Source organism: Salmo salar, chromosome 11 (genome assembly GCF_965601325.2).
Source record: "Salmo salar chromosome 11, fSalSal1, whole genome shotgun sequence".
Lineage (NCBI taxonomy): Eukaryota > Metazoa > Chordata > Actinopteri > Salmoniformes > Salmonidae > Salmo > Salmo salar.
This window is the reverse complement of record NC_138301.1, coordinates 23,142,575-23,214,663: the sequence shown is the minus strand read 5'-3', so window position 1 is coordinate 23,214,663 and position 72,089 is coordinate 23,142,575. Positions and strand designations below refer to the sequence as shown.

General features: G+C 44.2%; 1 long non-coding RNA gene across 1 annotated transcript; it reads right to left on the bottom strand.

Annotated features, from left to right (window-relative positions):
- Window positions 1–39,720: 39,720 nt before the first annotated feature.
- On the bottom strand, window positions 39,721–50,539 carry LOC106562283 (uncharacterized). Its single transcript, XR_001319003.3, has 2 exons — window positions 50,077–50,539; window positions 39,721–40,585 (listed from the first exon to the last, which is right to left on the bottom strand). It is a non-coding gene; the product is annotated as an uncharacterized LOC106562283 (long non-coding RNA).
- Between the last annotated feature and the right edge of the window lie 21,550 nt (window positions 50,540–72,089).

Genomic DNA, 72,089 nt, shown 5'->3' with positions numbered 1-72,089 from the left:
AGCTGTGTTTGGGGCTGGGGGCGTAAATATGTGCCTTGTGTCTGTTCAGCTCATGAAAATTGCAATCACTTCTCTGTCCTCATCTCCTTATCTGAGCTCTGCTTGACACACCCACACACACACACACACACACACACACACACACACACACACACGGTGTGACAGTAAATGATGTCAGACATAGCTGCCAGACTGCTATGCATTTTAATCCAGTAGTTTTTAAAAACAGTACACTAACACATGGTGTTGACACAGAGTTCCCTGGAGTCTGATATAATTTTACCCTCTCAACACCAGTTATGATGGAGAATACTCAGTTGTACCACAGCCGTCAGTGATGAATTCTCTCCCAATTCTGAATTTGTGGCTTTGATTTACTACACAATGGTGAGCACATTGAGACTGTGTGTGAGTGTGTTTGTCTTAGCATTGCCTATAAAACATGCACCCACATTCACGCACATACACAGTGGTGTAAAGTGATTCCATCTCTCTTTAGACCCATGTCAACAGATGGGGTCTCTCTCAGTGTGGTGGGACTAGCTGAATCTGACAGGGTGATATAAGGGAGGAGGGAAAACAGCCAAGCCAGGCTCAGAGAGTGTGTGTGTGTGAGAGAGATTTGACTGAATTAGCCGAGTCTTGCTAAATGCTCTTAACCCCTCACAGGGTGCTGGTTCACATGGGAAAGGTGAGGGGCCGAGGCAGACCGGGTGTCTGGGGGATGGAGGGGGGAGGCAGTATGACCCATGATGGATGGACAGGACAGAGGAGAAAAGGGAGGGCAGAGGGGGATGATGGCGAGGCAGGGGGGTCTTCCTGCTCTTATACCAGGCTGCAACAATCCCCCTTATTCTCCCAAGACTACGCAACAGTGAATATCTCACAGACACCGCCTATGTTGACCACACACACTTACGAGAGCACACACAAACACGCTTGCTCGCACGCATTCACACAAGCGCACACACACACAGACATCTGATAACAAAAGTGGTAACATGATATTGTTGAGTATTGCAACAGAAGATTCCTCTTATAGCAGTGTAAATCCTTAGTGACAGACAAGGAGTGTACCAACATACATTACCATACACATTATCCCAAGAGATGAATCATGCTCATCTTTACAAGATCACATAATGAAATAGACGACTCCTCTTTCTGATGGGATAGTGTTCTGAGAGGTTGAGAAAGGGCAGAATCCCCCAGTGTCCAGGTATCACAGCCTGGCATCAGCTTGTTGAGAGCCTCATCCCCACAAACTGCTCTTTTATTACAGGAAATGACCACTGAAACAAGCGTCAATCTGTCTCTTACACACAGATTGGACAGAATGACGCAGGGGAGGCCAACACAATGTGGGCTGGGAATGTGTGTGTGTGTGTGTGTGTGTGTGTGTGTGTGTGTGTGTGTGTGTGTGTGTGTGTGTGTGTGTGTGTGTGTGTGTGTGTGTGTGTGTGTGTGTGTGTGGAGGCAGGTTCTTTAGCATTTAGTGAACTGACGCTATTAAGTCTCATAGTCCTGGTCATCTCTCTGTCTGTTCTCCTCTGTCTATAAACTGATTAAAGGCCCAATGCAGCTGTTTTTTAAAATCTCAATTTAAAATCATTTCTGGGTAACAATTACGCACCTTACAGTGATTCTTTTCAACTAAAATGGTCAAAAAGAAACAAAAATAACTTCTTAGCATATAGCAATTCCTCAAGTAAGAATTTAGCTAGGACTGTCTGGGAGAGGGGGAGGGAAAACTGAAGACGATCTGTTATTGGCAGAGAGGTTTGGAACTCTCTTTCTTATTCATTTACCTGGTGATGTCACCAGGCAGGCCAACACTCCATCCCACCAAAACAGGTGGAAATTTCAGGCAGTCTTTTCAAACAACTCTTACACTAAAAGGGCATTATCCTCATTTTCACAATTTCTCCGTATTATTCCATCCTCAGTGTAGGAATAGATTTAAAACACAGGAAATCATGTTTTTTTTCTACACTGGGCCTTTAATACCTTAGAATAGATTCACTGTCTGCATCACACCCCATAACGGTTATTTAGGAAACTCCAGTGCTGTGTCACCATGAGTTACATATTGAGGAGTTTAGTGATGACTCATTTGTAAATGAAAACTTAACATTAGAGGTGGATGTGATGAGATATACCCCCATACAGAATGTAAACCTTTTTGAGATTTACTAGGAATTGCTAAATGTAGTCCATTTACGAGACCAGCATTATGTAATGCAACATTAACACAGAAAGACATGACTCATTGTGTATTTCAATGAGATACTCAACAGCACTCTGTTTCAGTGTATACTCTGCTGTCCATGACTATTCAATGATCTGGCATTAAAGAGTGGATGAGGTTAAAGAATTGTTTACTCACAAGCCTCCCAATTGCTGGCAGCTGTCCAGTGGACTGGGCCCGGCCTAGCCTGGATCCTCTAGCCCTGATTACAATGCTGTCAGAGGAAGACAGATGAACAGAGCCACTGGGACTTACTATGTTTAGCTACAGAGTGCTGGGCTGTATTCTCCTCTTATATATATATATATATATATATATATATATATATATATATATATATATATATAAATAAATAGTGGATGAGGTTTATATATATATATATACTGCTCAAAAAAATAAAGGGAACACTTAAACAACACAATGTAACTCCAAGTCAATCACACTTCTGTGAAATCAAACTGTCCACTTAGGAAGCAACACTGATTGACAATAAATTTCACATGCTGTTGTGCAAATGGAATAGACAACAGGTGGAAATTATAGGCAATTAGCAAGACACCCCCAATAAAGGAGTGGTTCTGCAGGTGGTAACCACAGACCACTTCTCAGTTCCTATGCTTCCTGGCTGATGTTTTGGTCACTTCTGAATGCTGGCGGTGCTCTCACTCTTGTGGTAGCATGAGACGGAGTCTACAACCCACACAAGTGGCTCAGGTAGTGCAGCTCATCCAGGATGGCACATCAATGCGAGCTGTGGCAGAAAGGTTTGCTGTGTCTGTCAGCGTAGTGTCCAGAGCATGGAGGCGCTACCAGGAGACAGGCCAGTACATCAGGGGACGTGGAGGAGGCCGTAGGAGGGCAACAACCCAGCAGCAGGACCGCTACCTCCGCCTTTGTGCAAGGAGGAGCAGGAGGAGCACTGCCAGAGCCCTGCAAAATGACCTCCAGCAGGCCACAAATGTGCATGTGTCTGCTCAAACGGTCAGAAACAGACTCCATGAGGGTGGTATGAGGGCCCGACGTCCACAGGTGGGGGTTGTGCTTACAGCCCAACACCGTGCAGGACGTTTGGCATTTGCCAGAGAACACCAAGATTGTCAAATTCGCCACTGGCGCCCTGTGCTCTTCACAGATGAAAGCAGGTTCACACTGAGCATGTGACAGACGTGACAGAGTCTGGAGATGCCGTGGAGAACGTTCTGCTGCCTGCAACATCCTCCAGAATGACCAGTTTGGCGGTGGGTCAGTCATGGTGTGGGGTGGCATTTCTTTGGGGGGCCGCACAGCCCTCCATGTGCTCCCCAGAGGTAGCCTGACTGCCATTAGGTACCGAGATGAGATCCTCAGACCCCTTGTGAGACCATATGCTGGTGCGGTTGGCCCTGGGTTCCTCCTAATGCATGACAATGCTAGACCTCATGTGGCTGGAGTGTCAGCAGTTCCTGCAAGAGGAAGGCATTGATGATATGGACTGGCCCGCCCGTTCCCCAGACCTGAATCCAATTGAGCACATCTGGGACATCATGTCTCGCTCCATCCACCAACACCACGTTGCACCACACACTGTCCAGGAGTTGGCGGATGCTTTAGTCCAGGTCTGGGAGGAGATCCCTCAGGAGACCATCTGCCACCTCGTCAGGAGCTTGCCCAGGCGTTGTAGGGAGGTCATACAGGCACGTGGAGGCCACACACACTACTGAGCCTCATTTTGACTTGTTTTAAGTACATTACATCAAAGTTGGATCAGCCTGTAGTGTGGTTTTCCACTTTCATTTTGAGTGTGACTCCAAATCCAGGCCTCTATGGGTTGATAAATTGGATTTCCATTGATTATTTTTGTGTGATTTTGTTGTCAGCACCTTCAACTATGTAAAGAAAAAAGTATTTAATAAGATTATTTAATTCATTCAGATCTAGGATGTGTTATTTTAGTGTTCCCTTTATTTTTTGAGCAGTGTATATAAGAAAGAAAGAAAGAAAGAAAGAAAGAAAGAGAGAGAGAGAGAGAGAAAGAGAGAGAAAGGAGAGAGGGAGAAAGGAGAGCGAGAGAGAAAGGAGAGTGAGAGCGAGAGAGAGATAATGAGTACACTGCATAAAGATGTGGAGAAAGTCACGTAAGTCGTCACATATACAAAATTATTCTTGGAACATCAAGTCAACTACAGAATTGTGTTACTCTACTACTCTTTATTTTGTAACCACTTGAGCACACACAACACATGCCACCAAAACACACCCATACACACACATACACACACACACACACACACACACACACACACACACACACACACACACACACACACACACACACACACAACACACACACACATACACACACACCCACACATACACATATACACACGACACACACACACCCACACACATATACACACACACACCCACACACACATATACACAACACACACACACACACACACACACACATACACACCCACACACACCCACACACATATACACACCCACACCCACACACACACACACCCACACACACATATACACACAACACACACACACCCACACACACACACACACACACACACACACACACACACACACACACACACAGACACACACACACACACACACACACACACACCCACACACACACACACACATATACCCCCCCCCACACACACACACACACACAACACACACACCCACACAACACACACATACACACAACACACACACACCCACACACACATTCACACACCCACACACACCCACACACATATACACACCCACACCCACACACACACACACCCACACACACATATACACACAACACACACACACACACCCACACACACACATATACACACAACACACACACACACCCACACACACACATATACACACACACACCCACACACACATACACCACACAACACACACACACACCCACACAACACACAACACACACACACATATACACACAACACACACACACCCACATACACACACACACACCCACACACATATACACACCCACACCCACACACACACACACACACACACATATACACACAACACACACACACACACACACACACACACACACACACATAAACCCCCCCCCCCCCCACACACACACACAACACACAACACACACACACACACCACACACACACACACACACACACACACACACACACACACACACACACACACACACACACACACACACACACACACACACACACAGGACCCCTACAGACACACAGCATTAACAGTAACACCAGTGAATAATGACCACTTGTCTGCTTGTCCACAGTGATAGTCTCTCTCGTGTCTTCACTCCCTGTCACAGACACTGTCATCTGTCACTAGAGAAGAAGACAAAGCAACATTTACCCTGGCCTCCCTCCATCATTCACCTCATCCTCCTCTCCTCCTCCCGTCCTCCCCCTCCCAGGGCAGTGTTGGTTTAACCCTGATGGGCAGCAGGCAGGGTGGGTGGATGCCACACAGACACTATAATGTGATTTATGGTCAGCTCTCAGTGTGGGGAAGAGATGACCACTCTGATCTGACCTACCGTGTTATCAACACTATGGCTGTATGGGACTGGACTGGACAGGCTGCCACATCAACAAGCACACTACACTTAGAGTCTACAGTCTGCACACACAGCATACTGAGAGAGCACGTTTACTCACCTCTCAGACACTAAGGGCGACAAGGTTTCAATACTTCCAGCATGATTCATCTTAGGACAAAACTTCCGCTTTTACGAAATTCCGGTTCTTCCAGATTTACAATAAAATGCATTAAAACTCTGCAAAATCTCTATCTGCAGCATTCCCAAATGGAGACCTGCGCATACGCTGTCTATAGAGCAATGCAGACTATCTCCAGCAGGGGGGGACCTTACCAATGGAATCAGACAGAAGGGAGACAGTAAGAGGACCTGGTAGACCACACCACACCACTCATCACATTCTCTGACTAGAGCACTGGGTCTCAACTAGTTTTGCCTCAGGACCCAAATTGAACCAGGTTGTCTCAGTCGCGACACAATATTCAAATTGCAGGAAAACAATTTTTGATGCTATATTGATAGTAAATATTACAATTATATGACAAGGAAACAACATTCCCACCTCTTTCATTGTCAATAATAAAACGTTGCCGATATTCTTGGTGAAGAATGTTAAACTCATTGGTTTGCATCGTTGCTAATAGCTCTGTAATGAAAATAATGACTTTTTTTAATGAGATTAAATGATTGAACAATTTAAATTCATTATAATTTCTACAAACGTTCTACCTAGTTTAAGTCATTTAAGTTCAGACGGGAGTTCTTTTCTCGAAGAAAAAATATATATAAATATGTATTTTTTTTATCTTTAAATGTTTTTACTCAGACACCAGCAACCCATTCCAAACTTCCTGCGACCCAAATGTGGGTCTTGACCCACCGGTTGAAAAATCGCTGGACTAGAAGACTGAGGTACAAAACCGTTATATTCTATGGATAATATTTTGACTCTTAGAAAATTGAGAATAAAATAATGTGTAACACAGCTTTAGGTGGCTCACAGGACAAGAAAGCTTACAGACCACTGGAACAAAGAACAATGGCATTTAAAATTCTTCTTCTTTTATACGAATAGCTGCAAAGACCACCGTTAATACAACCTCAGTGGAGACATACTGTATACCTGGTGCTTTAAGTTCAAACCAGAATAAAGATTTTTTTTAATTCACAGAGTTCACCGCTGAACATCTTTGAAAACAAAAATGCAGTTGGGATCTGGGCAATATAAACAGGGATCTATTTCTGTATCTGTGACACACAGTGGTTTCTCTGGAAAAGGAGCACCAAGAGTAACATCCCAACAAAGGAGGCCACACAGGCACTGGTGGTTAGGACGACTGGGAATGTCATCCCTTCCCTCTAGACCCATACACACTGGGAGGGAGAGAGGGATGGAGGGATAGAGGAGAGAGGGATGGAGGGATAGAGGAGAGGGAGAAAATAAGCGAGAGAGGAAGAAGGAGAAAAAGAGGGAGAGGGATGGTTGAGGGGAGGGAGGGAGAGTGATGGAGGGGAGAGAGGCAGAGAGAGTTTGAGTAGAAAGAGAGAGAAGCGGGGGAAAGAAAGGAGTTAGCAAGAGAGAGAGAGAGAGAGGGAAAGAAAGAGTTGCAGAGGTGAAGGAGACAGCAAGGGAAAGATAGAGGGGGAGAGATAGAGGAGCAGAGGAGGGAGAGATAGAGGGGGAGAGATAGAGGAGCAGAGGAGCGAGAGATAGAGGGATGTTAGGACAGGGAGTGCGTCAGATCATCCCAGTAAAGTCACCCTGACATGCAGAGGATGAACAGATAGAACTCTCCCCCTCATAAACCCAGCAACCAGAGCTCAGTTTAAACTGACAAAGTGTCCCAGCACAAAAAAACAAGTACAAGTGAATGTGAACTACAGTACTTACCCAAAAGTGTCTGCAAGCAGAGAGACATTGCAAAGAGATAAAAGCAGGGTGTACTAAAAAAAGAAGCTTTTTTAGCTTTCATTCATCCATTTATGTACATATCAAATAACATGCACACTGACATGTTTGGGCATAGAGCTTCATCAGTTAGTGGGGGTAGGGACATAGCCACCAAGCAGCCTGGATCAGACAGGAGACAGAGGGAGGCCAGACAAGACCAACTCTCCCCTCTCCTCCCAGACTAACCCTAGCCCACCCAATTTACCCCATCAATCAAAGGATTAGGCACCAAACACTCCCATCCCCCTCCCTTAATCCAAACAACAACATACACACGAAGACACACACATGCATGCACGCATATCACTGATTCTACCTCAATCTACTTCCTCCCATTTCCAGTCTACCCCTCCACCTAACCAGCCCTGTTTAGGATGGGTCACTATCAGCATAGCAATCTCTGATATGTTTGGAGATGCTCTGCCTCATGTGCAGGTCACAGTAGTCATGCTCAACAGATGTGACTGATGCTAAACATAGTGTTCTTTATGAGAAATGACCGTCTCAGAGACAGAGTCACTGGCGTCTTAGTAACACGTGTGTGTGTGGATTTCGATCCAACCAATCGCTGTTGTTCCTCTGATGATATCTGTTGACAGTCAAGTAGAAATGGTGTACAGATAAATATTCAGTTTACTAGTTTGTTTTTGGACAGTGTTCTCGGTGCAGCGTTCACACAATGAAGCAGTACCAACACACATGGGAAGGTGCGTGAGAGGACATCGTCATCCTCCTCACCACCTACGTAGTTGTGTGGGAGCAGGAAGATAAATGAAAGATGACTCGTGTAAAGTGTGTGTGGGAACATGCTGGGGAGGGTCAGTCGGTCCTCAGGGCATGTATCGTCTAGTCTAGTGTGTGTGTGTGTGTGTGTGTGTGTGTGCGCGTGTGTCTCGTAGTCCAATGGTTCCCAACCAGGGGGGGGGGGTACTTGGCCTATCCACAGGGGGTACGTGAGTAGATTCATGAGACCATAGGCCTACTGGTCAAATGCACATGAGGGGGTACTTCAGGGGTATTCCGGGCAAAGCAAAATTCAGTTGGTGGTACAGGAACTGAAAAAGGTTGGGAATTACTGGCCAAGTCTATGCCAGTCAGTAGATTTCACTGTTCTGCTTTGCTTGTCTCTAGACTCCTGCCTTCTGTTTTTTTACTTGGGTTCTTTACAAAAGACCAGTCCCTTACATTACAACTGTATCATTACAACTGTATCATTACAACTGTATCATTACAACTGTATCAAAGTACATTCCAACTGTATCATTACAACTGTATCATTACAACTGTATCATTACAACTGTATCATTACAACTGTATCATTACAACTGTATCATTACAACTGTATCAAAGTACATTACAACTGTATCATTACAACTGTATCAAAGTACATTACAACTGTATCATTACAACTGTATCATTACAACTGTATCATTACAACTGTATCAAAGTACATTACAACTGTATCATTACAACTGTATCAAAGTACATTACAACTGTATCATTACAACTGTATCATTACAACTGTATCATTACAACTGTATCAAAGTACATTACAACTGTATCATTACAACTGTATCATTACAACTGTATCATTACAACTGTATCAAAGTACATTACAACTGTATCATTACAACTGTATCAAAGTATATTACAACTGTATCATTACAACTGTATCATTACAACTGTATCAAAGTACATTACAACTGTATCATTACAACTGTATCAAAGTACATTACAACTGTATCATTACAACTGTATCATTACAACTGTATCATTACAACTGTATCAAAGTACATTACAACTGTATCATTACAACTGTATCATTACAACTGTATCAAAGTACATTACAACTGTATCAAAGTACATTACAACTGTATCAAAGTACATTACAAATGTATTTCATTTTTTTTAATCCTTTATTTAACTAGGTAAGTCAGTTAAGAACAAATTCTTATTTACAATGACGGCCTTCCCCGGACGTCACTGGGCCAATTGTGCACCGCCCTATGGGACTCCCACTCACAGCCGGATGTGATGCAGCCTGGATTTGAAACAGGTAATGCAGTGTCTTAGACCGCTGCACCACGCGGGAGCCCAGTAAGGTATCCTGACCGTCTCGCTGGTGTCACTGCGTAATGACACTGACGATGACTAACAACCTACGATGGCGTCACCAGATCTAAAATAGGGCACGGCGGCCATTTTTCAGGAAGGTTAACAATGACAGGATCCTAAACCCTGATGTCATCTCTCAGCGCCACAGCGTGCCATAATTCCACCGTGACGACATTTAGCAACAACACCATCATCTATCAACAGCCTATCTGGAGAGAGAGGACTGCTGTTGTACAGTGTTACAGACCTAATGGCCACACTCATACAGACAGTGATAAGGTCCTGATCTCTGATATCCTGGACAAGATCTCAGACAGAGTGTTCTCTTTTAAAGAGACAGTGCTGGAGGTATTAGCAGGGGTAAAATGAGGTAACACATCCCTTCTCCTCCTCTCCTCCTCCTCCTCATGCTTCTGGTTTATTTCCATCCCGCTCCGCTCGGGTCGAGTGTGACGCACATTTGAAATGGGAAAATAATCAGCCCTTTTATTACGGTGGTGTCATCAGAAGCAGAAAAGCCACAGTAAGTGACCGTTTAGTTTCCCCTGCCTGGCTCGGCGAAGTCTGACTGACACCAAACTCAACATCTTCCTGACTTCAGAGTCTGGCAAGGCTGCTTGATGTTGTAGGCACGATGCATCCATAATGAAGGGGACTATGCTTTTTGCTGATTGGTTCTCTTCTTTGTCTTTCTCACTCAAACACCCACATTGACAACCACACACAGCCCCCAAGCCCCGCCCACTTCCAATACAACTGTTGGATTTTCTAATCAAGACAACGTGAGGTCTCAACTCTCCAGAAAAAGAAGAAACCGTTTCAGAAAACCAATCCAAGCTCAGCACATTTCTGTGTGAATACTGCATTTCCAACGGACTCCTGTCCAGACCAGTGTGTCACCGCTCTCCCTCGAGTCAGCTAGGCTAGGCCTTGTCTAGTCTTGTCTGATAGGGGCCTCCAGGGCCATGACTCAAACACCCGAACATGAGAGCCAAGGGGCCACCAGGACAGTAGAACCACTACAGACCTACAGCCCAGGGGCCAGCAGAGAGCATACTGGATATCAGGGTGGAGTCCATTCTGATTCACTTCAGTCTATTCATGAAGTGAATTTAAAATGTAATACACCATAAAAAAATACATAATAAAATAATGGGCAATCATTGGAGAGAAAACTTTAATTGAGTCCTATTCTGCTGAGAGCAAGATGTGAGGGAGAAAAACTAAGCAGACTACTGCTTAAAAAGCCACTTCATTAACTAGCCAAGCTGTTATATCCCTGACTTAACAGGTTCAATGCCTAATGTCATGTATAAGCAAATGTAAACAATTTAATGCAGAGTCATCTTTACAGTTGTCCTGTGTGTGTGCGTGTGTCTGTCACACACTGGGCTAATGTAAGCTGGAGAAATACAGGACCTGTACACACAGAAGCAGAGCGTACAAACAAAACACACACACACAGATACACCATCATGTACACACACACACATAAAGACATCGACTACACAGTCCCACTCGCAGTAGAACTGTAGATCCAGGAGCTGAGATGGGATGTTTGTTTGGATTGTCTGTGTTCATCCTTTGCAGTAAGTAGAAGACACAGTTGGAGACTAACTAAACTGATGCTGAGGACATCTGGGCCATAGAGCCATAGTCAGATGCTTCAGAGAAAGACAGAATACGGCATACAGTTTCTCTCTCAACCTATGTGTAGGTAGCTGGAGGAAGGTAACATGTCTTGACCCAATCTTCTCCTTTTCCCCCATTATTCTCAAGAACTACAGTTGAAGTCAGAAGTTTACATACACCTTAGCCAAATACATTTAAACTTAGTTTTTCACAATTCCTGACATTTAATCCTAGTAAAAATTCCCTGTCTAAGGTCAGTTAGGATCACCACCTTATTTTATGAATGTGAAATGTCAAAATAATAGTAGAGAATGATTTATTTCAGCTTTTATTTCTTTCATCACATTCCCAGTGGGTCAGAAGTTTACATACACTCAAATAGTATTTGGTAGCATTGCCTTTAAATTGTTAAACTTGGGTTTAACTTGGGTCAAACATTTCGGGTAGCCTTCCACAAACTTCCCACAATAAGTTGGGTGAATTTTGACCCATTCCTCCTGACAGAGCTGGTGTAACTGAGTCAGGTTTGTAGGCCTCCTTGCTCGCACACACTTTTTCAGTTCTGCCCACAAATTTTCAATAGGATTGAGGTCAGGGCTTTGTGATGGCCACTCCAATTCCTTGACTTTGTTGACCTTAAGCCATTTTGCCACAACTTTGGAAGTATGCATGGGGTCATTGTCCATTTGGAAGACCCATTTGTGACCAAGCTTTAACTTCCTGACTGATGTCTTGAAATATTGCTTCAATATATCCACATAATTTTCCTCCCTCTTGATGCCATCTATTTTGTGAAGTGCACCAGTCCCTCCTGCAGCAAAGCACCCTGTCACGTCCTGACCAGTGTAAGAGGTCATTTTCCATAGTAGAGTGGTCAGGGCGTGACAGGTGGTTGTTCTGCGTGGTTTTGGGGTTTTCTGTTTCTAGGTGGGATTGTTCTAGATGTCTATTTCTATGTGTTGGTTTCCATGTTTTGGCTGGGTTTGGTTTTCAATCAGATGCAGGTGTCTTTCGTTGTCTCTGATTGGAAGCCCCCACAACATGATGCTGCCACCCCCGTGCTTCACGGTTGGGATGGTGTTCTTCGGCTTGCAAGCCCCCCCTTTTTCCTCCAAACATAACGATGGTCATTATGGCCAAACAGTTATATTTTTGTTTCATCAGACCAGAGGACATTTCTCCAAAAGGTACGATCTTTGTCCCCAAACCGTAGTCTGGCTTTTTTATGGCGGTTTTGGAGCAGTGGCTTCTTCCTTGCTAAGCGGCCTTTCAGGTTATGTCGATACAGGACACGTTTTACTGTGGATATAGATACTTTTCTACCGGTTTCCTCCAGCATCTTCACAAGGTCCTTTGCTGTTGTTCTGGGATTGATTTGCACTTTTCACACCAAAGTACGTTCCCCTCTAGGAGACAGAACGTGTCTCCTTCCTGAGCGGTATGATGGCTGCGTGGTCCTATGGTGTTTATATTTGCATAATATTGTTTATACAGATGAACGTGGTACCTTCAGGCATTTGGAAATTGCTCCCAAGGATGAAACAGACTTGTGGAGGTCTACATTTTTTTCTGAGGTCTTGGATGATTTCTTTTGATTTTCCCATGATGTCAAGCAAAGAGGCACTGAGTTTGAAGGTAGGCCTTGAAAACATCCACAGGTACACATCCAATTGACTCAGATGATGTCAATTAGCCTATCAGAAGCTGCTAAAGCCATGACATCATTTTCTGGAATTTTCCAAGCTGTTTAAAGGCACAGTCAACTTAGTGTATGTAATCTTCTGACCCACTGGAATACAGTGAATTATAAGTGAAATAATCTGTCTGTAATCAATTGTTGGAAAAATTACTTGTGTCATGCACAAAGTAGATGTCCTAACTGACTTGCCCAAACTATAGTTTGTTAACAAGAAATTTGAGGAGTGGTAGAAAAATTAGTTTTAATGACTCCAACCTAAATGTATGTAAACTTCCAACTTCAACTGTATGTAGGCCCATAGCCATATTTTCAGAATATAAAATCCATGGCTCTGTGTAGGCTAATCCCTCTTTGACTGTCACTTTATCACCATCGTCTCCATCTCTCCTTACCTTCTGACCTCCACTGTTCACTCTCTCTCCTCTCATTCCCCCTTTCCCTCAACATGGCCAAGTTTACTTCCTATAGGCTAATTTCTCACCTGCAATAACAAACAATGGCTGTGTGCGATGTGACAGGCCACCACCGATTGGATTTTAAACCCATCTATCATGACACAGTCATTGGCTGGTCGGAGACCACTGAGTGATCAATAACGCCGCCCCATAAGACCCCACTACATACTGTCTGTTTGACAGACCACAAGTGGTGGAAATCAACAGTGCAAAGGAAGAAACACGTGGAGATTGTTAACGATGCTTCATCAAATATTCTTGGTTTAGTGATCGTTCCATCATCAGATGATAATCATTCCTGCTTGGTGATTGGATAGACACTGGTGTGTGGTGTTAGGGGATGGAGAGGGAGAAAATTGTCCCATATGTAGCACTCTGAGCACGGTGTGTGTGAGTGTGTGTGTGTGTGTGTGTGTGTGTGTGTGTGTGTGTGTGTGTGTGTGTGTGTGTGTGTGTGTGTGTGTGTGTGTGTGTGTGTGTGTGTGTGTGTGTGTGTGTGTGAGTGTGTGTTAGTGTAGGGGGAAGTTCATGCTGGCAGGGTCATAACTACTGTTTTCTATGAAGGGAGAAACAGTGGACATGTGCTGTGGTTTCCACCATGTGTTTCCCACAGAAGCCGACACACACACAAACACACACACACACGTTGGTCTGAGTGTGCTGTTGTCTGTGACCCATACCTGTGCACTGGGTTTTACAGGCTGGTTCACACCGTTGCCTCATGCGTTGCCATGCCGACGGGCCCTGAACACTAGCCCTTTGTACGGCCACACTGGTGCGTGGGAAGGCCCTCTCCTAAGGTCTACTGGTTGCGTGTGTTTGCATCTGGCGTTCTCTCCAACGGTAAGGATGAGTGTGTGTGTGTGTGTGTGTGTGTGTGTGTGTGTGTGTGTGTGTGTGTGTGTGTGTGTGTGTGTGTGTGTGTGTGTGTTTGGCACAGGTCATATGGTTCTGTGTGTGTATGCAGTGGGACTGCCCTGAAGGAAGATGGGACCTGGGTCCATGTATCAGAGCAGCAGAGCAGGCTGGGTAATTCAGCCCATCTGGAAGCCATTGGCCTGGGCAGCCTCTTAGCCCTGCAGCTACAAGCTTCTGCCCTCCTCATCCCAGGCCAGGCCCTATACTCTGACAAACACACACAAGGGCACATAAATGCGCACAGACACAGACGTGCACACACAGACACACACACACACACACACACACACACACACACACACACACACACACACACACACACACACACACACACACACCACACACACACACACACACACACACACACACACACACACACACACACACACACACACACACACACACACACACACACCATAGCCAGAATGATTGACATATGAAACACACACATACATACTTACACAAACAAATCCTACTATTTGGCAGCATCTCATCCCATCTGATCCCACTGGGAAATGCAGGGTCTGGCTGGAGATGCCTATCGCTGTGGTCTCAGACACTGAACTGTGTGTGTGGAAGACGAGCTCTGTGCGTGGAGACTAGTGGATGGAGAGGAGCCCCGGGGCCACAGGAAACCCATAGAGACACAGAAGTCTGTGAGAGAGAGAGAGAGAGAGAGAGAGAGAGAGAGAGAGAGAGAGAGAGAGAGAGAGAGAGAGAGAGAGAGAGAGAGCCTCGACTTCCTCCTCCCTTGCTCTACAGGTCGGCTATCAGGCTCTTTCCCCTCGCCACTGGCTCATCCATCAGTCTCTCTCTGGGGCAGCTAGCCCTGTGTTTTGCCCTCTGCCCCTTATCTGGGTAAACCTCACCCTGACCCCTGACACACAAACCACATCCATGGTCCCTGCTGGCCCCTGGCAGTGATGGATCAGCTCCATAACCAAAGGTGAGGGACAAGCCACTGGCAACACAGACAGACCACCAAGAGACCAAATAGAGAACATGGTATTCTATCTAGAGGACACCACAAACTTCTATGAATTTGTATTCCATATGATCTATACAGTAAAGTTACAAATTAATAATATAGAAATCTGATTATGATGTTGAATTGCGTTCCACAACTCTATCCCTACACCCATTTTCATGTTGTTTTTGATTGACACTGACTGCTTTCAACCAAGCGTTTCCCTCAATCTTTTAAAAGCAGCTTGAGTTATTTCTCTTTTCCTGCATGTCTCCTCTCTCTCTTTCAGAAATGTGACTCGGACAAGACAACCCTACAGAGCGAGAGGCCACACACACACACACAAACACACACACAGGGCCAGCTCTGATTAATTCAAAACCTAGCTCTCCACTCTGCTCCTACAGAGCCTTAGCCGTCCAATCATTTAAATCTATTAAAACTTTATTAGGCAGAACACGCCCCGTGTGGGTCTGTCCTAGTGAAAGAGGGGCTTTGTAGAGGGGTGTGCCACAGCCCATCCCCTGCCCCTGATGGGCCTCGCCGGCCAGTTTTTCCACTCGTCTTTTGGGGATTTCATATCGGGGCTCGCCATGTTGTGATTTCACTCAAGCTTCTCCGCGGTCTTCAACAGTTCACTTCTGCTCAGGGTCTATAACAATGGGGGCCCCGCGCCCTCGTGTGGCGCGACCACCCACACACACACACACACACACACACACTCACACATAGATGGAGAGAGAACAAAAACACATGCATGCACACAGACATACACACATGAACACACACCACCGAGCTGTCCAAACAGAGCCAGCCTGCATTTTAATCACAGTGCTGGTAAAAAAAAAAAACTGGAAAAAGTAGAGGGCTCAGAGTAAAAATGAGAGAGGAGAGGAAAGGAGAGACAGAGTCTAATGGGTAGGGTATGATATGCAGCTCGCTGTCTCCTCTCCTCCTCCGTCTCCCCTTTTTTCTCTATTCCCCTTGTCTCCACTCTTCCCTCAACCCCAACCCTCTCTATCTACCCCTCTCCCCATCTCTCTATCCCCTCTCTCCCTGTCCCATAAGTGCATCTGTTTGTCCTGTCTCTGTCTTTGATTAGTGTGACCCTGCTCAGTCTGAGGATGCTGGATTGCAGAGAGGCACCATTACACCCCCTGGACTCCATTTAACTCCTAATCCCTGCATGCATTATCTGCTGAAATTACTCTCTCTCTCTCTCTCTCTCTCTCTCTCTCTCTCCTCTCTCTCTCTCTCTCTCTCTCTCTCTCTCTCTCTCTCTCTCTCTCTCTCTCTCTCTCTCTCTCTCTCTCTCTCTCTCTCTCTCTCTCTCTCTCTCTCTCTCTCTCTCTCTCTCTCTCTCTCTCTCTCTCTCTCTCTCTCTCTCTCTCTCTCTCAGCGCTGAGCCCTAAGTTAGTTGGAGACTAGAGGGGGATATTATCTTTGGTATGCAGACCCCAAAGGCCCCCAGAGCCCCACAGGCCCCCAAAGCACCAAGACACCACTCTGCCACCGGGGAACAGTCTGCTCTGTCTCCATCCCCGTTACCCCCTCACTATACACCAATGTGCTTCCTCCTCCCCTCACCTCTTTCCTCCCCCTACCAGGCAGGCAGGGCTTAAGAACTAGACCAGAGATCAGATAGACGGCTGCAGATCCACACTAAAGCCCTAAAACTGAGCTAACAAATTACCCTCACCTCTCCGTCTTCAACACACACACACACACACACACACACACACACACACACACACACACACACACACACACACACACACACACACACACACACACACACACACACACACACACACACACACACACACACACTAGCGCACGCCGCACACACACACAGATGGACACACGTGCAGACACATACACTCTACAGAGGGCTTTAGCTAAGGGGTGTGACTATAGAGTTAAATACTGCTTCCAATAATTACTTTATAATGACTCAATGAAAAACTCACACAGGTTTACAGGTATACAGGGCTGGATGTACTTGAAAAGGTGCGTGAGATTTTAAACAGCCAAATGTACAATTTCTCCAAACCCAAACTCTTAAACACCAAATGTAAACAAGATTTCCTTCTGAGAACTCCTGACATTGCATTTTATAAGCATTTAAAAGGTCAACCTAGACACTGATAGATGCACCTTGACTCATTCCCACTCTATATCTTAGAGAGCTCGCTTCTTCCTGTGTCATACACACAGACTCAACTGACCTACTGTGGCCCCATGTTTGTTTGTGTGTGTATTTGTGTGTGTGTGTGCCTGAGTGAGGGGACCTGTTAGGTAAACTGTTTGACATGAACGTGGAGGAAGTGATAAACAGGAAGTAAGGACCTCCCGCAGTGCTGACGCCCACACGCCTGGGTCACACCAAACATCCCAGTCATAAACACATGTGATATGTGGTTGTAAATATAGAAGGATATATCCTGCCAGAATTTCATGTCAAGAGAGACAGAAACCTCACATACTGTGCCTTCAGGAAGTTCAGACCCCTTGACTTATTCTACGTTTGTTGTGTTAAAGCATGAATTCAAAATGGATTAAATTGATTATTTTTCTCACATATCGACACACAATACCCCATAGTGACAATTTGAAAACATTTATAGGCATTTTTGCTAATTTATTGAAAATATCTCATTTACATTAGTATTCACACTCCTGAGTGTGATAACGATTACAGCTGTGAGTAAATCTGCGTAAATCTAAGTGCTTTGCACACCTGGATTATACAATATTTGCAAATTATTCTTTTAAAAAATTCTTCAAGCTTTGTGAAGTTGGTTGTTGATCATTGCTAGACAGACATTTTCATGTCTTGCCATAGATTTTCAAGCCAATTTAAGTAAAAACTGTAACTAGGCCACTCAGGAACATTCAATGTCGTCTCAGTAAGCAACTCCAGTGAATATTTGGCCTTGTGTTTTAGGTTATCGTCCTGCTGAAAGGTGAATTTGTCTCCCAGTGTCTGTTGGAAAGCAGACTGAACCAGGTTTTCCTCTAGGATTTTGCCTATGCTTAGCTCTATTCCATAAATTTTATCCAAAATCCCTAGTCCTTGCCGATGACAAGCATACCCATAACATGATGCAGCCACCACCATGCTTGAAAATATGAAGATTGGTTCTCAGTGTATTATGTTGGATTTGCCCCAAACTTAACACTTTGTGTGTTTAGGACATGAAATAACATTTCTTTGCCACCTTTTTTGCAGTTTTACTTTTGTGCCTTATTGCAAAAAGGATGCATGTTTTGGAATATTTTTTATTCTGTTATTCTGTTCTTTTCACCCTGTCATTTAGGCTATTATTGTAAGTGCAATGTTGTTGATCAATCCTCAGCTTTCTCCTATCACAGCCATTAAACTCTGTTTTAATGTCCTTATGGTGAAATCCCTGAGCCATTTTCTTCCTCTCCGACAACTGAGTTAGAAAGTATGTATCGTTGTAGTGAACGGGTATATTGATACACCAGCGAAAGTGTAATTATTAACTTCACCATGCTCAAAGGGATGTTCAATGTCTTATTTTTTACCCATCTACCAATAGATGCACTTCTTTGCAAACCATTGGAAAACCTCCCTGGTCTTTGTGGTTGAATCTGTGTTTGAAATTCACTGCTCAACATTCTTACCCCTGAACTTATTTCAACTTGCCATAAATGGGGTTGAATACTTATTGACGCAAGACATTTCAGCTTTTACAATTTTTATTAATTAGTAAAATGATCTAAAAACATTCCACTTTTACATTATGGGGTATTGTGTGTCACTGGCTTACAATTTCAATTTCTTAACTGACTTGCCTAGTTAAATAAAGGTAAAATAAAATAAAAAAAATACTCTGAGAAAAAGGTGTAGATTCACACACAGAGGGCGGCTGTAAGGGCTGTCTGAAGAGAGAGTGGACCAAAACGCAGCGGAGTTAGTGTTCATCATTTAATATTTAATTGAACAATGTGAACACTATACAAAAACAAGAAAAGACAAAACCGACAGCCAACAGTCCTGTCAGGTGCAAACACTAACAGAAACAATTACCCACAAAACCCAAAGGAAAAACATGCTCCTTATGTGTGACTCCCAATCAGCAACAACGAGCTTCAGCTGTGCCTGATTGGGAGCCACACACGGCCCAAAACAAAGAAATACAAAAACATAGAATAAGGAACATAGAACGCCCACCCAGTGTAACACCCTGGCCTAACCAAAATAAAGAACAAAAAACCCCTCTCTATGGCCAGGGCGTTACAGTACCCCCCCCCCCCCAAGATGCGGACTCCGGCCGCAAAACCTGACACTGAAGGGGAGGGTCTGGGTGGGCCTTCTTACGGCGGCGGCTCAGGTGCGGGACGTGGCCTCTGCCCCACCCTTGGCGTCGCCCTCTTAGGTGGCGCACCTGGCCGCGCCGAAGGTCTGGTGGGCGACCCTGACTTCACCCGGCTGGCGGGCGACCCTTGTTGCGCCCGGCTGGCGGACGACCCTGGCTGCGCCCGGCTGGCGGGTGGCGATGGCTGCGCCCGGCAGGCGGGCCACTCCGGCTGATCCGGGCAGGCGGGCCACTCCGGCTGATCCGGGCAGGCGGGCCACTCCGGCTGATCCGGGCAGGCGGGCCACTCCGGCTGATCCGGGCAGACGGGCCACTCCGGCTGATCCGGGCAGACGGGCCACTCCGGCTGATCCGGGCAGACGGGCCACTCCGGCTGATCCGGGCAGCTCCTTGTGTGCGGCTCCCAGTCAGGCACAGCTGAAGCTTGTTGTTGCTGATTGGGAGTCACACAGAAGGAGCATGTTTTTCCTTTGGGTTTTGTGGGTAATTGTTTCTGTCATTGTGTTTCACCTGACAGGACTGTTTGGCTGTCAGTTTCTTGTTTTGTAATTGTATAGTGTTCCGTTTAAGAATTAAATATGTTGAACACTAACTCCGCTGCGTTTTGGTCCACTCTCTCTTCAGACAGCCCTTACAGCGGCAGGTGTTTATTTCGCCTTCGCAGAAGGCTGGAATTGTGGTCACAGGCTGGCAATGGTCATACACAGGTATTAAAAAAGGCAGGTGAATCAAAACTAGGACTGAAGGCTATAACTGATTCTCACAAACGAGCTAGGAAAAGGCTTAGTAGAGTCAAAAAACGAACAGTACCTCACAAAGGCACAAACAGAATGAACTGAACTAAATAAGGAGCTGGTGAGACCAGGTGAGTAACTAACACAGGTGAAATCAATGAACAAAAATGAAAGACAGGGCTACGTTCAAGAACACAACGAGCCTCCCCCAAGGGAGGCTCCTGATGACCCAACAGCACCGGAGAATGGAGCGGCCTCAAGGGCAGGTCTGGCAGGCTGGTTCGACAAGGTCGTGGACTGACCCGATGTTCTGCATCGAGGCTGATGTCCAGTGGTCGACCCAGAGGTCGGGGAGCGGGACGATCACGGTGGAATGCCTGAATCATCTCTGGGTCAAGGATGTCCTGGTTGGGGACCCAGGACTGGTCTTCAGGCCCATAACCTTCAGGCCCATAACCTTCATAGTGAATGCGACCTCTCAGGCATTTGGAATCAAGGATGCCTGAATGGCGTAGGCAGGTTTCCCTCCGACGTCCAACGGTGGGGGCGCACTGTGGGTTGAGACTGTAGGTGACCGGTTTTAACAGAGACATGGAAGGACGACTGGAGGTGGTAACTGGAGGTGGTACGTGACAGAGTTGATGCTATGGGGTATCTTGAAGTGACCAATGACGCGAGGACAGAACCTTTTGCAGGGGAGGCGGAGCCAGATGTCTCTGGTAGAGAGCCACACACGCTGTCCGGGGTGAAAGAGTGGCGTAGGTCAACGGCAAAGCGTTTCTGGGTATTAGAGGCTTCCCTCAGATGCCGGTGAGCGGTCTCCCATACCCGCTCACTATGCCGAAACCAGTCGTCAACAGCTGGGACCGTACCAGGCGTTCCGTCTGCCCATTGGTCTGGTACCCAGAGAAGAGGCTGAGGGCGACCCCCAGTCAGTCACAGAAGGCTCACCACACCCGGGAGACAAACTGGGGCCCGCGGTCAGAGACGATGTCCTCCAAAATCCCATACAGACGGATCCCCTGCTGGAACATACACTCAGCCAATTCCATGGCGTTAGGTAAATGAGGAAGAGGAACCAGAAGACACATTTATGAAAAATGGTCTATGACCAGGATGGTGCTGTTACCAAAGGATTCAGGAAGGTCTGTGATGAAGTCAACAGCTATATGGGACCAGGGTTTGTGAGGGATTGGCAACGGTTGAAGCTTACCGGAAGGGAGATGATGAGGGCTTTTGTTTTGGGCGCAGATGTTTTGGGCGTAATCCCTTACGTCAAATGCCAGTGAGGACCACCAGAACTTACGGGCTGGTTTGTCTAATGCCCGGACGTCCTGACCCCAAGGACGTGCGACACCATTGCATCAGTTGGGGTCTAACAGCTGCTGGTACGTAACTTCTCCCAGCTGGTGTCTCAGGAGGAGCCGGGTCTGAGGTTAGGGCTTCTTGTATGGCAGAGTGAACCTCCCACTGTACCAGTCCCATAATGCAAGAGGAAGGAAGAATGGGTGTAGGGTCTGAGTTACTGGTCGGAAGGTCAAACTGGTGGGAGAGAGCATCAGCTTTTAGCTTTTCTTTTCAGGGATGTAAGTAACATGAAAATGGAAGCATGTGAAGAGCCCAGCAGGCTTGTCTGGAGTTTAATCTCTTGGCCCCTCTGATATATTCCAGATTATGATGATCTGTTATGACGAGAAAGGGATGCTGTATGCCCTCCAAACAGTGGCGCCACTCCTTGAGGGCTAGCTTGATGACGAGGAGTTCTATGTTCCCCACATCGTAATTCCTCTCAGCGGAGGATAACTTTCTGGAGAAGAAGGCACAGGGATATGATTTTGGAGGTGTTCCCACCCGCTGAGAGAATATGGCTCCTACTTCGGAGGCATCCACCTCCAGGGTGAAAGGAAGGGTCGGATCAGGTAGGCGAAGGACAGGAGCTGAGGTGAAGAGGCATTTCAAGTTGTTGAAAGCAGTCAGGGCGGTATCAGTAAATTGAAGGGTCCGGGTCTTTTGGCTGGTAAGGACAGTGAGGGGAGCGGCAGTAGAACTGAAGTTCCAAATGAACCGGCAATAGTAGTTGGAGAACCCAATGAAACGTTGGAGTTCCTTAATGGTGGTGGGTTTTGGCCAGTTACTGACAGCGGTGACTTTGTTCTCATCCATGCTGACCGCCCCAGGTGTCAGTACGAAACCGAGGAAATTTACCGAGGTTACATGGAAGGTGCTCTTTTCAGTCTTCACATGGTTATGGTCAAAGAGCCATTAAAGAACCTTTTGCACATGCTGTATGTGTTCCTTCAGGGATTAAATCAGGACGTCATCAATGTAGATGATGAGAAAGCGGTTGATCATAGCCTGGAAAACCTTGTTCATAAAGGATTGGAAGACGGCGAGGATGTTAGTGAGGCCGTAGGGCATGACCCGGTATTCGTAGTGCCCTCGTGCGGTGATAAAGGCACAGCCCACTTGTTCAAGGGTCACTGGGATCAGAGGGAAATGGTTCTTGACTGTGACGTCATTCAGGGAATGGTAATCAATACATGGACGGAGACCACCGTCCTTTTTTCCAATGAAGAAGAAGCTGGACGCAGCCGGGGAAGAAGGACAAATATAACCGTTTGAGTGTTTCATCAATGTAATTCTCCATTGCCTCATTTTCCAGGATAGATGGGGGGGGAAACACAGCCCTTCGGTGGGGACACTCCAGTGAGTAAGTCAATAGCACAGTCCCCTGGGCGATGTGGTGGCAGAGTGGAGGACTTGATTTTGCTGAAGACATTGCTGTACTGGGCGTATTCAGATGGTATGGTGGGTGGCACTGCAGAGGCAGAGTCCTCAATGTTGGTGGCTCACACCATCCACTCCCTGCAGCCATGGTGCGGAACTCGAGGGCATATTCAGCAGCTGAATTGCGTCCTTGTTGAAGTTCTATGACGAGGTCTCCTATAGGATGACCGGAGGAAGAGTTATCGAATACCTCTTTGAAGAGGGTGTGAAAATGGGTCTCGGATCCGAGTTCTGTGCTGTTGGCAGTCCATATGGCGGTGGCCCAATCCAGGGCTTTGCCTGTGAGTAGAGACAACAAAGTCCACCCTGCTCTTGTCGGTGGCAAAGTTAGTGGGGTTGTGCTCAATGTATTTGCTGCATTGCATCAGAAATCCCTCACATTTCCCAGGTAAACCGTCATATTTTCCAGGCATGGATATGAATGGAGGGCTCTGGGTTACGATACCTGGCATCGGAGGAGTAGGGATAGGCTAGCGGAGAAGATAGCAGATTTCCTCCATACGCTCCTCTTGCTGGGTTAGGCGCCGCTGTAGCTCCGCTGAATCCATTCTGTTTTTAGGTGAGGTATTCTGTTATGAATACTCAGGAGAAAAAGGTGTAGATTCACGCAGAGAGCGCGGGAGGTGTTTATTTCGCCTTCGCAGAAGGCAGGAATCGTGGTCACAGGCAGACAATGATCATACACAGGAAGGCAAACAGGCAGGTGAATCAAAACTAGGACTGAAGGCTATAACTGATTCTCACAAACGAGCTAGGAAAAAGTTTAGTAGAGTCAAAAACTAACAGTACCTCACAAAGGCACAAACAGAATGAACTAAACTAAATAAGGAGCTGATGAAACCAGGAGAGTAACTAACACAGGTGAAATCAATTAACAAAAAGACAGGGCTACGTTCAAGAACACAACGAAACAAGGCTACGTTCGAGAACACAACGAAACGGAACACAAGGTTGACTAAGAAAATAAATACAGAACCTTACAATGACATGCACTGTCAACTGTGGGACCTTATATAGACAGCTGTGTGCCTTTCCAAATCAAGTCTGAATACTTATGTAAATGTAGTATTTCCGTTTTTTTTTTTATATACATTTTCAAAAATGTCTGAAAACCTGTTTTTGCTTTGTCATTATGGGGTATTGTGTTTTTATTTATTTATTCCGTTTTAAAATAAGGCTGTAACGTAACAAAATATGGAAAAAGTAAAGGGTTCTGAATACTTTACGAATGCACTGTACATGAAATGAAATGTCTACCAACCATAGCAGTCAATGTAATCAACACATTATATCAGTTCAATATTGTGCTTCAATCAACTAACAAAATAAGTTCCTACTCCCCATTTACAGTATAATCATGCCAGAAAGATACAGCATGCTAATTGTCTTCTTGCATCTTATTTTCTACAGTAAAATTATATCTGGCATAGTATGAATCCTGCTCAGTGTGTACAAGAGTAAATGATGGCAGACTCCCCATCTTGTCATTGGTGTATATAGGCAGAGGGAAAGACTGTTTCTGTGTGTGGCACCTGTCACTCGTGGTAAATATTGTGTTTCCTGTCTCCTCAACTGTTTTGGAAATTGGCTTGTCTTAACCCTGTGACCTCACGACCCCAGGCCTGGCAGGGTGTGTGTGTGTGTGTGTGTCTGTGTGTGTGTGTGCGTGCGTGCATGTTTGGCTGTGTGTGTGAGAAGGTGCATGCATGCATGTGTGCGTGCATGTGTGTGTATGTGGCAGTTGCAGTAAGAGAGAGCAGGCCCTGATGCTAGCTAGCTCAGAATGCCCTCCCCTGTCTCCCTGGCAGTAGTCAGGGCTGCCTGAGACATGGTTCACACTGACAGAGATTTTTATTTATATTTTTTTTATTTCACCTTTATTTAACCAGGTAGGCTAGTTTAGAACAAGTTCTCATTTGCAACTGCGACCTGGCCAAGATAAAGCATAGCAATTCGACACATACAACAACACAGAGTTACGCATGGAATAAACAGAACATACAGTCAATAATACAGTAGAACAAAAGAAAACAAAAATCTATATACAGTGAGTGCAAATGAGGTAAGTTAAGGCAATAAATAGGCCATGGTGGTGAAGTAATTACAATATAGCAATTAAACACAGGAATGGTAGATGTGCAGAAGATGAATGTGCAAGTAGAGATACTGGGGTGCAAAGGAACAAGATAAATAAATAAATACAGTATGGGGATGAGGTAGGTAGATGGATGGGCTGTTTACAGATGGGCTATGTACAGGTGCAATGATCTGTGAGCTGCTCTGACAGCTGGTGCTTAAAACTATTGAGGGAGATATGAGTCTTCAGCTTCAGAGATTTTTGCAGTTCGTTCCAGTCATTGGCAGCAGAGAACTGGAAGGAAAGGCGGCCAAAGGAAGAATTGGCTTTGGGGGTGACCAGTGAGATATACCTGCTGGAGCGCGTGCTACGAGTGGGTGCTGCTATGGTGACCAATGAGCTGAGATAAGGCGGGGCTTTACCGAGCAGAGACTTGTAGATAACCTGTAGCCAGTGGGTTTGGTGACGAGTATGAAGCGAGGGCCACCCAACGAGAGCGTACAGGTCGCAATGGTGGGTAGTGTATGGGGCTTTGGTGACAAAATGGATGGCACTGTGATAGACTGCATCCAGTTTGTTGAGTAGAGTGTTGGAGGCTATTTTATAGATGACATCACTGAAGTCGAGGATCGGTAGGATGGTCAGTTTTACGAGGGTGTGTTTGGCAGCATGAGTGAAGGATGCTTTGTTGCGATATAGGAAGCCGATTCTAGATTTAATTTTGGATTGGAGATGCTTAATGTGAGTCTGGAAGGAGAGTTTACAGTCTAACCAGTTACCCAGGTATTTGTAGTTGTCCACGTATTCTAAGTCAGAGCCGTCCAGAGTAGTGATGCTGGACGGGCGAGCAGGTGCGGGCAGTGATCGATTGAATAGCATGCATTTAGTTTTAGTAGCGTTTAAGAGCAGTTGGAAGCCACGGAAGGAGAGTTGTATGGCATTGAAGCTCGTCTGGAGGTTAGTTAACACAGTGTCCAAAGAGGGGCCAGAAGTATACGGAATGGTGTCGTCTGCGTAGAGGTGGATCAGAGAATCACCAGCTTCAAGAGCAACATCATTGATGTATACAGAGAAGAGAGTCGGCCCGAGAATTGAACCCTGTGGCACACCCATAGAGACTGCCAGAAGTCCGGACAACAGGCCCTCCGATTTGACACACTGAACTCTATCAGAGAAGTAGTTGGTAAACCAGGCGAGGCAATCATTTGAGAAACCAAGACTGTCAAGTCTGCCAATAAGAATGTGGTGATTGACAGAGTCGAAAGCCTTGGCCAGGTCGATGAATACGGCTGGACAGTAATGTGTCTTATCGATGGAGGTTATGATGTCGTTTAGGACCTTGACCGTGGCTGAGGTGCACCCATGACCAGCTCTGAAACCAGATTGCATAGCGGAGAAGGTACAGTGGGATTCGAAATGGTCGGTAATCTGTTTGTTAACTTGGCTTTCGAAGACCTTAGAAAGACAGGGTAGAATAGATATAGGTCTATAGGTCTGATTGATTGCTTCTGTGGACAGGTGTCTTTTATACAGGTAACAAGCTGAGATTAGGAGCACTCCCTTTAAGAGTGTGCTCCTAATCTCAGCTCATTACCTGTATAAAAGACACCTGGGAGCCAGAAATCTTTCTGATTGAGAGGGGGTCAAATACTTATTTCTCTCATTAAAATGCAAATCCATTTATAACATTTTTGACATGCGTTTTTCAGGATTTTTTTGTTGTTATTCTGTCTCTCACTGTTCAAATAAACCTACCATTAACATTATAGACTGATCATTTCTTTGTCAGTGAGCAAATGTACAAAATCAGCAGGCGATCAAATACTTTTTTCCCTCACTGTATTTGGAGGGCGAGTTAGTTAGGATGACATCTATGAGGGTGCCCATGTTTACGGATTTGGGGTTGTACTTGGTAGGTTCATTGATAATTTGTGTGAGATTGAGGGCATCAAGCTTAGATTGTAGGATGGCCGGGGTGTCAAGCATGTCCCAGTTTAGCACGAGCTCAGAAGATAGATGGGGGGGCAATCAATTCACATATGGTATCGAAGGCACAGCTGGGGGCAGAGGGAGGTCTATAGCAAGCGGCAACAGTGAGAGACTTGTTTCTGGAAAGGTGAATTTTTAGAAGTAGAATTTCGAATTGTTTGGGTACAGACTTGGATAGTAATACAGAACTCTGCAGGCTATCTTTGCAGTAGATTGCAACACCGCTCCCTTTGGAAGTTCTATCTTGGCGGAAAATGTTATAGTTAGCGATGGAGATTTCAGGGTTTTTGGTTTTTGGAGATAAGTGATTCCTGCTCTGCTCTGACTGCTCCATACTCGGGCCATTTCAGAAGGCTATGCCAACTGACCACCGCCACCCAACTCCCCAGGCAGGGACCCCCTAGTAGGAGGAAAGACCTGTACCAACCAATGGAGAGAGGAGGGAGATTATCTCCATGTTACTAAGATTGCCACTATAAAAGTTACAAAATTATTGACTGTCCAGAGATTGACTACAACATTCTCTACAGTGAATGCTTGAAACAAAATTACATTCTAAATGCTATGCTTACACACTATATAATCATGCTGTCTTTGGGCATGTCTAGTGTAGTCTAATATACATATGTGCATGTGTGTATGTAGTTAGTCACAGGAGTGCAGAAATCAGGGGCTGAAGAAGGGGAGCAGTTAACCTCCCTGAGTGGTTGGAGATACAGAACAAATTAGTCATTAGGGAACTCCACCGAGACCTCCTCTCCTCCCTCTATCCAGATTAGAATTGTCTACGATGCGCTAACAAGCAGGGAACATGATAATGTGCTCTCTCTCTCTCTCTCACACACACACACACACACACACACACACACACACACACACACACACACACACACACACACACACACACACACACACACACACACACACACACACACACACACACACACACACACACACACACACACACACACACACACACAAACCATTTGAGTTCTGTCAATTGTATAAAGACTCATTTCCTGAAGTTGGAAGACAGTCTATTTTCTCCTGAGAGAAGGCCTTCAGACTAGAATATGTAATGTGCTGAATACCACACAGAATCATGGGCATGATAAGCACACACTCATTTCACCTGAATAATGTACTGAAAACAAATCACTGTCTTCTCACCAGTTCTTTATCCAGGCGGCCATTGGTTCAGAAAACCTCCATTCTGATCAAGGAGTCACTTCCAGAGCCAAAATAAGCATACTTAAGCTAGGTCTCAGTGATCAGTGTGTGTTTGTGCATACTGTATGCAAGTGTGTGAGTGTGTAAGTGTGTGTATGTGAGCCAAAATGACATCACAGTGGGCCAGGTGGCCAAACGTGTGCCGTCTCAGTCAGTGTCCAATTAAGTTGCGGTAACTTCCACCCTGACATCCGGCTGTATTACAGTCAGAGACACGGAGCAGCGTCCAAACACAACATCTCTCTGTTTCTACTGGCACCCTCCATACTGCAGCCCTGGACAACTCTCATCAGCTATCAACTCTCTTACAGTACAGCAGCTGTGTGTGTGTGTGTGTGTGTGTGTGTGTGTGTGTGTGTGTGTGTGTGTGTGTGTGTGTGTGTGTGTGTGTGTGTGTGTGTGTGTGTGTGTGTGTGTGTGTGTGTGTGTGTGTGTGTGCATGTTCAGTGCGTTCGGAAAGTATTCATTTTGTTACGTTACAGCCTTATTCTAAAATGGATTCAATATTTTTCCCCCTCATCAATCTACACACAATACCCCATAATGACAAAATTAAAAACAGAAATATCACAATTACATAAGTATTTAGACCCATTACTAAGTACTTTGTTGAAGCACCTTTGGCAGCGATTACAGCCTTGAGTCTTCTTGGGTATGACGCTACAAGCGTGGCCCACCTGTACTTGGGGAGTTTCTCCTATTCTTCTCTGCATATCCTCTCAAGCTCTGTCAGGTTGGATGGGGAGCGTCGCTGCACAGCTATTTTCAGGTCTGTCCAGAGATGTGCTATCGGGTTCAAGTCCGGGCTCTGGCTGGGCCACTTAAGGACATTCAGAGACTTGTCCCGAAGCGACTCTTGCTTTGTCTTGGCTGTGTGCTTAGGGTCATTGTCCTGTTGGAAGGTGAACCTTCCACCCAGTCCGAGGTTTCATCAATTATCTCTCTGTACTTTGCTCTGTTCATCTTTCCCTCAATCCTGACTAGTCTCCCAGTACCTGCTGCTAAAGAACATCCCCACAGCATGGTGCTTCCACCACTACGCTTCACCGTAGGGATGGTGCCAGGTTTCCTCCAGACATGACAGTTGGCATTGATGGCAAATACTTCAATCTTGGTTTCATCAGACCAGAAAAATCTTGTTTTTTCATGGTCTGAGAGTCCTTTAGGTGCCTTTTGTCAAACTCCAAGCGGGCTGTCATGTGCCTTTTACTGAGGAATGGCTTCCGTCTGGCCACTCTACAATAAAGGCCTGATTGCTGGAGTACTGCAGAGATGGTTGTCCTGTTGGAAGGTTCTCCCATCACCACAAAGGAACTCTGGAGCTGTGTCAGAGTGACCATTGGGTTCTTGGTCACCTCCCTGACCAAGGCCCTTCTCCCCTGATTGCTCAGTTTGGCCGGGCAGCCAGCTCTAGGAAGAGTCTTAGCAGTTCCAAACTTCTTCCATTTAAGAATGATGGAGGCCACTGTGTTCTTGTGGACCTTCAATGCTGCAGAAATGTTTTGGTACCCTTCATCAGATCTGTGCCTACGGACAATTCCTTCAACCTCATGGCTTGGTTTTTGCTCTGACATGCATTGTCAACTGTGGGACCTTATATAGACAGGTGTGTGCCTTTCCAAATCATGTCCAATCAATTGAATTTACCACAGGTGGACTCCAATCAAGTTGTAGAAACACCTCAAGGATGATCAATGGAAACAGGACGCACCTGAGCTCAATTTCAAATCTCATAGCAAAGGGTCTGAATACTTATGTAAATAAGATATTTCTGTTTTTTATTTTTTATATATTTGCAAACATTTCTTAAAACATGTTTTCGCTTTGTCATTATGGGGTATTGTGTGTAGATTGATGATGATTTTGTATTTATTTATCAATTTTAGAATAAGGCTGTAACGTAACAAAATGTGGAAAAAGTCAACGGGTCTGAATACTTTCCGAATGCACTGTATGTGTGTGTGTCTGTACAGTAAAGCAGCAGAAGTGAAATACTGTATGTAGTTATCATTTACCCAAAGCAATCACAGTACTCATTACCAAGGGGAGGGTGATCTCACACATGTCAAAATAAATATTTGTGTCTGTGTGTAAGTGTGTGTGTGTGTGTATGTTTGTACATGCTTGTGTTTGTGCGTGTTTACAGAAGGCAGAGTAGCATGTAGCCTATGTGGTGTGTGTGCATCTGTTACATTCCCACAGTGAGTTAGAATGGATTTTCCGCGATTGAGAGGGAAATTATGCTTATGTCGAATGCAATTGGCGAGTTTGAGTGCTTTTTCCAACCCCCAAGGAATTGACATGCCATTGTTGATCAAAAGAGTCTCTGTAAGTTATACCAGACCTGGACAAGCAGGAAGCGACTACCTACCTGGCAAACAACACTGTCAATATGCTTCTACTTTCTGGAATGAACAGTTTTCAAGATGCAAGTACTAACTATATATTTTGGTCAGCAATTCAGAGAACTTCTCTAACCCCCTCTTCATCACCATCACTTTGTCCATTATACGAGGGTTGATTGTAAACAAGGCCTAACAGAGTGGTTCTCTAACTGCTAACCTAGTATGCACGTCATCCCGCTAGGCATTATATTAGTCTCAGTGGATACAATCAGTCTGTGTGACGGGAAAAACCCATGATGGTCTGAACCTAGTGACTCACCATTGGCCTAGTTATTCACGTACATGCATCACTTAGTGATAGTGACGCAAAATGATTCTCAACATTACATTGCTCACCAAGAATTCCCTGGATGTCACCATCGCCAAACAGAGTAAACAATGGGGAAAACAACGAGTCATCCTTTCGTGACAACCCAGTGTTTCTCCGTGGTAACCAGGAAGTTTTAGAGGACTACTTTAGGGCGGAGGAATGGGGTGTTAGGGCCGTCCCATAGGGATAGCAGGGATATGAGGACAACGAGAATTTGTCATTTCAGAATAGAAGAACCCCAGAGTGTAAACAGTGGCTGTGTGTTAGGACAAGACAGGGCTCGGCTCCTGCCAAGAGCCAAGGCTCTCTGAGCTCACAGACTACTATTAAACAACCTACACTCAGAGAGAGAGAGAGCCTATGACCTCCACCCCACATCCTCCTGGGTGGTCCCTGTTTCAGGGAGTATAAAAGACTGACAAACAGGCCGACTGTAAACTGTAAACCAGCCCTACAATACACTGGGCCAAAATACAGCTAGGACTGGCCATGGAAACACTAGCTGCTGCTGGTGAGGGCGGGGGAAAGAAGTGACTGAGAAACAGAGAAGGAGAACAATAAAATACCTGACCCAACTGTAACGGAAGAACACAGGGAGGATCGGGAAAAATAAGTAGAGCGAGATATAGCAGAGTCATCAAGTTCTGTCCAGGTTCTGCTTAATGCCTCTATTCAGACCACTGTGTGTTGTAGAGCGATTAACATTATAGACCAATTAACATCACATACAGTACAGTAAAAGTAGCACCTCCACAACTACCTGCAGGCCTGTTGTTATACTGTAATGTAGAATCAGGCCTGGTACACACTGGGCTGCAGAGGGGAGGAAATGACACAATTTGCCCCTGATTCCAACTGTCAAACATGAGGATGTGGACAGATGTTGACCCTTAAGATGAAAGAGAGCAGGGTAACTCAGAGTAGTCACCAAAACTACTGTACCCTGTATGTCTGTAGTCTGTGGTTAGGGTTGGGGTTAGGACTCTGCTTCTGGGATAGATTTGGGGCGGCTCAATGACAATAGTTCATAGTTTAGGCTTCCCTGGTGGATATACGACCTGGAACTACGACGTGTGGTTAGATTATTTCTGTTCCTCTGAATCTGATAGCTCAGTGGTCTGGAATGGGAGTTGATCGTTCAGAAATGTCTCAACTCCCCAGTGGATATCCATGTTGTAGTTGTGAAAGAGGATTGGTTCTCATTGACTTCCTAAAGTGCAAAATGTAGATAACACATGACACAACAAGAAGAGCAGGCAGGCGCTCATTCTCCCTTACCACCAGGACATTCAAACAAACAAGCAGAACCTCACATCCTGCCCACCAGGACATGCCATGCTCTGTCATACAGCGGAGGAGAACATCACAGGGCATTCTCTCTCTGTGTGTGTGTGTGTGTGTGTGTGTGTGTGTGTGTGTGTGTGTGTGTGTGTGGTGTGTGTGTGTGTGTGTGTGTGTGTGTGTGTGTGTGTGTGTGTGTGTGTGTGTGTGTGTGTGTGTGTGTGTGTGTGCCAACCCCTAACCAGGGTGGAGGTTTCCAAATGGTCAGTCCGAAAAAAACTAGTGTCCTGGTTGTGTCGCCTTGACAACAATGACGCCATATTCAACATGACAGCTGGATGATATTCTTTTGCCACCCAGAGGGACACTGGAAACAAACACACACACACTAAAGCACACGCACCACAATTTGCAATGGTTCAATTCAAATGCATTGTGTTTTATTTATTTAATGTACTCATAATTCAACAATGAATACAATGTTCAGACCCTGCCCATGTGTCTGAGCTGGAACGTCCAGGACACGCGGACTTCCGCCTCCACCTGACCTATCCATGATGCCACCGTCCATGGTACAGCCTGGACAAATAGCTGGATATATTCGCTTATTTTTTGTTAAATGGATCAATCTTAGCAGAAGCAAGTCACACTTCTAGTCTTTGCTTTGTTGTCCCCCACGATGAAATCAGGGAGGGGACTGTTGATCTGTCTCCGTCGTCTTTTTGATCGTACTTTAGTCACACGCGATATCTCAGACAGCACTGGCCTGACTTTGACGTGTTGCCATGGAGATCTGGCATTTACAAAATTACACTGACTGGCCCAAGGCGGGAGCTAGAGTAATTAACTGAAATGTGTTGGTCACACGCAATATCTCAACTGGCCCAAGGGGGGCGCTGCATCATTCATGGGAGATGACATTTAATGTTAGCACTGTATCATATTCAGTCACACACACAAACGCACGTCTCTTCATAGACTTCAATTCCTATGACAGCCATGCAGACCTTTTTGACTATATGAGTCTCTGTGTTGAACAAACCAGCCTTTCATCCTCCCCTTCTAGTTGTCCTGCTTTCCTCCACTTATTCTCCTCCCTAATTCCTCCCCTTTTCTTCTTCCTCCTCTTCCTCCTCTTCCTCCACCTCCTCTCCTCCCCCTCTCCCCACTCCACCTCCCCCTCCGGGGCTCTCGGGTTACCCCACGTTACAGGGCCAGACAAGCTGGGGATTCTTTCAACAAGCAAATTACAGGCAATTAGGAGCCCAAAGGATAACATTCAGAATGCAGGGGAGGGCTGGGGAGAGGACTGGGGAGAGGGCTGAGGACAGGGCTGGGGAAAGGGCTGGGGAGAGGGCTGAGGACAGGGCTGGGGAAGGGCTGGGGAGAGGGCTGAGGACAGGGCTGGGGAAAGGGCTGGGGAGAGGGCTGAGGACAGGGCTGGGGAAAGGGCTGGGGAGAGGGCTGAGGACAGGGCTGGGGAAAGGGCTGGGGAGAGGGCTGAGGACAGGGCTGGGGAAAGGGCTGGGGAGAAGACTGAGAAGAGGGCTGAGGAGAGGGCTGGGGCAGGCTGGGGAGAGGACTGGGTAGAGGGCTGGGGTGGGCTGGGGAGAGGACTGGGTAGAGGGCTGGGTAGAGGGCTGGGGTGGGCTGGGGAGAGGACTGGGTAGAGGACTAGGGAGAGGACTGGAGAGAGGGCAGGGGAGAGGACTGGAGAGAGGGCTGGGGAGAGGGCTGGGGAGAGGACTGGGGAGAGGGCTGGGGAGAGGGCTGGGGAGAGGGCTGGGGAGAAGACTGGAGAGAGGGCTGGGGAGAGGGCTGGGGAGAGGGCTGGGGGGAGGGCTTGGGAGAGGGCTGGGGAGAGTGTAGGGAGAGGACTGGGGAGAGGGCTGGGGAGATGGCTGGGGAGAGTGTAGGGAGAGGACTGGGGAGAGGACTGGGGAGAGGACTGGGGAGAGGGCTGGGGAGATGGCTGGGGAGAGTGTAGGGAGAGGACTGGGAAGGGGGCTGGGGAGAGGACTGCTGCTGAACACTCAGACCCTCAGCAGAGAGAGCACAGGGAGAGATAGCCCCTCTCTCTCTGTGTGTGTGTGTGTGTGTGTGTGTGTGTGTGTGTGTGTGTGTGTGTGTGTGTGTGTGTGTGTGTGTGTGTGTGTGTGCGTCAGCCTAAGCTGACAGAGGGCAGAGAATGACCCCTCCTCACCTCCCCTCAGGCACTGAGGACATGGCCATTGCCCTGCCAACGACCCCAGAGCGGACACACGGACACACACCGCGCCAGTGCCAGATAAGATAACCAGGACAATGTCTGAGGGCATTATGACACAAGGTTTTTTCTGTGTCCTGGGAATGGTACATTATCCAATCAGCGCTAAATGGAAATATATAAATAAGGACTGTCACACACATGATGACACTGCTAATGACCATATCAGAAACTGATGACGGCCCAAAAGAAATGGGTATACATCCCCATACACACACCACTTCTGGTCAATAGCACACAAACATCCCAAAAAAACATTCACTTCACGTGATCAGCTGTTTGTAAGCTCTCTATTTACACTATGGATGTCAAATGGAACAATTTACAGTTGTTTAATGTAATTCCGTTAAATTACTGTCATTTCAGTCATTAATTAATGTGATAAACATACATGTTATAGCAAAAATCTCTGACAACAAAAACCTTCGACAATACACCACCAAGGGTGGATAGAGAGAATCTAAACCTGAAACAACCAAAGAAAATGGACAGAAACGGAGAATGAAAGTACAGATGTAGGATCTTAATTTGATCACTCTTGTTGCTGAGAATCTCCCTGCACAGCAGGAAATGTAAATTTGTTTTGTATTCAAGGTTTAAAAAGGCTTGTAAAGTTTGTCATTTCCACTTTAAAATGTCAGACTTGATTTTAATGAAAAATGTATCAACCCCTACAAAAAATATCCATTCATGAAATAATCAACATAGTAATTCACATTTCCTGTTGCTGCAGGATTATTTTCCTGATGTTGCAAACATGCTCAAATTATGATCCTACATCTGTAAGAGTCATAAGAATAGGTCTCCCACACAAAAGAGGCTTTAATGTTGCAACATGGAGGCCTGAACCACACTGGAGTAAACCGAGGCATTCTTCAGAGCTGAGGCGACTGGAAACTATCATGCTCCTGGGTTAGCAATGTGTGTTCACAGCCGTCACAAATGTATCATTGTGAAACATCAGCGAGCAACGTTTGAGGAGATTAGATCAAAGATGTGGATATATAATGAGAAGGGATGGAAAAATGTATCTCACCATGGCTATGCTGCAGCTCTCTCAAAACCCGAACATCTCAAATGAGTCCAATTATGCCACAAGAGCTTTGTGGAGTTAGTGCTAAATGCCCAGTTGGTTTGTGTTCCGTCTGACTCGGGTGCAGAAGGTCATTCTCATCTCACTGATCACTGCTAATGAGAAGTTTCATCAAACAATAAGGAAAATACAGTGACACAAGCAAACGACTCCAGATGCTCATACCTATTAGTCAGCATGCTTTGTGTACAGCGTCTACCTTTCAACAAAACTACATTTCTCCACATTGTTTCACACAAACGCAAAACACACTGTGAAGTCTCATTGCATACAGTATAGAGCAGTGGCGTAGCCAGAAATTCATTGGTGGGTGGGCCTGCAGCTAACAATTTTACACATTTTGCCATGGTGCAAAGAGAAAGATTTTCTGTTTTGAAGGTCATTTCCACACATTTTGCCATGGGGCAGAGAGGAAAATGTGCAGTTTCATAGCTCATCTCATGTTATTCTACACAAAAAATGAGCATGTTTAAAGCTAATTAAAACAAACATATAGGTGTTGACTGTGATAAAGGAATTGGATTATGAGCTGTCTTGTTCACTAAATGAACACATGAAATAGGCAGTTGCATGGTGCGTATAGCCATATAAGCACAGTGACATATGCCTGAATACAGTCATATTCGTGCCTTATTCGGGGGTGTGGCTTTCAGTAAGTTATTTTTGGCAACCCATGCCGTGAGATTGAATGTCATTCAAGTTCATCAGTTCTGTTATATTTCATCTAACCCTGTGCACTGCTTGTTATGGATTCTATCTGATGGTGTTTGCATGTTTAGGTAAAAAGACAAATCATGTCCAGGATTTTTTGGGGTTGTTGCTCAGTCTGATTGGGTGGGCCCAGCTTCCCAGTGCCTATGCCCCTTGTACACATGTGGATGCCAGTCATTTGGCACGGTGTCTGTAAAGTGTTAAACATATCCATTCTTCTGTTGGGGAATTACAGAGCTCTTAAAACTGATCCCTGTGGATCCCCTGAGAGGTCTGAAGTGTTAGGAATAGGCACAGTAAAGCCTGTCTGAAGTTCACTAAACACTGTGTGTGTGTGTGTGTGTGTGTGTGTGTGTGGTGTGTGTGTGTGTGTGTGTGTGTGTGTGTGTGTGTGTGTGTGTGTGTGTGTGAGAGAGAGAGAGAGAGAGAGAGAGCTGTGCACACACCAACCCCACGAGATGCCAAAATCATAATTCCAGGCCTATCATTGTAATCACAGCTCCATCAGAAAATGGATTTTGTCAGAGCACGTCAAGTCCATTAAGAACTGCCGCAGCGAGATGCTGAGCAGCTGTGTGCACTCTCTGTCTCTCTATCTTTGGCTCTCTCTCTCTCTTTCTCACTCCCTCGTTCTCCCAGGGCTTAGGATATAGCCAGGTCACCCGTGATACAAGTCGGTATTCAACGTCCATCCATGTCTGAGGACATCAGGAGATGATGTGGAAATCGGACTCAGTGAGCGCTGTTACCTTCAAGTAGGTTTTGGTTTTGCTAGGGCATTGTTGACTATGATGGCAGATGGGCGTAAGCATCTGCCTCTGATTCTGTAAACATCTGCCCCTGATTCCAAAGGTTGCAAATTCAAATCCAGCGATAGAAAGTTGTTTTTTAGATGTTTGTTTTAAACCTATCCCATACCTTAACCCTTACCTTAACCATTCAGAGTTAATGCTTAACCTTAAGACTTTGGAGTTACAGTAGTGCCTAAACTTAACCCTAACCTTAAAAATGTGGAGCTAATGCCTAAACTTAACCTTAAACACTTTGAAATGTGACGTTTGGAATAACTTTGAAATGTGACATTTGAGAAACATGGATGAACGTCTAATTCTGACATGAGACTGTGAGAGCTGGTTGCAGGATGAGGGGGCTTGTTTACTTCTATATAATTGTTGTCTGTTGGATCGTATGTATGTGTGTTTTGTGTGTCTGTGTGTGTGTACGTGCATGTGTAGCAAGAGAGAGGGAGAGTGGGAGTTTGAGCGAGGGAGAGAGAGGGAGAGTGAGAGGGAGCGAGGGAGAGAGTGGTGCAGGCTGGGGCTGGTTTAGATTAGCTTTCTGTCCTGTTGAATCTGACAGTGGTGACATGTGGCCTGCCCCGGTGGCCTTGGCCAGTAACAGCAGTGTGTGTATGTGTGTGTGTGTGCGTCAGGCAGATCACTCAAGAGTGAAATTGGATGTCTATCCTTGTCCTGAGGTCGTCGGGAAATGCCTTCAATACCGGACACTAGGAACAACAGTGGGTGCTATAACTGTTTTGCTAAGGTGTTATGAATGGGGATGGTGGATGGGGGTAATCCCATGACTCTGGATCACACACGGATCAGTCGCGTGTTCAATCCCAGTGGTGGACACTCATTTTTATTTTAACACTGTTCCATACCCTAACCCTTACCTTAACCATTCGGAATGAATGCCTAAGCACAATTGGTTTTAACCCTATCCCAAACCTTAACCCTTAACTTCGAAATGAGACGTTTGAAGAAACGGAACAATGCTGTGCAGGAGGAGTCAACCCAGGGTGTCCAAAATAGAAATGTGATGTTTGGAGCAACTTAAAAATGTTATGTTTGGAGAAACGTGGATATAATTATGCAATGAGACTGTGAGAGCTTGTTGGTGTGTGTGGTGTGTGGTGTGTACCTCCCGCTTCACTGCCGGCTATACGGAATGCAGGGAATGCTTCTGGCTCTGACCCCACCCCTGTCCTGTTGGCCCGGCCCATTCCAGAGGGACAAGGGGGGGGGGCTGTTGGGAGAAGCAGTGACAGCTCAGTAACACTCACCAGAGCCCGCCATCCCCCGTCGCAGAGTGGCATCACCCACCCTTTTCCAGAAGAGAGAGTTTATTTTTTTTGCTCCTGCTCTCCCCAGTGCCGACTATAGAGGACCACCGAGCACGGGGCCCCTCTCCCTCTGCTCTGCCCCTCCACTCTCCTCCGCTCCCCCAGCCCGGAAAGAGATTTATTGGGGAAAAACGAAAGAAAAAATATCTGTGACCTCCACTTAGCCAGGAGTAAACACATGACTGGTGTGGTTTAATCAGAAGGGCACAGTCTTCCCTCAGCGCCAGAGCTCCAGGTCTATGGGACAGTTGTAAACAGGTTGTAATATGTGTTTCTCTGGCACAGACTGGGGAACGTGAAGATCTTGTGGCTGTAATGACTACGCTGCCATGTAGTAGGCGTTTATATCATATTTCTGGTGGGTGATGGTTTTCTGGTTTTCTCTAAGAAAAGTGTGTGTAGGTATACTCAGTCACCTCACACTAGTCCTTACGTCTGGAATTAAAGTGATGGTTTTGTAAAATTTCAGCCAGTAGTTTTGAAGATAATGTTCACTAGCCAAAACGGGTCCCCAAAAATGTAGCACAGTTGTGTACCACGTTTGTTCGTTTTTTTATACGAATTCCAATTTGCATTTGTAAGTGCTTAAGATCCTGGACCGCATCTTTAAATAAGGCTAAAATAATTCTAACTATACCATAATCATAAATTGAAGGAGATATGTTACGGTTATGGATTTCACTCACATCAGTTCAAGCTCTTGCTTGCTTATAGTTATAGCTTTGTAAAATAGGACAACCTATCATTCAGAGTATCTCCCTCGGAAATCAAATCCAATCTTCCTGTCTGACAATTAAAACCCACAGCTGATGACTATCTGTTTGACATCATATTTATTTGACATGGGGGAAGGCCCGACCACTTGTTTGGCTTGTAAAATCCAGTGCTCAAAGAGTAGGCTTGGAGTGTGTTTTCTCTGGACCTGTGGTTCCTCCAGCATCCCAGAAGCCTTTGCAGCAGGGATAGGGCTGATACTCTATAGGCCGCAGATCAAAGGGCCTCTCCCTTCTCTCTTACAGAAAAATAATAAGGTCTGATGTCAATATTCTACTGTACCCCGAAATTACAAACACATCAGTTAACTTACAGTAAATTAACTAAACATGCTAATGTGTTTAGCTTCATATCATATCATTCTATTATAACCTATGAATAGTACCTAAACTGAGTTTTGGCAAAAAACATATGGTGATGAAATTATTTGGTGTCACAAAAATGTACAATGTTAAACACAAACCGATGCCAAAAAGTGAGTTATTTCAATAAGACGTCAAGAAAACAGGTGTGAATACGTACTGATACACTGAGTGGGAGTGAGATGAGATATTGTGTTAAACGACTGTTATTACACAACTACTCATACCAATGCCAGTGATTACACAATTAGGAACACTTATCACTGAGTCAGACAGTTCAGTGGAAGAATGCAGATTCTCTGGACTATTGATTCAGCTCCCCACTCTGCTCTCCTTCCCTTCCTCCTCCTATCCATCTTTCTTCTCCTCTTCTACTCCTCTCCTCTCTTCTCTTCTCTTGTCTTCTCTTCTCTTGTCCTCTCCTTTCTCCTCTTGTCCTCTTCTCTCCTCACTCTGACCTCAGTCTCTGACAGTTTCTCGGCTCTGGGACCAATCAGCAAACATGAGGACAGACATCTCTTCTGAGAAAGCTCAGTGTGAGAATCCTGTGAATAGAGCTGAAGCATGAATAAGCCATTTTGAACAAACAGACTGTGGGTACATACAGTACACAACTAGGGCAAAACAAACAGCATGCTGCCTCCCAGGGGCTCGACAAGCGCTGACCCAGCCCCAAGATCAGCTCCCTCAACAGGGCCATGGTTGTGTGGGGCCAGGCCTGGTCCTTCCTGTCTAGACCAGGGGAGATAGGGTTAATGAAATGCTCAACGCCGTCTGAGCGCTGTCTGTGGCATCCATCCTCAGCTCGTTCCCTCTGAAGCAGACCGTCACAGCTAGGGAGCCCGACACACACACCTCCGTCTCTTTCTCCCTTGGTCTCTTTCCCTCGCTCTCTCTCTCTCTCTCTATTTCACCCCCCATCTCCTCTCCATCCCCTCCACCCTCCTTACTTACACTCTGTTTCATTGCGGAATTCTAACTCCCCCCCAGCTGCCTACACCTCACTTGCCTCTCTGGTCTCTCTTCTCCTCTCTTCCCCCTCTCCATCTCTCTGTCAGTGAAGAAGCATCGTTTATGAGACAGTCTGAGAATAAGAATAAATGGTGGTCAATAGTTCAGCGTGTTGGCTCATCCAGCTTTGTAAATATGGATGACTGGGCCCAGCCACGATGGGGAAATGTGTGTGTCTCAAGCAGCAGCAACAGTGGGCGGTGGGCGGCCAGGCCTGCCAACAGAGCACCTGGACGGTGTTAATCATAGCATAGCATAAACACTGCCCCGGACCGGCCCGCCTCGGCCCCAGACACCCAACATACGGCCCAGCGAGCTGCTCCTCCTTTACCGCATACACACGCATCCAAGCAAGCATGTAGCGTTGCGCGTACAATAACATGCATCTACACACACACGTACAAGTACGCATGCATATAACTACACACACACACGGACATGTACAGATGCCGACATACTGCACGCATACAGATACATATTTAACATCAGGCTTATCATTTTATACAGATGTAGGATCTTTATTTGATCACCCTGTTGCAGGATAACTTTCCTGTAATGTAGTGTATTTGAGTTTTAAAAAGGCTTCTGAAATTTGTAATTTCCACTTTTACATTTCAGACTTGATTTTCTGTTACAAAAAATGTATCAACCACTACGAAAATGTCCATTAATTATAATCCATGTAATAATTCACATTTCCTGTTGCTGCAGGATTATTTTCCTGCTGTAGCAAAACAGCAAAAAAATATTAAGATCCTATACCTGTAGTACAAGTCATGGTAATTTCACATTTTACATACCAAATACACAACATACCAAATACACAACATACCAAATATACAACATACCAAATATACAACATACCATATACAGGACATATATCAGAAAGCAGCTGAAGTTTAATGTCTTACAGTACCTCCACTTCAAGTGCATCAGTCTGAGCAAAGCAGACTGTGTCCACCATTTGGAACCCAGAGGGCAGACATCAGGAGGAAACAAGGCTTCATTTCAGAGAGGATCCATTTTGTGCTCCAACGCCCAGCAGTAGAGACATCCTCCATTAACTAAGAATGCCATTACAGTCCCACTACCCGAGTACCCACTGCTAAGCACTTCTGGGCAGCACTATATGTGGCTCAATGGCACAGTGTACCATTTAGTATGAAGGTATATTAAAACTTAAAATGTGATTTAGATGGAGTAGATTAATTAGTGGATTTGTAGAGGAAGCGCTGTGCTCTGTTTGGCTGTATTGATGAGTCCCATGAAATTGTAATAGTTTATTTTCATACAACTTTTTATGTATGCTCTGTTGTGGAAAAGATACCAAACTTACTTAGAAAAATGTACATTTAATTAAGATATTAAGAGAGAATGGTTGATGACATTTTGACCAATGTCTGAGGGGTATTCTACAAAGCAAGCTAGATCTATTCAGGGTTTTCTAAAGCTAACCAGCTTCAGTTAGCTTCACATTCCAGCTCAGGCTTCATCCGTACTATGACGGTGGATATTGCTGGTCCGCCTGCCGCTAACTGGCGTGCATGCACATGGCTAGTCGAACGCCCAACTCTTCATTGTGACAACACTGAAACATCAATTATTGGGCGAGTAAGTGTCACATTTTAATTTGTGCCAAAATCAAAATGAAACAAAAGTTATCTTAAATTCAGCAGGCTATGGTGGGAAATAGCCTTTTAGAAGTGCCATCTTTATTGTATTACTTATCGTTAATGACTCCTTTGGTGTGCTTTGGTGTGCTTTGGTGTGCTTTGGGGCGCTTTGTGTGCTTTGGCAGTGCTTTGGGTTGTCATCAATGGCACAAGCACCTTTTTCCCCACTCCTTTCATCAGTTGTATTATTAAGTCATACACAATAATTGCATTGCGTGAAGTTTACAATGCATTCTGTGATATATTTAAAAATTACTATTTTAAAACACACAATTTTGTGGGGGATTAATAACATATTTATTCAGTCCTTTTCCTCAAATGAAGAGGATGATGACGCAATCTCTGCAAGAGGGAGGGAATCTGATTGAATTGGTTCTCGACTAGCGGCTCAGTCATTTCATTCAGGGTAAGTGGAGTTAGCCGTGAGTTAGTTCTGAAGGATTTGTTGCCATAGAAATGTACCTGGCTAAAAGGTGAAACACTTTCGTATGACTGGTTATTCCGAGTTTAACTCAGAGTTGACCAAAGTTACCTCACTAACTCCTCAAACCTGCTTCATAAGATACCCCTCTAGTCTTCTTCAAGTCCCCATATTTTGGTTCCAGTTTCAGAGCTGAATGTTAGTATTTTAAGTAGCTCTCTCACACACTAGCTAACCTCCCCAACACTATTGTTTCACTATCAGAGACATTTCCTTCCCTGTCACATAATGAAATACAACCGTTTTCAGTGTCATATTTCACACACACACACACACACACACACACACACACACACACACACACACACACCACACACACACACACACACACACACACACACACACACACACACACACACAGACACAGACACGCATGAACACACGCACAAAAGCGCAAGCACACACACACACACACACACACACAGACACACATTTATAGAGGAAAAATACCTTTTCGCTGAGCTCCTCACTTGAACCTCGACTGACCAAAACAGTGTAAATCATCACGGTGGCTCACAGCCACAACAGTGTTTATCTCTGTGAGTCCTGGAGAAGGATAATGTATCATCATCACTGTCACTTTGCATAAAGTCAACCTTTTAATAACTAAACACACAGCCACACTCACAGAGGAATACACATCAGACAGCCAGGACTCTCCATGCTCCCCAGAGGAGGGGGCCCTTGGTCAAGTGCAGCTCCCCTGGATAGGGGAGGGTTTCTGGGGTAGAGGAGTGTCCATGCCTGGCCTGGACACTCTGGAGAACCTGGATGCTTTATCGCCGTGTGTCTGGGATGGGGTAAACACAGTCAACCTGCCATGCGAGGGAGGAGATGGAGTGTGTGTGTGCGTGTGAGTGCGTGTACGGGTGCAATGTGTGCTGGCGTGTATGTGTGTGTGTGCTGGTGTGTATGTGTGTGTGTGCTGGCGTGTATGTGTGTGTGTGCTGGCGTGTATGTGTGTGTACCATATGGGGGAGATGTATTATCTGTTTAAACTGCCTCAGCACAGCTAGGCCACACAGCAGGCCAGCAGACTATTAGAATCTTACACAACCTGCACCCCTCTCATATCTGCCATAGTTCACATTTCTGGAGGAGCACAACTGTTGGATTACATTCCCTATGAGTCAATGATCCAGCCTGTCAGTGTGTGACAGAGTGGTCTACGCAGCCAAACCTACTCTCAGTCTAGCTTCATCTGTCTATGCTGCTGTGAAGAGAGACCAAGGCCCTGTTAAACAAGGCCCTGTATTCACAACTACCATCCCCCATAATCCTGAGCTCATCCATCTTTCCAGCCTGACTTGACTAAAGGGACATGATGCTGTATATTTCTCCTCAGGAGTCTGAAGGTACATTCTGGGAGTTGTTCGGTTTCCCTCCTATGGGAATAACCCATCAATCTGGCAACCGCAGCATCCCGGCCACAACCACACAACCACTGTCACGACTTCCGCCGAAGTCGACCCCTCTCCTTGTTCGGGCGACGTTCGGCGGTCGACGTCACCGGCCTTCTAGCCATCGCCGATCCACATTTCATTTTCCATTTGTTTTGTCTTTGTCTTACACACCTGGGTTCAATTCCCCAATTACTTGTTCATTATTTAACCCTCTGTTCCCCCATGTTTGTTTGTGAGTAATTGTTTGTATGTAATACGGTCCGTTATGTGGGCTCGCTTTATTGTATTGTATTTCTCTATTTTGAGTAAATTACATTTATTTACTCATATCTGCTGTCCTGCGCCTGACTCCTTTACACAAGCTACACACAGACCACATTACAACCACAAGACACCAGGCAGACCTCAGTTTGCAGGACAGAGAAAAAGACCCAGAGCTTTCTGTGATTGGAGATGATGAGAGGGAAAGGCGGAAAGAGAGGAGAGAGATAGAGAGAGAGAGAGGGGAGTGAGATCAAATCTGAGCCACACGGGTAATTTTAGCAAAATATCTGATTTCCCAGCAAAGGACATAGGGAGCGGTGGGGGTGAGGGGGTTGGATGTTGGATTACCGTCAACGGAATAAGAATTGGATATAGCTGAGAAGATTCTCCACTGCCATCTCCAAGCAGCTGCAGTACCTTACTCTCAGCCCATTAGAGCATCTTCACTAATACCCCACATTGATGCAGTACACTCAGTCTTCACTAATACCCCACATTGATGCAGTACACTCAGATTCTTCACTAATACCCCACATTGATGCAGTACACTCAGTCTTCACTAATACCCCACATTGATGCAGTACACTGAGTCTTCACTAATACCCCACATTGATGCAGTACACTCAGTCTTCACTAATACCCCACATTGATGCAGTACACTCAGATTCTTCACTAATACCCCACATTGATGCAGTACACTCAGATTCTTCACTAATACCCCACATTGATGCAGTACACTCAGATTCTTCACTAATACCCCACATTGATGCAGTACACTCAGTCTTCACTAATACCCCACATTGATGCAGTACACTCAGATTCTTCACTAATACCCCACATTGATGCAGTACACTCAGTCTTCACTAATACCCCACATTGATGCAGTACACTCAGAGTCATCACTGATACCCCACATTGATGCAGTACACTCAGTCTTCACTAATACCCCACATTGATGCAGTACACTCAGAGTCATCACTGATACCCCACAAGCACAGGGCAGTGTCTACCACAGATTACATGTCTCACACACATCTTCTGCACCCTCTCAGCTGACAAGGTTAAGCTCCAGAGGTTGCACATCTGTAACACACACACACACACACACACACACACACACACACACACACACACACACACACACACACACACACACACACACACACACACACACACACACCCCGTGACCCGTATAGCTGTGAGCCCCAGCCCTGCTCCATCCACTCACACATTGATTAACCCTGCGAGTGTTTGCCCATTAGAGCCTGATCTGCACAAATCAAACCAATATGTGAACTCTGTGATTAGAGTCAGAAGTATTAACACGCCTTTCACTCAGAAACCAGAGCCAGGCGCATTCCATTGGCTCTCGCCTATCTTTGGAATAAAATACAAATATGTCACGATGAGGGAGGGAAAATGTTGGGGGGTGGTGGACTTTATCAGGCGGTAACATTTATTCACCTTTTCCTTCAATTTTTATGATTTGGGAGCATGAGGCACACACACACATACACATGCACACACGACAGCACCCACACACACACACACACACTGACACATAATCAGTTGTGAAAATATTTTGCTAACGTCAACTATCCAGAGGTCACTTAAGCTGCGCCGCTCTCCCAAGTGGGCTCCAGATCAGAGGAGACCGTAGTCTACCCCACCTTCTCTGCTGACAGACCTCCCTGAAACCCACCAGCCTGCCCTGGCCGGGCCTGGCTGCCTTTCACCTGTAAAGACTCTGGCTCCTCTAGAATACGAGCCAATAACCCTGCAGGGCGAAGGGAAGCCATACAACAGAGTCTTTCTTAGTGTACAGACAGAGACCTCGACACTGAGCTACTGCCAAAGACATAAATGCCCTTTGTATCGTTTACACTGTCCAAAAACCCCAAGCAAAAGAAAATATGGAGAGAGGGAGAGACATTGGAGTACAATGGCTGGATAGTGAGGTAAAGGGGAGGTAAAGGGGAAGTTGTTTCACCACACTGCGTGGGTGAGGCCACAGAGACGTTAGACTACAATGGCAAAGTGAGGATGTGTATTTACTCTGGGGGAGATATTCCTTTGCCCTTCCCCATCCACACGCTGACTCAATGGCTAATATGAGTGGAAACTATTGGACATTCACTCTCTTTCCCTCTCCTTTCTACCACACACGTATTTTAACCCCTCAACTGACTTATCTGCGACTTAAAAATCTGTTTGCTATCTTGAATCAAAGCGAAAATATGGTGTATTCCCAATTCAGAATAGTTGTTTTTTTTCCTTTTTTAAATGGTGCAAATTGAAGAGTCATATTTTGGTGATGGACTGATATGATGATATCACCCATCTCCCAGAGAGCTGGTTGGCATGGATGTTAGACTGAACAGGAAGTGAGCGTTAGGAACAAATTGGTAAGAGGAAGGAAATGTTTAAGTCCAGAGATGATAGCTCGCTGGTGATTCTCCTGCAGCATATCGGATTGTTACAGAACCATTTAGTTAATCTGGAGGCCAGTAACGTGCCTCAGATAAGGGCAATACACACAACCTAGTACTTGAAAAAAGTGCAATATGCATCAATGTTGTACGTGTTTGTTCAAGTACACTCAACCCGTGACCAAACAGATAGAGCATGAGGAGGTACGATACAATCACAAAGAGATTCATGCAAGTTTAAAAACGTGGACGGATTATGATTTGGTAAATTATTTTTGTTTATTTTTGCAGAACAGGACTGTACATATTTCTGCAGAGCAGGGCTCAAAATGAAATAAAATAAGATAATTAAGCAAATCAACATTTGAGCAGTCCACTTGTGTCATTTTATGCAAGTTGAGGATAACAAGGTAATTTATGTTGAAATACAACCAAGTTAATTCTCTCTGTTCAATATCTAACTTCACCAGTGCTTTGTTGCAACCTTACATTTCTACCTTCTAGTATTTTATCCACTAGGAACACCTTAGATCCTCATAGACCCCCCACTTCTGGAACCATCACCCATTCTCCAGATCCCCTACCCCCCCTTTCTCCCCGCTGGGGTGGCCAGCCGAAACGTGTCCCATCAGCCAGCGCGGTGAATGGGAATGGGAGGACATGCTAAGGTTTGGCCCTGCTCTCCGTTTACACGTTCATTCAGGTGGATTTGGATCCTTGGCCAGATACCGTATGTACGCTGGACCCTGACACCAAAACACTTCACGTATGACTGGACTGAACAACCCTACCCACACTCAACCCACAGTGCGTTTTCCTTTCTCTCATACCTTTACTACCTACAGTTCCTATATCCCTGCCAGCCTCCTACACTCTGACTGACTGGGAGATTCCATTGACCTCTGTGGCACCGGGGGGTAAACGATCGGGGCAATAAAAGTGCATAGCAAGGTTGAGCATGGTAGGTCAACCAACTACCATTGATGGTTCAGCAAACAACTGAACAACACCATAACAAACCATGAGTTCATGTATTGTCAAGGGCCACACTAAGGGCTAATAGGCTAACGTACAGTAGCCTAAACAAAGTCAAAGTGACACATTACGTAAAGGCTACAAGGTTAACGCTGATGTTATGACCCAGTCAGTCTCTACCTCTGTTATTCCAGGAGGGGAAAAAATGGGACAAAATAGGTATTTACAGGAGTCTGCCCCAGCCACTGTTTCTCCCTAAACCCCTTTCCCCTACCTCACCCGTGTGATGCAACATTCCTACCTTATTGACAAGTTTCAGATGGAGATGGGATATGTAACGTGGCGCGCCCATCCGAGCGGGTGGTAAGGTGCACATGTGGGCAGCAGATCTGTAGCTGTGGCATTTTGGAGAATCTTTCTCCACACAGGTTTAGTCTAGCAGCCCGGTGGCCCCACATCTGGCCACTCTGACCACCAACACCATCATCACAACCACCACAACTACCTCCACCACAGTAAGACATGTGTGTCCCTCTACCCAGCCCTGAGCAGCCTAGCCCAGCCAATACAACCCCTTCCCTGCTCCATTATCAAGACACATTGATAATAAGATTGTGGGAGCAGCTTTTGACATCATCGATCATAGTCTGCTGTTACGGCTTTACATCAATAACATGCCTCTCAATCTCTCCTGGCTTAAAGAAGAGGAGAGATTGACTGCATCACTACTTGTCTTTGTGAGATGTATTGACATGATGACAGCACTGAGCTGTCTGTTTTAACAGCTCAGACATCCATACATACCCCCACAAGACATGCCACCAGGGGTCTCTTCACAGAAGAGGGATCCTAATAAAATACTAAAAGTGCTAATGTTTTATGATGTACTGTTTTATTTGTGATGTAATTGCCTTAATCTTAATAGAAAGGGGGATACCTCATCAGTTGTCCAACAGAAATGTGTCTTCCACATTTAACCCAACCCCCCTGGATCAGAAAGGTGCAGGGGATGCCTTAATCGACATCCACAGCACCTGGGGAACAGTGGGTTAACTGCACTGCTCAGGGGAAGAAAGACTGTTTTTTACCTTGTCAGCTCAGGAATTCGATCCAGCAACCTTCCGGGTTACTGACCCAATGCTCTAACCACTAGGCTACCTGCCACACTGAGTGAGTAATCAACCATGAGAGTTGGAGATCCTTAATAAATACATGAATTATGAGTAATCAACCATGAGAGTATCAAAACAACATTTCATCATTCTTTATTATAGCAGGTAAATTATAGTGTAGTGTTGGCAAGAGACACCAGCCATGCATACTTGTGACATCTTGCATTGATGAAGGTTGGTGTTGATTAGCAGTTTCTTGTTAACTTTACAACTGTTGGCTGACGGTAGCTACTGTACTGTAACGTTAGCTAGATCAATTATCCTGCTCCCTGCCAACTCCTCGATACTTGACGTCGTGGAAAGAAGCCTTTAATTATCAACTCGTAAATAACCCACTTTAGACCGGTTAGCTCCAATACGAGAACTTGCTGGGAAAATACGTACAGTCAAATCTGACGCTCAAACCAGCGCGCAACAAATATAAATAAAACGGAGCCAGTTCAAAAGGGAAACCCGAGTGTGGTGGCATCAGCTGATTGCATCAGCAGACATTGCACCAATTGGATTCACACTCTACTGACATGCAGTCTATTTGAGTTGACCAGTTCTACACATTCCTCCTCGATACACGATGTCACGAGTACGCATGCGCTGGTGTCTATTGCTGCTGTAACTGGATGTTACTCACTATGCTTGCTGTTGCTGATATCCCACCACCACCGCAGCTTCCACCGGTCTGGGTTCCGTGTTTCTTCCTTCAGGGGATTTTATATCGCATATCGTGCTCACTGCCTGTAGTTATTATCATCTTCATATGACGCTTCTCTCTGGCAGTGAGCTACCCGGAAGGAGCAGAGCTCTAACGCTAAAACTATTCATTGTTATATTTTCTAATACATGTTTAAACGTACATGTGGTGTTTCCTTTCTGAAATGAAAACAATCCAAACTGAAATCTTAAACTGTGATTATTTTTCAATAATAGAAACGAAACCGAACCGACCTCAAAAAGCACTAAATCGCTCAGCACTAACTCTCACGTGATTTGCTGATAAGCCATCACTCATTAAAAAAAAAGGAAGGCAGGACCTCCACTCACAACAATAGCCTGGTCCTAGATCTGTTTTTACTTTTGCCTACTCCATTGTAATTTTCAAGATAAACATGCATACCATTTGAATGACAATTCCATACAGAGTTACCAAGAGAGCAGAAACAGATTAGCACCAAGGCAAGATAAATTAATGCCCTTCCATGTTTCCAGTGCCACTCCTTTTCATTGTGAGGGCAATACTAACATTAGAACGTGTCAACAACAAAGCATTTATGGAATGTTTGACTTTAGAATGTTGTTGCTTAGAGTCAGAATTAGTGTTGACCTGAAACCAGTCTGTCATTTCCATGGAGATTCTAAATCATAAGAATACAGCACATTGATATTTGAGTAATGATATACAGTATAATTATTTATTTTGTTATAGTGGAAGTAAGATACAATTCAACATGATAGGATGAGATAAGATGTATTATCAATTTATTTATGAATACCTTGTTATTAAATCAATTATTTAATTTAACTATAAAAAATGGTGGTGTGTCTGTCTGTCTGTCTGTCTGTCTGTCTGTCTGTCTGTCTGTCTGTCTGTCTGTGTGTGTATGTGTGAGCAGTAGCAGTGATGGTGTAGGGGGTTATAAACAGGGATGGAGTGGAGCCGTCTCTCATGGTCTGCCTGTGCCCAGGCCTCTCACAGTGCAGCACACAAAGCACATGAGATACAGCATTCTGAACCTGCTGTCGTATACTCTCTATCTCCCTCTTTCCATCTCTCCCTCCATCTCTCTCACACTCTCTCCTATAATCCTATTCCTTACTACATCCCAACCTACCCAGTCCTTAACCCAATGGTCAACTATTTAGCATACATGAAGGCATTACTGATAAATACATCAGAAATATACAGTATTATTTATATATATTATATGAGAAGGCACTTCTGTAAATGTAAGAAGCTGGCAGCACTCCCCTCACCCCCCATCTTCCTCCTCAAAGTGTGTATTTTCCCCAGCCACCTCACACATAAGACTTCTGTTCTTTTTCCCAGTCATCAGATCATTTCCCACTACCCTACATCCCGCCTGAGATTCCTCTCACATACACATACACTCGGGAGTGCCGGGGCTCACATGCAATGGCAGAATTCCAGCTGCGTTGTCCGGATGTCCTCTCTTCTTGCTATTCTATACATGTCACCAGGCTGTTCTGTATGGTGCTCTTATGGGAGACGAGCTGGCGAGAGATTTGTCTGCGTCAGGCCCTGAGAGTTGCTCATACACACACACACACACACACACACACACACACACACACACACACACACACACACACACACACACACACACACACACACACACACACACACACACACACACACACACACACATAGCCCCTGAGGGGGGAAACTGTCACTGGGCCCAGGTCTGTTGTAGCTGCAGGCCTGGCGTCTCCAGCCTGATGGCTTACTCTGTCTGAGTCCCTGACTTACAACACGGAAAAGACCAGCCTGGGAGGTCCCTGGTCTTTGGCTGACGGCTGATGTGATAGGCCAAGGCAGGATGTGTTTCCAGTGGCAGGGTTCTAACCTCACGACACAGGCTGAAGAACCTGTAGAGGAGGTTCTCATCACCCTCCGGCCCTCTCTGTCTCATTGGAGTGTGTTACTCCATGGCGTAACAATAGTCCAATAATGGACATGTTTCCTACCAAATTGCCTCTACCTTAAGTGTGTTATATCTCCACCGACTAGTTATAGATCTATCAGCATTTGGCATTGAGCTCAATGTTGACAGAACATCACAGCCAGATTTCTCTTTCTACCTCTGACCACATTCAACATTTATTATGTTAACAGGAATCTATATACAGCATCTGACAGCCCATAAGAACAGTAAAGTACCTCATGGTGTTATATTGGCCAGACGAGTCTAGCAGGAATCAGACAGTGCTGTAATAGATGTCATTTCTCCCTGTAGCTCTCTATAAATCATAAAGGCTCATTATACATCAATCATTTCCTTTCAAAAGCCGTCCGGCGTTTTAATTGTTCCCATCTCGCTGAGGGCTGAGTTCCCCTGACAGGAATATGAATCGCACCTGTGGTTAATGAGCTCTGACCATCCCTCCCAGCCTAAGAAATACGCACGGCCCCCACGCCTTCACTCATGTATTCCTACCTCTCTTTTTTTCTAGATTTCTCACTTTCTCTGTATCCCCCTCTCTCACTCTCTCTGTCTCCATACCCCTCTCTCTCTTTTTCTCTTCCTGTACCCCTCTCTCTCCCTCCTGTACCTCTCCCTCTCGCCCCGGCCTGCTGATAGAATTAGGCAGCTCTTGAACCATACTGATCACACTTCCTGATGCAATTACCGTTAACCTGTGTGGGCCAGTCATCCCAGCATGCCCTGGGCTCAGGAGGGGGGGGGGTGTTTAAACAGCGCTCTGCAGGGAGCAGCGTGCCCCCCCCCAACAAGGAGCGTGGAAAACACTTCAGCAGACAGAAAGAGTTTCAGCAGGGGATGGAGAGAGGATGGCGCAGGGGTGAGGAGGGGCGAGGGGGCACTGATCTGTTTTCACAGGGTGAGAGCAGTCAGGAATTACCCACTTGGAATGAAATGTTAGGAAATGTTACATTACAGACAGATGTCCTTCAGTCTTATGTGGAAACCCTGGGGTCCAGTTACACACACTGTATACAGAGAGACAAGGAAGGAACCAGAGATGAAGGGAGAGAGGCAGAGAGAGAGAGAGAGAGAGAGAGAGAGAGAGAGAGAGAGAGAGAGAGATGGAGGGCTTTTGAGGTGTAACGAAAACCAGGATTCTTTAAATTCATAGTAATTTGGGTGTTGCTTACAGAAGAGAGATCCCCCTCGGTACTGTATGCATGTTTTTGTAATTATACCTGAGAAACTACCATACAGGTCGGAAAGCTGAGTTCTGAGGTTTGACATTACATTACTGCTATGTCAAAATGTCAGAATGGCTCCAAGTGCATAACAACAGAATGTATTTTATTAACCATTTAGAGCCTCGTGTTAGTTCTCTAGTGCTCTATATTCAGGACCTCATCGAGATAGTCATATGTAGAGCTCTATATTCAGGACATCATCCAGATAGTCATATGTAGAGATCTATATTCAGGACCTCATCGAGATAGTCATATGTAGAGCTCTATATTCAGGACATCATGCAGATAGTCATATGTATAGCTCTATATTCAGGACATCATCCAGATAGTCATATGTAGAGCTCTATATTCAGGACATCATCCAGATAGTCATATGTATAGCTCTATATTCAGGACCTCATCCAGATAGTCATATGTAGAGCTCTATATTCAGGACATCATCCAGATAGTCATATGTATAGCTCTATATTCAGGACCTCATCCAGATAGTCATATGTAGAGCTCTATATTCAGGACATCATCCAGATAGTCATATGTAGAGCTCTATATTCAGGACATCATCCAGATAGTCATATGTAGAGCTCTATATTCAGGACCTCATCGAGATAGTCATATGTAGAGCTCTATATTCAGGACATCATCCAGATAGTCATATGTAGAGCTCTATATTCAGGACCTCATCGAGATAGTCATATGTATAGCTCTATATTCAGGACATCATCCAGATAGTCATATGTAGAGATCTATATTCAGGACATCATGCAGATAGTCATATGTAGAGCTCTATATTCAGGACATCATCCAGATAGTCATATGTATAGCTCTATATTCAGGACCTCATCGAGATAGTCATATGTAGAGCTCTATATTCAGGACATCATCCAGATAGTCATATGTAAAGATCTATATTCAGGACATCATGCAGATAGTCATATGTAGAGCTCTATATTCAGGACATCATCCAGATAGTCATATGTAGAGCTCTATATTCAGGACCTCATCCAGATAGTCATATGTAGAGCTCTATATTCAGGACCTCATCCAGATAGTCATATGTATAGCTCTATATTCAGGACATCATCCAGATAGTCATATGTAGAGCTCTATATTCAGGACCTCATCGAGATAGTAATATGTAGAGCTCTATATTCAGGACATCATCCAGATAGTCATATGTATAGCTCTATATTCAGGACCTCATCGAGATAGTCATATGTAGAGCTCTATATTCAGGACATCATCCAGATAGTCATATGGTCGTGGGTAGATGCACATTTTATCCATTCATTCATTCAAATATTTAAATATTCAAACAGGTCTTTAGAATACTATACAACAACTGGCAATCATGGTCATAGCTAAAATCTCCCAGCAAATAGAACACAAACATTTTTGTTTAGGGCGTTTTCACATGAAATTCGGTTTGTGAGATTTCTACAAAATACTTTTTACTTTCACAAGATCTGACAATAACCGGTTCAGAGTACGATTTGCGAAACGCACATTCTACATGAAGTTAGCAAGCTGGCTTGTTTACAACAGTCAAAAATGTCCACACTACCTGGTTCTCAGGTCCTGGATATTGGACCGGCTACTCACACAGATCCAGGATTTGTTTCAGCCAGGGTTTGTTTGCGTTTGACACATGCTTAATAACGCGGATTAGGGTACCAAATGCTCTGGGATCGAGATCATTCCTGGGATCTGTGAAACAAAATCCTTCCAGTCCTGTCATTTAGCCAGTCTCCTCCAAATCAGCGTATCGCTTTATTCATTACCACTCTCCACTGGACCAACTTAAATGTTATCAGGCTGTTTGTTTTCGGCGTGGTCTGCTTTCAATCTAATTAGCACAGCATCATGATGGCCACTCAGAGCCAGCTGAATCCCCTGCAGCTCGGACCAGGACCGGACCAGGAAGCAGCGGAATGCGATCCCCAGAGGTCAGCGTTCCAGTCTCCTGGGTTACGGGTGCTGCTGCGCCGGGGCTGGGGCGGGGTCGAAGGTCAGCAAAGGCTGGCTCATTCCGCTCTGCCCTGGCGCCTGCCGGCACAGCCCTCAATTTGTAAAGAGGCAAAGGGCAACCCCAGAGGGCCTCCCTAAGCTTTCCTGGCCAAACACAGGGCTTAAACACTACCTCCTGTCTTTCCCCTTGCCTCCCCCTACCTCCCCTCTGTCCTCTCCATGTCTTCCCAAGCCCTAAAACCACAGTCTAGAGCTAACCAACCAACCACACGCCCCCCCCCCCCCCCCCATGCCAAACCACCCTTAATAAGAGGAATTACCTCAGGCAGGGGGCAGGGTAGGGGGTGAGGGGGGCAGGTATGCCGGCGTCTCCGCCTCATTACTCAGTAGATTTATGTAGGATCGTATATTCTGTGTGTGGTGGCACACTCGGCCGCTTAACTCCTTGACCCACACTGTAAATAAGGAAATTAATAAATAGGAAGTTAATCTATCTGGGGATAGAGGTGGATCAGACAAACACAGATCTAATACACCAGGGTGAAGGGCAACACAATCTCACAGTATTTCAGCAGATTTTGTGCATTTTGTGTGAAAAGACAACAACAAAAAACTACGTCTTAATTCATAGGAAAATACCTTTTTGGGGACCAAACTTCAGAAAAAATCTTTTGAAAGATATTAGAGCAATGCATGATGAGCAATGGTGTTCTACACTGCCCCAAATTTTTAGACCCACACTTATATAAAAATTCTAAAATAACTTGTTAACAACCCAATATTGTTAATCAACCAGGTTGTCACCGAAATAATTGGAATATAATAGTAGCCTTCGTAGTTTTTTTATTTTATTAATGCCAATACTGTTTTCTATGCTTGTATCCTCTTAATACTTTGGGATACTGGTGCACTTGTAGTCAGAATGGCCCTTTTTCCGTTTAGGCAACAGTAGGTCTACACGATTTTCTTCATAACGCATTTCATATTTCGTGGAGCCTACATTACACAATTTTCTTCATAATGTATTTAATACAAGGCTCCATTTTTTCATGTACATTACACCCTTTCTTTCATAGTGCATTTTATACAAGGCTATGTCGAAATGTATGACGGTTGCCAGATTGGAAAAAAATATAGATCATTATTTTGTATAGTTTTTTGTATCGATGAAGGTATTTGGGAAATGGGGATACATTTTCATGATGGGAAATTATAATACACACCATAATACACACACACGCACACGAACACTTACACACATACAGTTGAAGTCAGAAGGTTACATACACCTTGCCGAAATACAATTAAACTCAGTTTTTCACAATTCCTGAAATTTAATCCTAGTAAAAATTCCATGTCTTAGGTCAGTTAGAATCACCACTTTATTTTAAGAATGTGAAATGTCAGAGTAATAGTAGAGAGAATTATTTATTTCAGCTTTTATTTCTTTCATCACATTCCCAGTGGGTCAGAAGTTTACATACAGTCAATTAGTATTTGGTAGCATTGCCTTTAAATTGTTTAACTTGGGTCAAATGTTTCGGGAGCCTTCCACAAGCTTCCCACAATAAGTTGGGTGGATTTTGGCCCACTCCTCCTGACAGAGCTGGTGTAACTGAGTCAGGTTTTTAGGGCTCCTTGCTTGCACACGCTTTTTCAGTTCTGCCCACAAATTTTCTATAGGATTGAGGTCAGGGCTTTGTGATAGCCACTCCAATACCTTGACTTTGTTGTCCTTAAGCTATTTTGCCGCAACTTTGGAAGTATGCTTGGGTTTCATTGTCCATTTGGAAGACCCATTTGCGACCAAGCTTTAACTTCCTGACTGATGTCTTGAGATGTTGCTTCAATATATCCACATAATTTTCCTTCCTCTTGATGCCATCTATTTTGTGAAGTGCACCATGCCCTCCTGTAGCAAAGCACCCCCACAATATGATGCTGCCACCCCCGTGCTTCACGGTTGGGATGGGGTGCTTCGGCTTGCAAGCCTCCCCTTTTTTCCTCCAAACATAATGATTGTCATTATGGACAAACAGTTATATTTTTGTTTCATCAGACCAGAGGACATTTCTCCAAAAAGTACGATCTTTGTCCCCATGTGCAGTTGCAAACCGTAGTCTGGCTTTTTTTATGGCAGTTTTGGAGCAGTGGCTTCTTCCTTGCTGAGCGGCCTTTCAGGTTATGTCGATATAGGACTCGTTTTTACTGTGGAAATAGTTACTTTTGTACTTCTGTTTCCTACGGCATCTTCACAAGGTCCTTTGCTGTTGTTCTGGGTTTGATTTGCACTTTTCGCACTAAAGTACGTTCATCTCTAAGAGACAGAACACGTCTCCTTCCTGAGCGGTATGATGGCTCCATGGTCCCATGGTGTTTATACTTGCATACTATTGTTTGTACAGATGAATGTGGTACCTTCAGGTGTTTGGAAATTGCCCCCAAGGATGAACCAGACTTGTGGAGGTCTACCATTTTCTTTTCTGAGGTCTTGGCTGATTTCTTTTGATTTTCCCATGATGTCAAGCAAAGAGGCACTGAGTTTGAAGGTAGGCCTTGAAATACATCCACAGGTACACCTCCAATTGACTCAAATGATGTCAATTAGCCTATCAGAAGCTTCTAAAACCAAGACATCATTTTCTGCAATTTTCCAAGCTGTTTAAAGGCACAGTCAACTTAGTGTATGTAAACTTCTGACCCACTGGAATTGTGATACAGTGAGTTATAAGTGAAATAATCTGTCTGTAAACAATTGTTGGAAAAATTACTTGTGTCATGCGCAAAGTAGATGTCCTAACCGACTTGCCAAACTATAGTTTGTTAACAAGAAATTTTTGGAGTGGTTGAAAAACGAGTTTTAATGACTCTAACCTAAGTGTATGTAAACTTCCAACTTCAACTGTATACACTTTGTTTGTATTCATGTTATAGTCAACTCTTGACTTTTGTAAGAAAATATTTGTATCTAGTTATTATGTATTCATGATCTTAAACTGATTAAATGTTTGCAGTTTGTGTGTTTCAGTAATGATTAACATAGTTAAATAGTCGTACATCTCTACTTGATTTAGCCTTTGGTATATTTGGTATTTTTATACATATTCTGTATTTCCACTGAGGAAAGCAATAATTAATCATCACACTACCATAAATAAATGGACACTACCTGTTATAAAAAGTACATTTCTCCCCGTAAATAAATGGTGTGAAATGTTCAGTCTGAAACCATTCGGCTGTGGGTTTCTCAGCCCTATAATAATGACACAAGATACAGTGCATTTTGGAAAGTATTCAGACCCCTTGACTTTTTCCACATTTTGTTACGTTACAGTCTTATTCTAAAATGGATTCAATATTTTTCCCCCTCATCAATCAACACACAATACCCCATAATGACAAAGCAATAACAGGCTTTTGGAAATTTTGCAAATGTATTAAAAATTTTAAAGTGAAATATCATATTTACTTAAGTGTTCAGACCCTTTACTCAGTACTTTGTTGAAGCACCTTTGACAGCGTTTACAGTCTCAAGTCTTCTTGGGTAAGATGCTACACCTGTAGTTGGAGAGTTTCTCCCATTCTTCTCTACAGAGAAGCCACTCCTGCGTTGTCTTGGCTGTGTGTTTAGGGTTGTTGTCCTGTTGCAAGGTGAACCTTCGACCCAGTCTGAGGTCCTGAGCGCTTTGGTGCAGGTTTTATCAAGGATCTCTACTTTGCTCTGTTCATCTTTCCCTTGATCCTGACTAGTCTCCCAGTCCCTGCCGTTGAAAAACATCCCCACAGCATGATGCTGCCACAACCATGCTTCACTGTAGGGATGGTGCTTGGTTTCCTCCAGACGTCCCGCTTGGCATTCAGGCCAAATAGTTCCATCTTGGTTTCATCAGACCAGAAAAATCTTGTTTTTCATGGCCTGAGAGTCCTTTAGGTGCCTTTTCTCAAACTCCAAGCGGGCTGTCATGTGCCTTTTACTGAGGAGTGGCTTTCGTCTGGCCACTCCACCATGAAGGCCTGACTGGTGGTGCAGAGATGGTTGTCCTTCTGGAAGGTTCTACCATTTCTACAGAGGAACTCTGGAGCTCTGTCAGAGTGACTATTGGGTTCTTGGTCACCTCCCTGACCAAGGCCCTTCTCCCCCGATTACTCAGTTTGGCCAGGCGGCCAGCTCTAGTAAGAGTCTTGGTGGTTCCAAACTTCTTCCATTTAAGAGTGACGGAGGCCACTGTGTTCTTGTGGACCTTCAATGCTGCAGACATGTTTTGGTACCTTTCCCCAGATCTGTGCCTCGACACAATCATGTCTCGGAGCTCTACGGACAATTTCTTTGTCTCATGGCTTGTTTTTTTGCTCTGACATGCAATGTAAACTGTGGGACCTGATATAGACAGGTGTGTGCCTTTGCAAATCATGTCCAATCAATTGAATTTACCACAGGTGGACTCCAATCAAGTTGTAGAATTATCTCAAGGATGATCAATGGAAACTGGATGCACCTGAGCTCAATTTCGAGTCTCATAGCAAAGGGTCTGAATACTTATGTAAATAAGGAATTTCTGTTATTTTGTTTTAATAAATTTGCAAAAATGAATGGGGTATTATGGGGTATTGTGTGTAGATTGATGAGGAAAAAATGTATTTAACACATTTTAGAATAAGGCTGAAACGTAACAAAATGTGTAAAAAGGAATGGGTCTGAATATAAGAGGGGCCTAGCTTTGTCCTTCATGACTGGGAAAGGCCTTGATTCTAGGCTGTAGGAAATCATACATCCATCTCATTAGATCAGAACAGGATGGATTAACAGTGATTCATATTACTGTTTTTTATCCTAAAAAAAGCTTACTTGTGTTTTGCTGCGTAACACACTTACATTATTTGTCTACCCATATGATGTGGATCATTGTCAGGTTATTAGATGTATAAGCTTCAGTAACAACAGAACACCATGGTTGCAATAACTGGTACTTTGTAAATGTGTAGAATGTGTTTGTTTTGCTTCCACACTGGTATGTAAATTAGACAGTCACAGAGGATTTTCTTCTGAATAACTGGTCAGGGCATAGCACTTTCCATTCAGCTTCAGGCAACATGGATGTAAGGCTTGATCACACCTGTAGTGACTACTTCTATCTGTCACGCCAATTGTTGCTTATCCATTGTTCACTAGATATATCAATGTAATTACACCCAACACAATGTGGAAAAACAGAATGCTTCCCACCACTAGATAACATAACTAGATGTGAGCTGGATGTGATCCCAACGCTGCCACAAATGTAGCGGAATAAAGTGAATGCTGCAACAGGGACTCTAACCAGGGCTCATACGTGGCAAAGTGAACTCTAATGGCCATTGTCATGAAATCCTAGTATTCCTCTGGGCAGAGACTGTAGGTCTGCAATGCTGGCATATGCCTTGTTACAATAGCCTAAGTATATAAAACGATTGACCCAACCGTAATAATCATCATGAAAGCTAACATAATTTATTATTTTACATGAACCTGTTTAACTGCATTGATATGGCTTAATTGATCATAGTTCAGACTCGTTACAGGTGCAAATACCATGTAGCTGCACCAGCGGAATTTAAACCAAACAGATTTGTTTGCAGATCTTCTGTTTTCCCATATTTATTGATGAATTAATTTCCCATCATGAAAATGTAGCCCCATTCCCCAATCAAATACCTTTACCGATACCACAAAAAAAACAGAAAAATGCAGCTTTTACTCCTAACTGCTAGCCCTCATAAAATCCGACATAGCACCAGTATCCCAAAGTATTAAACGAAAGCAAGCATAGAAAACAGCACTGGCATTAATTAAAATGTAATAAAAATGTAAGGCTACTATTATACTATAAGTATTTCGGTGACAACCTGGTTGATTAACAATATTGGGTTGTTAGCGCGTTTATTTTTTATATAAAAAAATATGGGACTCAAAAAAGGCAGTGTAGAACACCATTGCCCAAAATGTATTGCTCCAATAGCTTTCAACAGATTGTTCCGAAAGTATGCCCCCAAAAAATGTACTTGTGAATGAAGTCGCACAAAAATGGCAGAGCAAGAGCATGTTTTTCAGAAAATTGGTCTTCTCACGAAAACGTGACCTACAAACCACTCTATGGAAAACAGAGATTCTCACAAACATGATGGTGTTCTCCGTTTTGCTCTACTGGTTTAAAAGAATGGAAGTATGAAAGTAGTTTATGCCTACCCCCAAAAGGGGTTAAATATATGTTAAAAAAAAATATATATATATATATATATATAGTAGAGTCAAAGGTTTGGACACATCTACTCATTCAAAGGTTTTTCTTTATTTTTACTATTTTCTACATTGTAGAATAATAGTGAAGACATCAGTTACCAAAAAAGTGTTAAACAAATCAAAATATATTTTAGATTTTAGATTCTTCAAAGTAGCCACCTTTTGCCTGTAATGGTTTTCTTTAGAGAAGTAGAGGAGTCAGGCGCAGGACACAGGGATAAATGTAAACAAACGTGTTTACTAAAAATATCAATAAATCTTCTCATAGGAAAATACATAGTTTGGAGAAACACCTCCAACTACACACAAAACAGGAAACAATCACCGACAAGACAAACAGGAAATGCAGAGGTTAAATAATGAACATAATTAGCAAAATCAAAAACAGGTGTACACAATAAAGACAAAACCAAACAAACAGTGAAACATCGATCGGTGGCAACTAGTATGCCGGTGACGTCGACCGCCGAACGCCGCCCGAACAAGGAGAGGGGCCGACTTAGGCGGGAGTCGTGACATTGCCTTGATGACAGCTTTGCACACTCTGGCATTCTCTCAACCAGCTTCACCTGGAATGCTTTTCAACAGTCTTGAAGGAGTTTCCACATATGCTGAGCACATGTTGGCTGCTTTATCTTCACTCTGCGGTCCAACTCATCCCAGACCATCTCAATTGGGTTGAGGATGGGTGATTGTGGAGGCCAGATCATCTAATGCAGCACTCCATCACTCTCCTTCTTGGTCAAACAGCCCATACAAAGCCTGGAGGTGTGAAAAACAGAAGATAGTCTCACTAAGCACAAACCAGATGGGATGGTGTATTACTGCAGAATGCTGTGGTAGCCATGCAGGTTAAGTGTGCCTTGAATTCAAAACAAATCACAGACAGTGTCACCAGCAAAGCACCCCACATCATTACACCTCCTCCTCCATGCTTCACAGTGGGAACCACACATGCGGAGATCATCCATTCACCTACTCTGAGTCTCACAAAGACATGGCAGTTGGAACCAAAAAATCTCAAATTTGGATTCATCAGACCAAAGGACAGATTTCCATCGGTCTAATGTCCATTGCGCGTGTTTCCTGGCCCAAGCAATTCTCTTCTTATTATTGGTGTCCTTTAGTAGTGGTTTCTTTACAGCAATTCTGCCATCAAAGGCCTGATTCATGCAGTCTCCTCTGAACAGTTGATGTTGAGATGTGTCTGTTAATTGAACTCTGTGAAGCATTTATTTGGGCTGCAATCTGAGGTGCAGTTAACTATAATAAACTTATCCTCTGCAGCAGAGGTAACTCTGGGTCTTCCTTTCCTGTGGCGGTCCTCATGACTGCCAGTTCATCATAGCGCTTGATGGTTTTTGCAACTGCATTTGAAGATACTTTTAAAGTTCTTGAAATTTTCCGAATTGACTGACCTTCATGTCTTAAAGTCATTTCTCTTGGCTTATTTGAGCTGTTCTTGCCATAATATGGACTATCTTCTGTATACCACCCTTACCTTGTCACAACACAACTGATTGGCTCAAACACATTAAGAAGGAAAGAAATTCCCCAAATTAACTTTTAACAATGCACACCTGTTAATTGAAATGCATTCCAGGTGACTACCTCATGAAGCTGGTTGAGAGAATGCCAAGAGTGTGCAAATCTGTCATCTTGGCAAAGGGTGGCTACTTTGATGAATCTAAAATCTAAAATACGTTTTGATTTGTTTAACACTTTTTTGGTTAGTACATAATTCCATATGTGTTATTTCATAGTTTTGATGTCCACTATTATCCTACAATGTAGAAAATAGTAAAAATAAAGAAAAACCCTTGAATGAGTAAGTGTGTGCAAACTTTTGACTGGTACTGTATGTTTCCAAATTCTCATTGAGAATCAGTTAAAATATGAATAATGACTGAATGTTTTAATTAAAAATAAATCACAAATAAATAATGAGATAAAAATTAGGGGGCTTGAGTATTTATATTACATTTTTAAAGTAAATAATTCTGGTTTATTAAGATTCAAAAAGTAAATAGAGGGACAAATATATTTTCCAATTTCCCATGTCAAAAAGCTGTGATAGCTGTCAGTCACTAATGTTCAGCCTAATAATAAAGGTAGCAAAATAATCTGGGTCGTTCCACCAATTCTGTGCCTTCTGAGAAGTTTAACTGCTTTTCCCATCTCAAGAGGTTTTAAAGGTAAGTGCCTATTAAAGGTGCAATATGCAGAAATCGCTCTGCCATTTCCTGTTTGCTAAAATTCTAATAGTTTACATATTTTCAGTTTATGTGAGACAACAAGCAATCTATGATGTAGAGAATCATTGTTTTATTTACTTATTTATTTTTATTTCACCTTTATTTAACCAGGTAGGCCAGTTGAGAACAAGTTCTTATTGTCAACTGCGACCTGGCCAAGATAAAGCAAAGCAGTGTGACAAAAACAAACCAGAGACTTTCTGTTGACAATCTATCCAGCAGACGGACCGGCGATTGCAGAGAGGGACAACAAAGGCATACACTCGCAAATATGTGAGCGGTTGTTCATGTTCAAAGGATAAGTATTTCCATGAGTGTAGTATATGTATGTGGGTCCACTCTGAGTTTCCCGCTCCTGAGCTGGCCCCACCCCTGTCCTTTGTCTACCAAGCCGTCATATCGGCTTAGCCCACTAGGGACTTTTCAGTGTATCATGTCAGTAACCAATGTATAACTATTGTGTGTGTGTTTATGTAATTCTGTGATTGATTAGTTAGTCAGATTTACACATAAATAAACGTACAGTCAATAACACAATAGACACATCTATGTACAGTGTGTGCAAATGTAGAAGAGTAGGGAGGTAAGGCAATAAATAGGCCATAGAGGCGAAATAATTACAACTTAGCATTAACACTGGAGTGATAGATGTGCAGATGATGATGTGCAAGTAGAGATACTGGGGTGCAAAAGAGCAAGAGGGTAAGTAATAATATGGGGATGAGGTAGTTGGGTGTGCTATTTACAGATTGGCTGTGTACAGGTACAGTGATTGGTAAGCTGTTCTGACAGCCGATGCTTAATAAAGTTAGAGAGGGAGATATAAGACTCCAACTTCAGTGATTTTTGCAAATTCGTTCCAGTCATTGGCAGCAGAGAACTGGAAAGAAAGGTGGCCAAAGGAAGTGTTAGCCTTGGGGATGACCAGTGAAATATACCTGCAGGAGCGTGTGCTACGAGTGGGTGTTGCTATGGTGACCAGTGAGCTGAGATAAGGCGGGGCTTTACCTAGCAAAGACTTATAGATGACCTAGAGCCAGTGGGTTTGGCGACGAATATGTAGTGAGGGCCAGCCAACGAGAGCATACAGGTCGCAGTAGTGGGTAGTATGTGGGGCTTTGGTGACAAAACGGATGGCACTGTGATAGACTACATCCAGTTTGCTGAGTAGAGTGTTGGAGGCTATTTTGTAAATGACATCGCCGAAGTCAAGGATCGGTAGGATAGTCAGTTTGGCAGCATGAGTGAAGGAGGCTTTGTAGCGAAAGAGGAAGCCGATTCTAGATTTTATTTTGGATTGGAGATGCTTAATGTGAGTCTGGAAGGAGAGTTTACAGTCTAACCAGAAACCTAGGTATTTGTAGTTGTCCACATATTCTAAGTCAGAACCGTCCAGAGTAGTGATGCTAGCTCGTTTGGAGGTTTGTTAGCACAGTGTCCAAAGAAGGGACAGATGTATACAGAATGGTGTCGTCTGCGTAGAGGTGGATCAGAGAATCACCAGCAACAAGAGCGACATCGTTGAATATACAGAGAAAAGAGTCGGCCCGAGAATTGAACCCTGTGGCACCCCCATAGAGATTGCCAGAGGTCCGTTACAACAGGCCCTCCCATTTGACACACTGAACTCTATCTGAGAAGGAGTTGGTGAACCAGGCGAGGCAGTCATTTGAGAAGCCAAGGCTATTGAGTCTGCTGTTAAGAATGCGGTGATTGACAGAGTCGAAAGCCTTGGCCAGGTCGAAGAAGATGGCTGCACAGTACTGTCTTTTATCAATGGCGGTTATGATATGTTTGAAGCTGCTGTGCAAAACCGAAAGGAAAAGATGCAGAGAATGGGAAAGCATAGAAATAGTGCACATAGAGCATATCTACCGCTTCTAAGACTTGCTTTCAATGAGAATGAAAGATGTATAACTCACATTTCTATGTGAATTTGGTTAGTACTTCCAAAAAGTTGCATATTGCAGCTTTAAAATGAGGGGCATACGTAAATTAATCACTAATCACATGAAACAAATAATAATCTTTAGGAATGACTTTGTCAAAGCAACAAAATAACTTTACAATGATGGTGAAAACTTGCAGAAATGTTGGGGTTAATTGGGTTAAAATCTTCCTAGAAGTCACAGAGAGTGCACAGAGGGACATGTCAAAATGCTGAATTTTGGCACTTTAGCAAGTCTTTATTCATATAAAACATCTGATTGATTAAAGGCTCAGTGCAGTCGAAAACTAGATTTTCCAGTGTTTTATATATACTCCACACTATGAGGGTGGAAGAATACTGTGAAATTGCGAAAATTAGAATTGCCTGAATTTCAGCCTGTTTTAGTGGGATGGAGTTTTGGCCTGCCTGGTGACATCACAAGGCTGTAAATTAGGACCCAATTCAGACTTAGGAAATGTACACCTTTCCTACGCGTGCCTTTCTTATGCACTTCTCAGTAGTTGGTATTCAAACTTACCTTTCAGAGTGTTCTTGCATACTCCCTTAAAATACCTTTGCTTGAACCCATAGCCAATATATGCTTCCTCAAAAGTCAGAATTAATCTAAAATAACTAAAGGAATCTGTCATTCATTTTGACATATTTGTTGAGGAGATATTAGTCGCCCAATTTTACATCTAACTAAGATGTTTGGTGCAGTATTTCTCAATGAAAAAATCTGTAAGAAAACTAGTCATGTCTTATTGAATGACAACAAATACTTTATTGACAAATCCCTACTGTTGACTAATCACCAGTGAAGGGGCATAGACTTCGGCTCCGAACTTTGGCTTGCCTCTAGAAAAAATGGCAGGTGCCTGAACAGCCGAAAAAAGTAAAAAACGAACAAAAACGTCACAAAATGTTATCATAATATATGCATGACGTCTTCCGAAATGCTTCGGCTGAGAAACATGCAGATGCCTTTGACAGGTAGGTCTACTTAACCAGCTTTGCAGATGTGGTTCCCTTGCGCAAGCTGAATAAATGTAATTCAACCACTGACTAGCCTCCAACTTTCTGGCCAACAGATTTTCTTGTGAAGTTTTCATTCGATAGGGTTTTCATTACATTTATTTAAAGCCATCCCTTTAAATTTGTTGTACCTTTAATAAGAATTTTCTCGACAGACTAGAATATATGGACAGAACGGTTCAGAATATTAGGGATCAATGAAAGAAAGCCATGTAAATACACATATATTCGTCTCCTTTTCAGCACAAATTGGTAGATTGAAAATTGATCTTATATATTATTTAGGGTTATGACATTTTTATGAATAAAAAAACAGGTTTGGAGAGCCTTTAGTGCGAAATATATTGGTGAATCAAAAATACAGTGGTTTGACTTGTCCTGAAAGTTGACATATTCAATTGTTCAAGCCAGGAAATATTGGAAGGTGAGAAAAGTGTACAATAAGGGTTGAACAGTAGTCCTATAAATAACCCCTAGTAATCCTCATTAATCATGGAATTGTGAGGACAAATGTCCAGTTGTCCTGAACCCTGTGCCAGGCTTCAGGTTTAAACTGCTACATATGGTCTGTGTTCCATAATGATTCAAATAGGCTACATGTCCCAATAAGTTAGACTAATACTGTATGATCCACTATTGCTAGCGATCCTCAGGAACAACCACAGGAACGTGACAGAGAAAAGAAAGGTAAACTGACGATGCAATGGAATGATGCAAAATGTAAGGAAACAAACACTAAAGTGACAGCTAGAAATGTCTGTGGGTATAACTGATGGTGCTGATGGTGCCTACCGTGATATGTTGATGTACTTCAGTTTGCTGCATCATGACTGGTTTCACATTTGTCTCCAGCAATCATAAGGTAAAATTCTATCAGGAAAAAATGTATTAGATGTCCCACTTCGAACCGACTGGTTGCTCGACATTATCCATTGTTTCCTATGAGGGAATTAAGTCAAGGTCAGAATATGGCGTATTAGTAGACGCACCACAGCCACACCTTCATTTATTTTTAACCATTTTAATTGAAAACAATCACAGTAAGGTACTTAATTGTAACCCATAAATGATTTGATACTGAAATAAAAACAGATGCATTGGACCTTCTCCATGTGGTCTATAATAAAGGACACTTCATTTAATAAAACAGGCATTTAAAATTCCATATTGGTGCACGATTTCTACTTAAAATATCACAGGGAAGCAGAAGGCACTAATTTCGTGGAGTGACCCATCAAGTAGAAAAAGTGAGAGATTAATATTGCTAGTATTATGTCTGTATTTTGTCAGTAATCTTTTAACCACTTCAAAGCAGCCAAACCAGCAGACAAGCAAAACATTTCCCCAGTGAAAAGAACTCTATGGCTTTGGTAAAAAGACTGTATCATATGGTAAACCTCCACCTCGCGTCTCCATTTCTGAATGTGTTGTCAGTCTGTGTGTTTCCCTGAAAGAGACGCAGGGTACTGACTGTTACATCAATAACCCTAGCCAATGAGGATAGGCCTCTGACAACATAATTACAGACACAGAGGCACTGCTCACAACACAGCAACCATATGCCTGGCTATGGTACAGCTCTATCAGTCATAGACTAAAGTACAGGGGATGGAAGGGAGAGAGAGAGGTGGCATGGTGAGGGATTGGAGGCACCCTGATCCACCAGGGGCCCCTGTAGCTGTCTTGTCCCAGGCCAAGGGGCCCCTCCCTGGGCTGAAATGGGCCAGGGCTGGGGCCTGATTTGGCCCAGCTGGAGGAAGCGGGCGATCAGAGTTCAGTTGGTGCAGACAGAGCTAAAGTAAACAGCCGTGGTCACTGGGCAGGCCGTTAGCAGGCCTCGGACAGATGAGCAGGGGGCCAGGAGGACCACACACTCACACACAACACACAGCCAGACCACACAGGGGCTGGGGGGGCGGGGCTCCGGGGCCTATGCACGCAAGAGCACGCCCCATCGTCAGGGCTCCCCCATGGGCAGAGGCAAGCTGCAGATCAGGGTGGAGCAGAGGAGACCATGGAGGAACAACAGACTGGCATGAATGTGATCTGACATTACACGACCTCGACTTTCACATGTTCATCTCAATATGAAGACAACATAGTAATGGAGGAGCTCCTCTGTTTTTCCCATCATAGCAGAAATAGATGTGACGGTAAACACAAACAGGAAGAGGATCATGAGTGAACTGCTCAGCTGCCAGATCTTAAAGTGTTGCTTAGAGAATAAGGCTCCATGACTGAGACATTCAGTCTATTCTGTAGAACACACACACACACACAGGGTGGGAAACATATGGAAGGCTCAAACTGACCTAGACCACAGAGGCAGACTAAATAAGTACGATAATTTATTTGTGTCCAAAATGTTGTCTCCAATTCAAGTGTTATTTTATCGAAAATAAACAGGAAAATTTGAGTATGCTTCATAGAAATTGCTGCAAGTGCTACTAAATATAAGCCCCACAATATCACCAAAGTAAAATTCTGTGATATTTGTCATGATTGAAAATTCCCATGTTTTGAGGCATTTTTCTATTTCTGAATGTACTTTTGTGTATTTCTAGGGTAGTTGTGTTGTAACTCCCTTAAAACATCCCACACAAAACCCTTTACACACACTGTAAATCATAAGCAAACACATTCACATGGAGGTTGAACACACACACACCCACCAAACACACACACAACACACACTCAAGCATAAATATGCTGTGGTGAAGGTTCTGCAGGCCGCATGGACATCAGTCTCCCAGTTTATCTGGACAGTGTCAGAATAACCCATGGGGGAGACCAACGAGAGAGAGAGAGAGAGAGAGAGAGAGTGTGTGTGTGTGTGTGTGTGTGTGTGTGTGTGTCAGGATGACCTAGAGGGCAGAGTGAGGAGTAATGCTCTCAATCATAATTACTCCCCTCCACCACAAATCACACCATCTGCCTCGCTTCACCTCAATACACACACACACACACACACACAAAGTCAGAATTTCTGTGAAATATGTGCTGTCAGTGAGAAGGAGGAAGAGTCCAAACTCACCTCTATAGTGTGTCTAGTAATGGACACAGGGCAGCAGCCAGAGAAGGGCAGGGTTAGAGAAGGGCAGAGTAGAGTATCAGCCTGCTCCACCACACACTCTTCTGGGCATCAATAACTATCTGCACCCTCCCTCCATCGCCTTTCATCACTTATCCCCATATTAAATACCACATTTATGATCAAATATGACAGCAGGTATGGACTGTGATCACTCCTCATCACGCCGTCATCTCATAATGGTACGGCCTGCATTTTCCCCCCAGGCATACGCTCTAACGGCTGATAAATCCTCAATGCAGGGTGGGCCAACTACTCACTAAAATACTTTCTGGCTGTACGAGAAACAGTTGAGAAATAAGTGGCGGTTTTCAGCATATGAAATATTTGTGGTGTTTCTGTGTTGGTTAAACAGGTTGCTGTGTGTATGTATGTGTGTGTGGGGCGGGGGAGGCTTGACTGTGTTTGTTGAGAGTGAGTTATAGCCAACTCAGGGAGGTAGGGTCTCTTATTGCTTAGAGGATAGACATAGACAGGGTCATTTTGACCAATTCAATTATACATCAATCCCAAGAGGGTTAGCACTTTCCTGTACAATTGTGGTCATTTTAGATGTGTGGAAGTTGTTTGAACACTTGTGAAATTTACTGTGTGTGTCCAGGGATCAGGGTTGACAAGGACACCGGGGTACTTTAGTGTCTGGACAGGAGGCTGGGTCAGGGTGTCTAGTCTGGGGGTCACAATTGGCCGGGGTCCTGGATGTCTGAGTTGAATAGGTTATCAGGATGAACAGGAGGGTAAGGGCTAGGTCTGGGCCAGGGGTTGAAGAGGTTGGGGCTTGGGCTGGGGTCCTATAGGTCCCTGGATGTGTGGGTCTGGTGCTACATGGGGCTGTGGGTGTGGGGTCCTGTCAGGTCCTGGGTCTGGGGTCCTGTCTCTGTCTTTGTGGGGGAACAGGGAACTTGTCTGTGTGCTGGTGAACTGGTGAGCTGGTTAAGGTCAGAGAGCAGAGCAGAGCAGAGCGGAGCAGCAGTGAAATATGGCTGTCTGTCAGGTAGAGGGGAAGCATAACACAGACTCTGTCCTTCCTGCAGCACCGCAATTGTGTCTGGGTCCCCGCTGGGCGACATGGGGGTCATGCCCCGCTCCACACACACAGAAATCCCAGGGATATCACAGAGTTGCTCACACCAACTAGCTCACATAGAAACACACACGCTGTAGAACATAAAATGCTTGCTCACACACCATGAGAACTAAAGGGTAACTCAAAAGCCATATTTTAGCTTTTTGCAACTTTGCAACTGTGTACAGGATGCAGTACGAAATTGTTGGTGACCGGGTTACTGACAAGGATGTTGTATCCAATTTAGTTTTCACCTGCATGTTTATAATGAATGTGTAATAAAAATGAATGTTTATCACAAATATATTTTTACAGTAGACTATTTAATATATACGATGCATAATTAAATATCATGTGGTACAAAATAATACTTTTACAATAAACGTTCTTAATTGTAGCAATAGGGAAATAATGAATGGATAGCATTTTTATAAATGTATATATTTTCTCATTTCATTCTAGTATAAACAGTAAACTTACTGAAAATATGTACATTTTCTGTAGTCCTACTGCTTAAATGTTCCCTTTTATTCCCGAGTGGCGCAGTGGTCTAAGGCATCTCATCTCAGTGCAAGAGGCGTCACTACAGTCCCTGGTTCGAATCCAGGCTGTATTACATCCTGCCGTGATTGAGAGTCCTGTAGTGCGGCGCACAATTGGTCCAGGTTTGGCCTGGGTAGGCCATCATTGTAAATAAGAATTTGTACTTAACTGACTAGCCAAGTTAAATAAAATAATAAAATATATATATATATTATTCTAGTAGGCCTAATCAACATTTAATGGAAATGTATTGTCACCTTTGTATTACATAAGATAGCTACTTCAAGATGATATCTCCTGTAATTCATTACATACATTTTTATTAAATGCATCTTTCATATAATTAAACTAATTCAATGTAGAATCATAATAAATCCGTGTACGGGATTTCAGAATAGTGTTGAATATTAGGAAATATTAAAAACAACATTAATCACACCAATATGATATATATATTTTATTTGTGAAATAACAAGATAGCCTATTGCTGTAAATTGTATAATTGTATATATGTGAAAGTACCTCTTGGTATGATATATTTGAAATTATGAAGTTAGCATTTTATTCGAAATATTTTC